Source organism: Chenopodium album, chromosome 16 (assembly GCF_948465745.1).
Source record: "Chenopodium album chromosome 16, dcCheAlbu1.1, whole genome shotgun sequence".
Classification (NCBI taxonomy): domain Eukaryota; kingdom Viridiplantae; phylum Streptophyta; class Magnoliopsida; order Caryophyllales; family Amaranthaceae; genus Chenopodium; species Chenopodium album.
This window is the reverse complement of record NC_137849.1, coordinates 32810122-32882210: the sequence shown is the minus strand read 5'-3', so window position 1 is coordinate 32882210 and position 72089 is coordinate 32810122. Positions and strand designations below refer to the sequence as shown.

Sequence of the window (72089 nt, the reverse complement as noted above, 5' to 3'; positions counted from 1 at the left end):
AACCACTTCTCACGGCATCTCAATCAGTAGAAGGATATTCCAAAATTGGAATTCTTTTTAAAGGGTCATGTGGAAGAATATCAACATCATAAATGCAAGTATCATCAGACTCAACACTAGCATTTGGATTACTTTGAGTTGTGTTTTCAGGGATTGTAATTGAAGCAACCACTGGATTCGCATCATTATTAGGAGACACGACATCCGCATCATCATTAGGAGACTCAATATCCGCATCATTAATAAAAGACAAGACATCTTCTTCTATTGGAGGATTCCTTGAACTAGGTGAAGAACAAGTAGAGGACTTTTGTGACTTCCCGGCACGTTTCCAAAAAGACTCTAAACTCATGGTAAGTTGGTAACAAAAGCTCTACAATCTACAATAATACATAAAATAAACAATTAATTATCAATTAAAATCCCAAGTCCCCAATAAACTCAAATTTGACAATATAAACTTCTTCTAATGATCAAATATCAATTAAAAGACCAAGTAAAAGTTTATAATTCTAACTTCTAAGTTTCTACAATTCAATTTGTCAACAATTCAAGTATTCAAGTATTCAACAATATATCAAAACCAATTAAAAAAAATAAAACAAACAAATAAAGATTAAGAATTAAAAGAGTAGAGAAATAAGGGATTAAGAGGACTCACAATTCTCGAAGAACTCTGAACTCAGAACTATCGTCCGTGAGGTCCGTCAGTGCTCAGTCCCGGTCGCTGGTCGGTGTCTCGATGGCTGTCAGTCAATATGTGCGGCGCTGCGGCGGCCAGTGGCTAGGATGTCAAGGTTAGGGTTTTAAATGAAGCCAAAAGGTTAGAGTTTGGGAATTTAGGGGAAATAAGAAATGTCGATGTTTTGTTGTTTTTGATTTATGAAATCTGAATGTAAGGTGTAAAAAAAACAAAAAGAAAAAATACAAAAAAGGAGGGTAATAGGAGTCGAACCTAAGACCTAAGACTCTAAGTGGGGCGCGCTGCTCTATTATTCACTTCCTTACCAATGAACCAAACTTACACATGTGATTATATATCTCACAAAAATTTGTTTTAACCCAAAAAAAAATTAAAACTTATAATTTTTTTCCAAAAAATATGTGGGTTCAATGAACCCCCTTGAACCCCCCTAGATCCGTCGAGCTCTGTAATTGTGTCCAAAGATCAAGGTACGTACACGTGGCTAAATCTTTTATAAAGTGACTTTTATATGCAACATGATTTACATGTTAAGCGATTTCGAACCACGTTTAAATGATTATGAAATATATTTCGGTGAACCATGTTTTAATTGTTTTGATCTTAAATGTTTAAATATTTTATATGGTTGATTATAAACTTGTATGGATATTCAATATGTTTAAACAGGAAATTTTATTGTTTAAATTATCCCAAATATGGGATATTGGAAGGTTTATTTATCAGGATTTATTCCTTGGATTTGTGGATTTTTAACTCCCACTATGCGGAGTAAGTTGAAGACTATGGACTTTGTATGACCTAGTCTTTCCCCTTGATAGCAGGAGTTACTAGCTTGGGGGTGTGCACACTTAGATGGGAAAATGATTTATGAAAATATGGATTGATCCATCCTATTCGGAATTATCTTTGGAAAGTTGGTTATTTCGGAAATTGGTTCTTTTGACAAGTTTTTATACATGAATTTCTATTCATGAATGGTTTGGATAAATTATGATTTATTAAAGTCAAATCTCTTTGAAATCATGTTTAATTAATTAAATTGATTTTACATGCCTAGCATTTGTATGTGCTTAGCATTTTGGCTAATACGTATTTCCCTTTTGTTTTGGCTTGGCCCTACTTATCATTAATGATGAGTAGATAGGTGATGGTGACCCGGACGACGTGAATTTAATGTTGCATGGGAAACGATGGGCGGTGATCATCACCTAGTTTCATTTAGTATACATAAAATCAGTGTTTTAGTTGCTCCAGAAGTGTTCAAAACTATTACTATTATTATTAATAAAAGATAAGTATTATTTTCCGCTGCAAAACTCTGTTAAGCCTTACGTAATCACGTGGCGGTAATACTCCCAAGTTGCTCCGTAAAGTTGAATTATTATTATTAATATTAGAAAGTAATTTATGGGTGTTACACTCTAGAAATAATAATTAATGGACCCTCCACTTGATCATTGGGACGTATATAAAAACCGATTTGGGCCTAGTTTAGTATTTTGGTCATAACTTCCTCATTATTAATCGGAATTGGGCTTATAATATATCGTTGGAAATCTCTTTTCAAACCCCATCAAACTACACAATTATTGGACCTATATCATGTACCTAACTAAACTGGACTAGACATTATCCATAAATAGGGTACGAAATGAAACATTTTCAAAAACAGAAAAAAGTAGTTTTATTAAAAACATGGGAATCACGAGACTCTTTCACATTTCACCTCGTTTGATAATCAATGATGTGAAAGATATTCATCACTGGGTTTGGTTTTTGGGGAGACACAATCAGGTGTCTACACTTATGTCTCGCAATCTTCATGCCCCATAATACCGCTTTCACCTCTACAATTTTAGTCTCTCATTTTTCACTCCACTACACCATAGCTCCCCAAAACACCACCCCCTCACTATTCCTGTAGACTGCACCCAGCACAATCCCCACCTCCCCCAAAACACTAGAAATAACAATAATTTTAACCACATTAATTGTCGAAGGAGACCTGCCCACAGAGACACTCTTTCCACCCATCCATTCCTCCTGTTCAATGGCGAATCTTGAAAGTTTTTCCATCAAGGGGCCAATAGTTTCTAACATAATTTTATGTCTAAAACAAGAATATAATAAAATGAAACTGTGAAAATTATTTACAAATTCAATAATGCAGAAATAATCATTAATATAGTAGAAAAAAATTAATCGGAAAAGTATTGATGTTTTGTTGTTAGCCTTTTAATTATGCTCCCTTGCAAAAAGTGCACATATTTTAATTCATTAAATTGATTGTCATGATGGAGTAAAACTGTAAAAGAAAGAAAAGGGTTTTGTGGGTAATGGGTTGTCAGTGTTTTGTTGGGAATTGGGTAATTATAGTACTCCTATTTCTTTGATTTTCCTAGCTATGTAAATAGAGAAGTACTCCGTAATCAGTTAGTATATTTTATGGGCCTTTAAACTTTTACTATCTTATTATTAGACTGTTGTATAAAGCATTTACATATTCAATGTTTTTTCCTAAACCCATCAGGGCCAAGCCCCATTGAGCCTCTATTATAAACCGCCCCTGCCCCTGTAATCAACTTTCCCACCTCACGGCCCTTCGCATTAATCTTTAAAGCATAGGCAACAATTTGCTCAACATTCGGATTTTCACCTGGCCTCAATCATCCATTTGTTCCTTGCGCCCCACATAACCCAACACATGGTAATTAAACTCACCATATCCTCCCCAAAATTACCAAAACGGTGCTCCCACCAGTCACCCATACTACAAAGAGAGTGAGACATAATCATAGAATAATTGCACTTACTCCAAATTTCTTGGGCTAAACTGCAATCTTTAAACGCATGCATGACAAATTCTTTTTCTCTCTAGCAAACACCACAAGGCACAAGCTAGTAGCCATGGCACAAACTAGCTACAAAGAAAATTAGCTTTAAAATCTTATGTAGCCTAAAAGGCTAATTTGCTAATTAGCCTACCATTGGAGTTGCAATACTACATCGGTTCCTTTTATTGGATGCATTTTGACTTTAGACCCAACTATCCCAACCAGTCCAACGGACACCCACCCAAACCCTAACTCTAACTCTTGAGCCCCACTTATGTGGCGAACTCCCACCCAAAACTCTAACCCTTACTCTCAAACCGCACTTATGCAACGAACTCCTACCCAGCTCCAACCTAGTCGATCAATTGAACCCACACAACTCCCACCCACCCTAGTCGGCACGAACCTATGACCACCCAACCCTCCACATCAAACCCGACACCCCAATCTTTTGAAAAAATTATTTATTATAATTAAAATTAATTTTTTGTATTAAAGTTAATATTATGCTATATTTTGTTTTTAATTAAGTCAATTCTTATTAATTTGAGAGTTAATTATAGTATAAGTCAATTGATGACTTGTTTGACTGGTCACAAGTAAAATCTAGTACTTAAATTATTTATGGAATATAGACATCAACTAGCTTTTGGCCCGGACGATGTCCCGGGTCATTGCTTGTATTGTATTATAGTTTTTATTTTCAATATTAAATATTTTAATATATGGTGGGAATATTTGATGTCCATCAATTAGTGCTGTCAAATTTCAAACTGAAACCGTTTGACTGCCCAAAACCAACCAACCCAAATGAGAACCGAACCGATTAAAAATAGATTTTTTGAAACCGAAAATGGACCCGAATCATATTTTAGTAAACCCGGAACCGAAACAATCCATGTCAAACCGTATAAGAACCAAACCCCTTAACAAACCGAACCAGTTCTAAACCGAACTGAAATCAAATCAAACCAAACCGAAAAAGAACCGAAACGTTTCTAACCTGAAACCGTTTGAACCGAGGTAATAACCGTTTACATCGAACCGTTAACAAACTGCAACCCGTTTGCACCAAACCGTTTATAAATTGAACCACTTACAAAACGAACCGCTGATGGGTGTCATAAATGGCACCCATTTGATGAGCATTTAGGTTGCTTTTTCCTTCTTTTCATAGCTTTCTTTCTTAATAAATGCTTAGTTTCATGCTTTTGCTCTTTGTTTTACCTTTTCTCTCTTATTTTGTGGTTTTATGCATTTTGATGGTTTTTCTAGTGTTTTCTCCTTTATTTGCTCTCTTTTCGTGGCTGTAGGTATTGTACGAGGTTCGGATCTTGATATTGGTGGTTTATTAAGGTGGAAGATGCTTTTGGAGCAAGCTCATGGCAATAGGAAAGCTCAAGATGCAAGGAAGTTGGTTCTCCAAGTTCTAGCTCTTGCGCTCTCAAGTCGTGCTCTCATGAAGATGGGGTGTTGAACCCACTGTCAAGTGCTTTTAGGGAATGCCACTCTTGGTGTCCATCATCATCATTTGGTGCGCTCATTCGAAGCCATTAGCGAACGCACGAACCCTCTAGAAGAACCGAAGAAACCCAGAGGAGCGCGGGCGCGCAACCCTCGGGCGCGGGCACGCATCCCAGCAGCACGGGCACGCCTCCCTGGCCACGCGGGCGCGCCCCTCTGGGTCCCTTTTTTGCTCGGTTTCGTTTCGTGCCTCCTATTTAAACCTTTGTAACCCGTTTTTTGTAAGGAGATTGAGATTGAAATTAGATCATAATTTTAGCTTAGTAGAGAGCTTTTCTCTCTATTTTTAGGGTTAGTTTAGGAGTAGATTTAGAGGGAGAAAGTGAGGAATTTCAATGGTGATTGAGAGATTGAAGATTCAATGGTGACAATGTGTTGAAGATCTTCTCTATTATCAATGAGCATTTCTAACTCTATCTCATTTTATTGCTTTGTTTACGATTCATGTTTGTTTGGATTGATTTTGATGTTTGATGCTTGATTAGTGTAGTTGTTCTTGATATATTGTTCATTCTTGATTTCTTTAGTTGTTAATTGATTAGATGATGATGTTAGAGTAGTTGTTTGGCTAGGGATTGGGTAAGACTTGTATGATTGATTGATTGTGCTTAATTTGGGGATTATGTTGATTAATTGTTGAGATTAAAGTGATTAGTGGAAATAGTGCATGTGTGTAATTCGATTAGGCCTTGAGAATTATGCTAGATTGCATTGTGAGTCTACATTGATACGGACCATTGATTTGTAGCTTACAATTGTCGATTCAGTTTGGTTAGTGACGTTCCTAGTTAGTGTCTCTCGTAGTTGGCGCTAGTTAGACCTCTAGGAGATAGCTTGTCGAGCTCTTTTGATTGCTCTTACCATTAGTCTTCGCAACCATTAATTTGCATATTGTTCCCGAGTTGCTACAATTGTCATGATTACTTAGCTTATTGATCCCCATTCCTAGTGTTTTATTTGTTTGGTTTTTTTGTTTGTTAGTTATTAGTGTTCTCTCTTTATCTTTGTCTTCGACCTAGCTTAGGCGCATAATTGAGAGGGCTTGAACATTATCGTTCCTTTGGGTTCAACCCTTGACTTGCCTCTATACTTGTATTTAGGTTTGTTAAGTGTTTATAAATTTAGTTTGACCGAGGGAAGATTAGTCAACGACCTAGTCTTCATCCCTCGTCAACCGTCTATAAATTGTTTATGAACCAAACCGCTTATAAATCGAACCGTATATAAACCCTTGCTATATGAAAGATTAAAATCACGTTAATGAAATCAAGAAACTGACATAATATTAAAAGGACATACTAAGATTGTAAAAGGCTAGAAGCATTATAGTTGACATTGACAAATTAAGTATCGAATTACCAAATTGCAAATATCGATGTCACAACAACTCATCAAATCATGATTATGAAGCTACTAGTAAATAATTAAATAAGATGCAGATAATAACCTGATAGTAAAACAATAATACATTCACTAAACTTTTATAATCTACTTCGTAATAAACTAGTAAGATCAGTATGGCTAAACTTGAAACATAACATGATATGTATTTATAAAATCAATGAAAATTTGTATATAATATGATGCCTAAATATGAAGTGATGAATTCTTGACTTGATACAAAATTTGTTAACCAGCAAAAGTTTAGCAAGTACTATCAAATTTCAAACCAAAACCGTTTTAATTGCTCGAAGTCAAATGACCCGATAAAAAACCGATTTTTTGAAATAAAAAAATCGACCCGAACCGTAATTTAGTACCGAAAAACAGAACCAAACAGTTTCTAACCCGAAACTGTTTGAATCGGGATAAAACTCGTTTATACCGAACGGTTTACAAATCGCAACTCCTTTGCACCGAACCGTTTGCAACCCGAACCGAATTAAAACCACTTAAGAATAAACCAAAACCGAATCGAACCGATAACTATTTAAACCAAATTGAAATCGACCCGATTGCAAACTGTAGACACCCAAATGTGTCTCCCCAAAAATCAAACCCAGTGATGAATACTTTTCACGTCGCTTGATTATCGAATGAAGTGAAAGTGTGAAAAGTCTTGTGATGCGTTCGTTTTAATAAAAATCTTTCTTTCTATTTTCAAAAGTCTACTCAATTTTATGAAAATAGCTAGTCCAATTTAACTTGGTCCATGACAAGGGTCCAATAATAGTGTAGTTGGGTCGAGCTCGTAAAGAGCTTTCCAATGATATATTATAAGCCCAATTTCGATGAATAATGAGGAAGATATGGTCAAAATACTAAATTGGGTCTGAAATGGTTTTATGGCCCAATGATCTAGTGGAGGGCCCATTAATTATTATTCCTAAAATTATTAGGATTAATTCTAATCTTCTAGAATAGTCTAGAAAGTTATTTTGAGTTCTAATAGCGTTAGGATTGATAATTAATCTTTTTAGAAAAATAATGAATTTGGTTAGAAATAAAACAAGTGTTTTATTATGATAAAATCTGATTTAAAATTAATTAAAACGGAGTTTAAATTGTTTAATTATATTAAGAAGAGGATTTCGTACAAAAGCGCGTTTTATATTTTGATTAGCGCCAAACGACAAAGCTGTCGCCAGAGGACAGAGCCTGTCGCCATGCGTGATGCTTGTCGTTTCGCGCTGGGCTCTGTCGCTGGCGACAAGGGTCAGTTTTATTCCGATTCATATTTTGATTCTTTTATATTGATTTCGGACTATTTTCTTATAAATAGGGGTCGTATTTCCCCGTTTTTATTCATTCACAATCATCTAATCATCCTTAACTCTCTAAAAGCTAGAAGCTTATTCTTCTCCCTCTTTCTAAACCTTCCCTTTCACAAAATTCCGCATTCACAAGTCCTAGACAAACCTAGCCAAGTTCGAATTTGCCTTCGCCCCAGACGTGAAAGAAAGATATACGAGGCATCGAAGTAAGTAATTTAATTACTCTATTATTCTTTTGATATAGAAATCATGCTTTAATTATTTTAGTTCCTAGTATTATGTTAGGATGTCTTTATGATTCCTAGTATCATGTTTAGGGTATTAACCAATGTTCCTAATATCATGTATGTTTCTAGTACCATGTTTAGGTTGCTTCCTATTTCTTCTATCATGTTAGCATCATGTTAGGGATACAGCTTTGATCTTTAATGTTTAGTGACATGCTAAGATTTGTTATTAATCTTGTTAGTATCATGCCTAGGATCTTGCTAATATATTATTACTTTATTGAGATTATGATGATGATGATTGTTGTGTAATTGTTATATTGTTACTTGATATATTATTATTGTTATTGCTTGATCACGTCTTTTATGCATGTTTAAAGGGAATTGGTACTTGTAATCACGCTTAATAAGATAATTAATAATCTTGTTTAGGCTAATATGGTTTTAATTCAAGTGATCGCCAATAATAGTTTTGTTTGTGCATTAATATTCAACCAACATAGATTAAACAGGTTTAGGGTTAACCTATTAATTGTATGTTAGTCAGAAAGCGCACATGAATATGATAAGAATAAAGTAGAAGCCTATTTTTAGGACAGGTTCAATCTCTTTTAGGTTGGATTTGTACCTTCATCCCCGAATATCCAATCATGGTTCCAGACCACTATGGAGTTAGAAATCTCATGGATCGTGAAGGGGTGTAACCTTCACCTGTGAACGGTTTACACGTTCCTAAAACTTGTTGGCGACTCTTTAACTCTAATTTCCTTCCCTTTTGACGCCACCATACTTAAGTGTATGATCACAGTGGGGCTCAAATATGGGATGCTTGAAATATTCCCTACTGGTTTTTGGTGACTCCACTGGGGAGGATTTCTATTTTAATTCCTAATTTATTTTGGCAATAATTTAGAATGAGTGGATGAGACTCGAAAAGTTCTAAGTATTCATGTGCGTAATTTCGATTGACATTATTGAAATATGCATAAAAAAGGTCCGTATTGAAAAGACCATCCGTAATGCGTCAAAAACATAGGATTTTTACACGTAGGAAATTTGGGAAATATCTTTCACAACTGGGATCGAAAAAAGGCTAAGAAAATCAGAAAATTCAAAGAACAGAAAGCTGCTGAGGCATGTAGGAACCGGCGCCGAGAAAACAGAGCCAGCGCCATGCGATGGCTCTATCGCTGCGCGACAGCAATGTTGTTTGGCGACAGAGCTATCTTATGGCGACAGGCCCTATTGTCTCACGCCATGTTCTTCCAATACCGAGCCAGAAATCTACCTTCTTTGTTTCGACCAATTCTAGTGCTGTTCGCTCGGTCTACTTCCTGATTGAGTTTTTCTCACTTTTCTGAACCCATATGTGTTCTACATATGGCCATAACCCTTTGGGAATTCACGCTCCATCTACCCAATCAAACTCTCATGGCAACGAAGGGTACATCCGAGTTTGTTGAATTAGCCAAACCGTGGAAGCGAGTTTAACTCGCGGGGTCCCATACACTCGCGCCAACCTTTCCAAAGGTAAGGCTTCCGCGCGGTGCATCCGGACTCATAACCATGGACCCTCTTTGACTAACCCATATTTTTGAACTTTAGAGAACTAGAGCCATGGTTAGGTTGCAAACTCATTGCATCATATTGTGCTTACTTGACTACTTGTGCATTCTTACTTGTGCATAACCTATGTGTGCTTACACTAACCGTTTTTTTGACTTGTGAATGAGTCTAAATAAAATAATTAATGACTAAAGCACTTTGCTTAATTAATTAATATAAGTCTAAATAAATTGATCAAACTTGACTTAGTACGACTATAGGCTTGTCCTTTAAGAGTAATTTTCCAGACCCATACTACTACTCCAGTAATGGCGCAGGAGTCACAAGGGGTCTTGGTGGACAAGGAGCTTCTTCCGCAAAAGTTCAATGCCAATGACAACCCTAGGTTCAAACCTACTGACAATCCTTATTTCCACTTAAGAGCTTTTGAAACCATAATGAATATTAAGGGGATGGATAGGAAAGTCTTTCATTCTTTGTTCTCTTTATCTCTTGAAACCGTTTGCCAACAATGGTTCTTTTCTCTTGACAAGGAAAAGATTTCTACCTGGGATGGGATAGTAAACGCTTTCGTTAATAGGTACAAATGTAACATTCAAGTTGAAACTAACCATAGAGAACTTGAAATGTTAAAACAAAAGGAGAATGAGGGTTTTACTTCCTTCTTTAATAAATGGAGGGAAACTTCCGCTAAAATGCTTGAGGTGCCTAGTGAGAAGGAATCTGTAAGGATGTTCATTAAGAACCTCCAAGAAAAATATTCTAAGCACTCAAGTATCAAAGCAATCTGAATACTTTCAAGGCAGTTTATGATATAGGAATTAACATTGAGGACGACCTTGCAAAACAAAAAGTTGCTAACAACTCCAACAGTGGCTGGAAAGGAAAGAAGAACGACAATCCTTCTTCTTCCAAAACCACCCACTCAAACAATGTTAGTGCCTTTAATCTGAATGAAGTCCTTGCTATGAATAATCAAGGACAAAAGAAGCCATTTAGGAAGAACTATACTCCTATTGGCATGAGTTATGACACCGCATTTAATCGCCTTCATGCAAAAGGTCTTATAACTCCCATTGGACCATTTAGAGATCTACCGGTCAAAAGGAGGACGGCCAGTTGGAGCCCTAATGCACATTGTAAGTACCATCAAGGTAGGGGCCATCTTACTGAAAACTGTTGGAAGCTAAAGGAAGCTATTCAAGATCTAATTGATAGCAACAAACTCCCCTTGCCTCCTGCAAGCAAGAAGCCAAGTATCAATAGCGCCCCACTTTCAGATTCTTTGGATGAGGAAAGTGATATTGACCCATCTTCCCTCATTAAACCAGTCAATGAAGCTCATGCTATCGAGGAAGAGGAAGAAACTTTTTTCGATGCCATGAGTGATCTGCCTACAAGTCAACAACTTGCCACGAAAGAGGAAGTAAAGGCCCTTACACAACTGATACAGGAAGCAATAGTCATCTGTCGCGAGGCCCTCAATCACCTAAAGATGACTCAAAATAAACATAACATTCAAGAGGCGACACTTACAGAGACTATTAAGAGAAAACCATTTTCTCTCCAAGTAGTCGAAACATCCAAAAAGAGTAACAAGTCTTACACTCCAATTGAGACCTCTTATGCAAACATGTTCAAAATGCTCTTCGAGAGTGGGAAGATCAAACCCTTCGAGCCAAGACCATTTGAATCTTTGAAAAAGATAGATAGGTTCTATTATCCATACCATCAAGCAGGGGGACATACCATAGAATATTGTCTCAAGTTCAAAGATGTAATCCAAAAATTGATTGACAGTAAGAAGTTGGTCCAAATCCCACCAGAAAGGGATGTTAGCATCAACGGAGTCTAAGAAAGTGATGATGAGGATGTTTACCTCAAAGATGTAGAAGAAACCCCCCACTTTCCACAATATACCCACCAGATGACATTTGGGACGAAGAAGATTCACCCATAGATGTCCTCAAAAGATCAGGGAGAGTGCAACCTCTCATCACTACACAACCTATCCCTACTACCCAACAAGTTCCCATACCAATTATAGAAGACAACAATGTTGTCAAACAACTTAAAAAGACTAAAGTCGAAATGAACGTATGGAAACTACCAGCCACATCTCGTGAACATAGAATTGCAGTAATGGATGCTTTGGCTAAATTAGGGATATATTCAGAAACCACTCCCGAAGGATTAGCTAATTTTCTCACGAGTGATCTTCCAAGTCCCATTAACCTAATCACCTTTTTGGACAAGGACTTACCTCCAGAAGGTGACAAGCACAATAAGGCCTTGAAACTCACAATAGTCTGCAAGAGAATGAATGTCCCAATGAATCTTGTAGATAATGGGTCAGCAATTAATGTTTGAACTCCGAGGATGTTGGGGACAAAGGACGAAGACTTATCTCCATCCACACAAGGAATAAGATCTTATGACAATACTTGTCCCCAAGCTCTTAGGACTATTACTATGAATGTCACCGCAGGAGTGATAGAGCATGCTACAACTTTCCAAGTGGTTGACATCAAGGCTTATTTTAACTTGTTGTTGGGAAACCCTTGGCTTCATGACCCTAAGGCCGTCCCTTCATCACTTCACCAACAAGTGAAGGCTATAGTTAGAGGAATTCTTGTTACAATCGATGCCTCCCAATTGAGAATTAAGGCAATTGATAAACCTCTCATAAATGTGAAGCACAATGACAACGATGAAGACTTATGGGGCTTTAACGTAGAAGAGGTATCCTTAATCGAGGAGGATGAAAGGACCCCTCTTTGCCACGACCTCCATTCAAATATGATAGTTAATGGTTTACTCCGAAAACAAGGACACTTTCCTGGAATGACTTTAGGAAAGAAGAAAGGAGTAGCCATACAAACGAAATCGCCTGGCCTTCCTAAATTAGATACTTTTGGACTTGGTTTTGAACCGACTCTGAAAGACTATAAGCAAGCCCAGGAAAAGGCTAATGCGCGGAGAAATGCTCGTACCCACAAGAAAGCAATCCCAATGGATCAATATCCCCTCACCCTAAATGACAATTAGGGTGAAGATTATCCATGCTATGAATTTCCCGAGCCCTTTGTCTAAGATGGAATAAGACAACCTGGGTTCGAGATCTTCCTAGATTGCCACTTCTTAGATGACATCCCTACTCCTATCTATAAGGAGAAAGCACCTCCCTTCTTTGACTTTAATGTCATGGGACTTCTTTTAGGGCACGAAAAAAATGAGCCAAAATATATTGAAGACAACTCCGCGCTCATTCATACAGCACTACAAAGTGAGAGCTTTGAACCCTCAAAGCTCATCACTCCAGCAGAGGGACAATTCCAGGGATGGCGAAAGACTGTGAAGGTGACTACACCAAGCGGACGGAAGATCTCTATAACAACAGGACAAGGACCTATGTTCGAAGAGTCGTCTGAGTCAGAGTCTGAATCTGAGTCTTCCCTTATCGAGTCATCAAAACCTTTAGCTAAAGCACCTCTCCCTAACTCCTCTACTTTAGCATATACTCCTAGGATAATTAATAGTCAAGTCCCAACGGACCTTTCTTTATTTGATGTACTGGTTTCCGAATTCAATAATATGTCTTCTTTTGCTTACTCCTCGTGTCATTCCTTAACTCAAGATGACGAGCATTTCTTAACTAACAATGAAAGTGATAAACAAATAATTAAAGCAGTGGAAACACTTGAGAATAAAATACCAGTAATAAAAGACACTAAAACAGTGGATATTTTAAAAGATCCAAACATTAAAAGAGAGGTTAAAATCGGATTAACTCTTACTAAAGAAGAAAGAACCCGTTTAATTGATTTACTAAAAGAATTTATCGACGCATTTGCTTGGTTATATGAAGATATGCCAGGAATAAATAGAGAAATAGTTCAACACACAATACCATTAATTCCAGGAATGAAACCTGTAAAACAAAATTTACGTCGAATGAAACCCGACGTAGCTCTAAAAATAAAAGAAGAAGTTCAAAAACAAATTACCGCAGGTTTTATCAAGGTATCCAAATACTCGGAATGGGTTGCTAATGTGGTTCTAGTTCCAAAAAAGGATGAAAGGGTAAGAATGTGTGTCGACTACAGAGATCTAAATAAGACAAGTACAAAGGATGACTTCCCTTTACCACACATCGATATCTTGGTAGACAATACAGCAAATCATGCGCTTCTCTCATTTATGGATGGATACGCGGGATACAACCAGATTCTCATGGCCGAGGAAGATATGGAAAAGACTACATTCATAACGCCATGGGGCACTTACTATTACATGGTAATGCCATTTGGGTTGAAAAACGCGGGTGCCACTTACCAAATAGCAGCGACTGCCTTATTACATGACATGATGCACAAAGAAGTTGACGTCTACGTGGATGATATGATTGTAAAATCAAAAGATCGTCCAGGACATCTAGTAGCCTTAAGAAGATTCTTCGAAAGGTTGAGAAAATATAACATGAGGTTAAATCCGTCTAAGTGTGCCTTTGGAGTAACCTCAGGAAAACTCTTGGGGTACATTATTAGCTCTAGAGGAATAGAGATAGATCCAACCAAGATTAAAGCAATCATGTAAATGCCGCCGCCGAAGACCGAGAAACAGATTCGAGGATTCATTAGCCGATTGCAATATATAAGTAGGTTCATATCCAAATTAACCACGATATGTGAACCCATATTCAAGAAACTAAAGAAGAACGTGCCAGTAATATGGGATGATGAGTGCCAAAAAGCCTTTGAGAAAATCAAAGCCTATCTCACTAATCCTCCCGTATTAGCACCGGCGCTCCCAGGAATCCCTCTTAGGTTACATTTAACATTCACCAAAGGGACAATGGGGGCTATGCTCGCACAAGAAGTAGAAGGAAAAGAAAACGACATCTACTACTTAAGCAAAAAGATGCTCAAGTATGAAGTACGATATACACCACTTGAAAAATTGTGTCTCGCATTAGTTGGGTCACAACCAATTTAAGACACTACATGCTCGTTCACACAGTCTATGTAGTATCTCGAATGGATCCACTAAAGTATCTCTTCGAGAAATCTACACTTAATGGGAGAATATCGAGATGGATAGTCAACTTAGCCCAGTATGATATAAGGTTTATGCCCCAAAAGGCTATTAAAGGATCGGTGGTCTCGGATTTTCTAGTGGATTTCCCAATAGAGGATTCGCCACCAATACATGAAAACGAGTTTCCAAATGAAGATCTAATGCTCACAGAAGATGACACGTGGACATTATACTTCGATGGGGCATCAAACCAAAAGTGTAGTGGTGTAGGAGTATTGTTAGTATCGCCCAAAAAAGAACATGTCCCAATCTCCATAAAGTTAGATTTTGACGTTACCAATAATGCTGTAGAATACGAAGCATGCATGGTAGGCCTCGAAACAGCTTTGGCATTGGGAGTAAAGAAACTTCAAATATTCGAAGATTCTTCTCTAATCATCAACCAAATTTCCAAAAGGAGGAAAGTAAGGAGTGAAAGCTTGGCCCCTTACCAAACATATCTGGAAACTTTCACTAATCAATTAGAAAAGGTAGAATACACATATCTACTAAGAGAGGAAAGTCAATTCACTGATGCTTTTGCAAGGCTAGCCTTAATGGTTAGAATTCCCACAAAAATTGAGCAAATGCCTTTGACAATAGAAAAGAGGCATAAACCTCTTACATTCAAGCCATAGAAGACGATGAGGTAGTCTAAGAAAAGAGAAAGAAGAAGAACCCTGGTATATAGACATCCTCAACTATGGCACCAAAGGAGAATATCCACTCCACGCTAACAAAAGAGCAAAACGAGCCCTAAGGCTTTTGGCTTCCCAATATGTACTCATAGACAATGAGCTACACAAAAGGGTACCTAAAGGTTGAGCTCTCTTATGTGTAGGCAAAAAGGAAGCCCAAAGGGTAATGAGAATAGTCCACGAAGGAGTATGTGGAACTCATGTGAATGGCAAGATGCTAGTCCAAAAGATAATGCGCGAAGGGTATTATTGGACTACTATGAATAAGGAATGTTATTACTATGTGAAAAGATGTCCTAAATGCCAAATATACGCTAACTTGCAGCACATTCCCCCATCACTCCTTTACACTTACATTTCACCATGGCCAATCTCAACATGGGGAATAGATATTATTGGAAAGATTACTCCTCCTAGGACAGGAGGACACAAATACATCCTAGTAGCAATCGACTATTTTACAAAGTGGATCGAAGCGGCATCCTATGCAAAACTCACTGCAAAGCATGTAGCACTCTTTATCGAAAGAAACATCATATGTCGATATGGAGTCCCACATGAAATGATAAGTGACAATGGAACTCACTTCCAAGCAGAATGTGAAGAATTGCTACAAAAGTATGGTATTCAACACCATCATTCTTCCCCATATAGGCCTCAAGCAAATGGTGCGGTAGAAGTAGCCAATAAGAATTTAAAGACTATCATCGAGAAAATGACAGAAAACTACAAGGATTGGCCTGACAAACTCCACTTTGCTCTTTGGGGTTATCGCATGTCAATTCGCTCATCAACAGGAAATATGCTATTTTCCTTAGTCTATGGAATGGATGTTGTACAACCTGTAGAACTAGAAATACCTTCCCTACGCATTGCGTTGGAAAGTAAACTCGATGAATCGAATGAACTAGAGCGAGATATGAAGAGCTAATTCTACTTGATGAAAAATGACTAGAAGCTCTACATCATACTCAATGCTACCAAACTTGTATGGCTAGACACTTTAATACGAACATTAAGAGAAGAAATATCAAGGTAGGAGACTTGGCGTTAAAAGCACTAAGGAAGAATGTTCTAAACCCAAGAGGCAAATTGGTCTGGACCATACATTGTCAAAACTATCCTATTAGGAGGTGCCACAAAGCTAACTGACATAGAAGGTAATGAATTTCCAAATATGACCAATCTTGACCAACTTAAGAAGTACTACCCATAATTACTTGAGTAGGACTACTCAAGAGAGCTACGTTTGGCCTGATTCCTTAGGAAAGGATACGTAGGCAACCCTTTACACGGTGCAGCCACTTTAATTCTCACAAAAATCGATTCGTCAGCAGCAGAACAGCCGGCGCGCAAAAATTAAATCCAGCGCGACACACCGCAGCTGTCGCACAACGACAAAGAGCAGCGCAACACGACAATTTCTCAGGACGGCGACAATGTCAAAATTGCAGCGCCAGACGTTCTGCATCAATCTGGGCAAATTTTGCTGTTTTCTGGAAATTTTCGACTTCCGTACTCGAATAATTTTCGGAATAATTCAAGTCGTTTTCATTGCTTTAAAAAGAATTTTAAATGTAAAAAGTTAATTTAATTTAAAAAGCTGAAATTGCATTAAAATAAAATAAAAATTACATTATTGATGAAATTTTAAATAAAGCTTAAAAATAAAATTGACTTAAAATTAAATTTGTCTAAAAAATTGAAAGTAAAGCAATGCTCTAATCTATCTTCACTTTTCTAGCTCTTTTCCAATTCTTGTCCGCTTCCTCTTCATCATCCATCACTTTTGCTAATAAACATCCTTTCGAAGATCTACACTCAATTTTGGTGTTGATGGTTTCTCCAATAATCATTACACCGTGCTTCTTTTCAACCCACACTTTCTTTTCTGTAGAATCAGCTTTTCTTTTCTCTTTACCTTTAGAATTTTTCTTCTTAGGCATAATATGAGTCTTGAATTCAACTTTGTCACACAAACGCTCCTTAGGAGGAATTTTGTTGTCCCCTAAGCGGTCTTTCACATTGGTCTTACTCAGTTTTCGAGCTTTGTTCTTGTCCTTTCGAGATCTACCAAATAGCCATTGCTTCATATCCCTGGACAAAGAAGAAGGGACCTTTTGGGTAACAACTTCCCATAAAGGTCTAGCACACCAAAAAGTCAACTTTGACAAGCTAGGGAGACGGCAGGTTGGCTATTGACACCAACCATCTTCTCAATTTTCCACCAAGGAATGACCCACTTGATGCTAAAGTCGCAAGTTTCAAAGATCCTACTCCACTCCCGACGGCCCATCTTTATGGAAAAGCGTTTCTTCCGTCTTACAAAGCAATTTGGTGTATAGTTATCAACATTGTCAGGAGGGCTAATTAATTCAAGCCTCTCCATTAGCCACATCTGTAAAAATTCAATGCAAAATAATTATCATTACTATACAAAGTTAAATATTTTTTATTTCTGTAATTAAAAGTATTAATTTTCTACCTGTAATAATGTTGGAGAACCTAGAAGAGGCGCTTTTGGATTCTTTTTTAATTCGTCCAAACCAAGCATGGTTTCTCCAATGATCAAAGGCATTGGATTTCTACCTGATTCAATTTGCTCCATGACAGATGCTAAAATAGCTTGGGTTTCATGAATATTACCACTAGTGAGCAAATGTTGGTTTAGCATGCAAAAAAGGAAGGCTCTTCTCCTATAAACATGAAAAGATTTGGAGCGTGGTCTGTCAAAATAAAAACGTGCAAATTCTTTCAAATTAACTATGTTTCCATGAACAATATTTTTCAAATCCTTGTCCTTAAGGTTAAGGAAACGCTCAAAATCTTTGTAATAATACTCGCTTACTTTTGGAATTACCGCAAGATTTAGGGAAGGGAAGCCTAATATGGCACCAAATTCTTCCGGTAAAGGACAAATTTCATCATAACCAAGTCTAAAGCAATGAGTGTCTGAATCCCAATCCTCCAAGGCAGTATGAATAAAGTCTATGTCAAGATCTACCCCCTTTATACCATAGATACCCTCCAAGTGAAAAAAGTCAAGTTCTTTTCTCTCTTTAGCAGTCAGAGACCAGCACCACTCACGAGTGAAATCGCTAAAACTCTTAGACATGATTAAGAAATAAAAAACTAAGGCTATTTTTAATCTGTTTGACTATACAGAAATCGTCAAATTTGGGGGCTATTTATGCACAAAATTAGCGCAAACCGAATCCTGGTCGGATTCGGAAAAATAAATCTAGCGCCATGCGACAGAAATCACGCATCGCGTGATGACTGTCGCATCGCGACAGCCAGATGTCTGTCACGCCATCCTTGCACGCTACCCTAACCAAGTTTTTTCTTGACTTTGACTCGGTTTTGTACTGCGATTTTACGGTTTTCACCTTTCTTTTCAGAAAATCAGTCGATCTAACCTTATGGCAAATACTTTTGTAATATTTTGATCAAGTTAAAGCTCGGTTTTTATTTTTCATTTTTTCTTTTTAGGGGGAGAAAGTCGGACACCCTCCATAGACAATAAAAATGACGGAAATTTTTGCGAAAAAATTAGTCATAATTTTCACACTTGCATGCATAATAAAATGATAAATAAAAAATGCAAAGTTAAAAATGAACATAATAATCATAGTTATATATATATATACAAGTGTCTGAGTCAAATAAGCAAAGTCCTACAAAGTCAAAATAAATACAAGTACAGGAACATCTATGACGACAGAGGGAGCAAATGAAGAGGAACTCCGAAAGTATCAAAGAACTGTACAGTGTGTGGTGTATGCTCCTCGCCCGCAGCCTGATCTGTAGGAGCCGGAATCGAGAGAGTAGGGCTAGCCCATCCAGGCTCACCCTGCTGCTGCACTCCCAAATTCGGAAGCTGCTGAGGCTGTTGAGGCTGCTGCGACGATGAGCCAACCTCATACATCCCACCACCCGGTAAAAGAGCTGACGTCATGCCTCCTTGGTCGGTTGGCCCCCATGATGCACCCTTAGACGAAGAGCCAGAACCCTCTAGTCTGGCAATACGGTCCGACTTTGCTCGACCGCCCTGGCTCCCAGCCGAGGTCCGGCGACGCCTCGAGTCAGACCCCGATCTCTCCCTCCTAGCATCGGGTCTCGTACGAGTGTGCGTCGGAGGAATAGGCTGAAACAAAAAAAGCAAACCAAGTCAAGTACAGAAAGACAAATATAAACATAAAAGGAGTCAAGAGAAATACCTCCATGCCGTCATCACCGCGACGACACATAGCTCGGTGGCTCAACCTCACAAACTGGTAGCGAATGGCGTCCATGCCCCTCGCCATCCTCGTCATCGCCTCACGAGAAAACTACCAAGTCACAAAGTCAAAAATAATCAAGGTATATATGCAAATAAGATGACAAATAAAGCGACTTACCGAATTCTGGTGTCGAGGTATCGACTCCTCTATGAAACGCCATGGCTCAGGAGCCAGGGGAATCATCTCCTCAACAGGACCAAAAGTGCCCTGGTAGACGATGGATACCGGCGGAGGCATGAACTCTCTAGTCGAAGCCTGTCAAGTTAAACTGGAATAATTAGGATTGGCTCGGGGGCTATTAGATAAACAAATGTAAATTACAAAGATACCTCTGTCAGCTCCGGCTAGCGAGGCGGCGGGGCCAAGCGTGGCAAAAGCCTCTCCTCATAGCTACGATTCGGATGGATGTGACTCCTCCAATCCGAACCTGCTGGCGTCCTAGCCGCCCGAGCTCTCAGCCTCGTCTGATCGAACATATGACTAGGAGGGCGAGACGAAACAACAAGGGACTGAAGAGTGCTGAATCGCAACTTTCTCACCTAGGTATACCACAGCGTCGTATGTCCCCTAAAAATACCGACGCTGGCAGTGTATAGCACAGCCAATGCAGGAAAGATAAAATCATCCCACGGATGAAACCGAACCTCAGGCTCCTACAAAACGAACATCCACAAGCTCAAGACCTGCTAAGGGTAATACAAACACAGAATGTTAAGAAAACATAATGTTAATACGAACACGAGTAGTAGCAGCCTTGTCATTAAAACGGCCTCCCCAATTGGTAGCAATGGGGAGCCCTCGAGGCGAAGGCCTCGCTGGTGAAAAAGAAGGGAAATACTCGTAGAACTAGACCTATAAGACAAGGTGAGGTATCAGCAAATGTTAGCATAAAACCTAAAACAAGCTTTGGTTAAAAGAAATAAAATATACCTCTACAATTCCCCAGAAACTGGAAAGTGTGACTTCCCCGTCGAAACTGCGATGGCGACAAGCGAGTCGCAATCCAAGCAGGAAGTCAACATAGGCCAAGCTGGCCCAGTCATATGATCCGACCATACGAAGAGCAGGCAAATAGAAGAGTAGCACACGGCTACCCTTGTCAGGGGAGAAGGTCCCCAACAAAAGGATCAAAGCAAAGATGCGCACTCACTGCTCTAGGGTAGTCGCACCATCCTAAAAGGCCTCCATCAGCATGGTCCGGCGAATGCACCAAGCGCTGATCTGCGTCGGCCGAGCCTCGCCACGAGCTCGAATAGCTATAGGGTCGATCAACTCCTCTACCTCCGAAGAGAAAACAGTAATGTCGCTGCCAAATGGCACCGCAGCCGCCCGAAACTCTAAACCAGTGATGAGAGAGAATTCGAGTGGAGTGATGGTCATCTCACCCCAAGGAAAGTGAAAAGTGTTGATGGTGTCCCAAAAGAACTCCACCAAAGCTCGAACTAGAGAACAGATCGACGTGAAAGAATAGGTGGCCGGAGTAGCCTGAAGAAGAGGAGTTAGACCACAAGACTCCCATAGGTCGCGCAACTCGTTGTTGTCGCGAAAGTAAAGGTCGTACAACTAACCAATAGACCCGTTGCCTAAGCCGTGGAAACAAACAAGATCGTTGGACATCCCGAGCCGCACTCGCTCTGAGAAGTGAAACTCGGGAGCAAAGTAGAGAGTGCGCTCGTCCCACTCAGGGAACTCCCTAGGCTAGTGGAAGCTCCCTCGCCTCCGTCAACGGGCTCATCCACCCGGTGAGCCTCGCGGGAGCGAGAACCAGAGCCACGACGTCGAGACATGCTAAATTATACAAAACAATAATAAATCAAAGGTTCTATAGTATCTAAGGTTTGCCTAGCCGCATGATACTATGTTTGAACAAAAACAGAGTACGTAGTACTAAAATAGAGCATGATTTTGATTCAAACATAAATAACATTTTCAAACAATCAAACAATTTCTTACAAATACTATGACAAAAATTGTGACAAATTGAGCATGAATAGCTAGCAAGAACATCAAGAACGAGCCACATTGTTCTTACGAACTCAAAGGGTTCAACAATGGCAAAACGTTCGTTTCTTCACCAAATCGAGTCAAACAAGTCTCAAAACACTCCCAAGGCAATATATAAGCACAAACAAACAATTTCATGGCATAAAATTCAACAAACAAGGCAAATTAGGCAACATAAGGCTTGAATTTTTCAGAAATTTATGAACAAACATGCGCAAAATTCAACAAAACCGAGGTGAGTTCGGGGAAAAATTACATAGATCGGGAAACTAGAGATCGAAAGCTTCGATTTGCAAAAAACTTGAGCGAATTTGGTTGAGAAACAAGGGAGAATGAGCAATTTGAACTTTCGAGCAAAAATCGAGTGAAATGAAGTAGCCACGGCGAAATGGAGAAGAAAGGGGATTTTATTTCGAAAACCCGACTCCAGCGCCAAACGATGGAAATCACGCGATGCGTGATTCTTGTCGCATCGTGACAGCTTCGATGCGTGGCGACAGAAGGTTCCTGCGCGCGCTGGCTCGGTCACAAGGCATGTGGCCTCCATAATCATTTATGCGGACTTAATACAGCAGTTTTGGGTTCCTTGGTACGCCAGTTAGCCTATATAAGCAAGTTGACATGATTAGTAGTCGGCTCGATTACAATCGCGATAAGTGATCAACCTGACCATGATCGTCTCACTTAGCCTAAAACGCCTAAGCATTGGCTCATCACAAGCACCAAAGTAATGGTTCAAAAGCAAGCACAAGCGCCAAGGTACCAGCTCATTTACAAAATGCACCGAGGTACTGGCACAGCAAGTAAATTCAAGCAAAGCACTGAGGATCAACAAGCAGTGGTCTTCGATAATTTTCCTAGGAAGGTTATCATTATAAAACTGAAGATAGCAACAAGCAGCGGTCTTCGACGATGTCCCAAGGTATAGAGGAGATTGTCTATAGCGGCGAGGTACTACCACAACTTGGAAGATGGCTACAAGCAGTCACCTTCGACGATGTTCCCGAGGTACTGTGGAGGATTGTCACAAACAATTGAGGATAACTACAAGCAACGGTCTTCGACGATGGCATTCACAAGGCACTGTGGAGGTTGTCACAACAAAAAGGCAGCAACAAAATCGGTTACTCTAGAGACGTGTGCTCGACGGTGCAAGATACGCGTTTCTAACTCTTTTATCTGTTTAACTAACGCTAGTTTGTAGGTATCGGTATTACAAGATTGATTTAGGGTCGCACAACGTTCTGAATCATTCTCCGTCCTTATCGCTACTTTGACTTTTGTTTTCGAAACTTGCGTTTCTCCAAACTCAGTCAAAGTGGGGGCTTCTGTAGACACCCAAATGTGTCTCCCAAAATATCAAACCCAGTGATGAATACTTTTCACGTCGCTTGATTATCGAATGAGGTGAAAGTGTGAAAAGTCTTGTGATGCGTTCGTTTTAATAAAAATCTTTCTTTCTATTTTCAAAAGTCTACTCAATTTTATGAAAATAGCTAGTCCAATTTAACTTGGTCCATGACAAGGGTCCAGTAACAGTGTAGTTGGGTCGAGCTCGTAAAGAGCTTTCCAATGATATATTATAAGCCCAATTTCGATGAATAATGAGGAAGTTATGGTCAAAATACTAAATTGGGTCTGAAATGGTTTTATGGCCCAATGATCTAGTGGAGGGCCCATTAATTATTATTCCTAAAATTATTAGGATTAATTCTAATCTTCTAGAATAGTCTAGAAGGTTATTTTGAGTTCTAATAACGTTAGGATTGATAATTAATCTTTTTAGAAAAATAATGAATTTGGTTAGAAATAAAACAAGTGTTTTATTATGATAAAATCTGATTTAAAATTAATTAAAACGGAGTTTAAATTGCTTAATTATATTAAGAAGAGGATTCCGTACAAAAGCGCATTTTATCTTTTGATTAGCGCCAAACGACAGAGCCTGTCACCATGCGTGATGCTTGTCGTTTTGCGCTGGGCTCTATCGCTGGCGACAAGGGTCGGTTTTATTCCGATTCAAATTTTGATTCTTTTCTATCGATTCCGGACTATTTTCTTATAAATAGGGCTCGTATTTCCCTGTTTTTATTCATTCACAATCATCTAATCATCCTTAACTCTCTAAAAGCTAGAAGCTTATTCTTCTCCCTCTTTCTAAACCTTCCCTTTCACAAAATTCTGCATTCACAAGACCTAGATACACCTAGCCAAGTTCGAAGTTGCCTTCACCCTAGACGTGAAAGAAAGAGATACGAGGCATCAAAGTAAGTAATTTAATTACTCTATTATTCTTTTGATATAGAAATCATGCTTTAATTATTTTAGTTCCTAGTATCATGTTAGGATGTCTTTATTATTCCTAGTATCATGTTTAGGGTATTAACTAATGTTTCTAATATCACGTATGTTCCTAGTATCATGTTTAGGTTGCTTCCTATTTCTTCTAACATGTTAGCATCATGTTAGGGATAAAGCTTTGATCTTTAATGTTTAGTGACATGCTAGGATTTGTTATTAATCTTGTTAGTATCATGCCTATGATCTTGCTAATATATTATTGCTTTATTGAGATTATGATGATGATGATTGTTGTGTAATTGTTATATTGTTACTTGATATATTATTATTGTTATTGCTTAATCACGCCTTTTATGCATGTTTAAAGGGAATTGGTACTTGTAATCACGCTTAATAAGATAATTAATAATCTTGTTTAGGCTAATATGGTTTTAATTCAAGTGATCGCCAATAATAGTTTTGTTTGTGTATTAATATTCTACCAACATAGATTAAACAGGTTTAGGGTTAACCTATTGATTGTATGTTAGTCAGAAAGCGCACATGAATATGAGAAGAATAAAGTAGAGGCCTATTTTTAGGGCAGGTTCAATCTCTTTTAGGTTGGATTTGTACCTTTATCCCTGAATATCCAGTCATGGTTCCAAACCACTATGGAGTTAGCGATCTCATGGATCATGAAAGGAGTGTAACCTTCACCCTGTGAACGGTTTACACCTTCCGAAAACTTGTTGGCGACTCTTTAACTCTAGCTTCCTTCCCTTTAGACGCCACCATACTTAAGTGTATGATCACAGTGGGGCTCAAGTGTGGGATGCTTGAAATATTCCCTACACAAACCGAACTGATTTCAAACCGAACCAAAACCAAACTGTCAAACCGTTTAGACAATACTATCTACCATCAATAGTTACAAAATTTCAATAGTCAATTGAAGTTGAAATTAAAATATGAATTTAGGTTTGCTTATTACTTGAATAATAAATAATAAAACAATAATATATTAAGTAGTTAATGCAAAGTTTCATAATAAGGAGCATTTCAACAGTCATGTTAGAAAGTTACAACGCGTAGTTTAATTCATTCTATTAAGCACAACAAGTATTAATATGCATTGATAGTTTGATTATAAATGTCGTTCTTAATTTAGTGGTTCAAATTAAATCTCAATCATAAATTTGCATTGAATTTTGGTATTTAGTGTAGATGAATAGTCTTGACATGTCATTGCTCATGTGACGCCAAATTTATTAAAGGAGACGATATCATGCTATCCCATTGAGTTTTAATAATATTATAGATGTTAGACTTATTTTTTAATTTATTAAAGTTGTCTTAATAATATTGGAAGATCACCTAAAGTTCGACTTATTGTGGTTATTTTTTTTTCATCATTTTATTATATAGATGACTTTGTTTTTACTAATCATTTGTATATGCATTTTTATTTTACACTAAATTCCATATGAGAATGACAAAAAAAGGCAAAAAAAAGAATGGTGCATTATCACATCAACAATCAACACGAATTTTTTTTAGTGTGTCATTAAGTAGTTGTTGAAATATATACATATGGATTATTGATTGGTTATTATTTATTGATGATAACTAATTATTTATTTAAGTAAATTATAAAAATATAATACTCCGCTTCGGGTTACTTGCAACAAAGTACAAGTTTGCGGAGGCCAATGCAAAAGATTGAAATCTGATTAATTAAGTTGAGGGGTATAGTATTAGGAAAGATAAAATGGAGGGAAAAGAAGTGGTCCCTTATTTACTTTTATTATGCAAGTGGTGGGAATCTTTTTAGTGAGAAATTTCCCACCCTTTTTTCTATTTTCCTTGATAGGGTCCCTTTGTTTTTTGGAGGTTTTTTTTTTCCCTCCCTTAATTTTACACGAAAATTCAAACCATTTGCCAATTTCACCCAAATTCAAATTTTTCTTTCATTGCAGCCAAAATGACCCCTTTATAAGGAGGTCTCCCCTTGAACTGAACCCTTTTTTTTTTGTTCATTGTCAAAGGGATTACTTGGGTGGGGGGGGGGGGATAAGTTCAAATAGTATTCAACAAAAACCAACAAAGTATTACTTCAAAAAATACAGGCAGCCCTAGAAAATTACATTTTCCTACAATTAGTTGTTAATCTTCCTAATTTCTAAGTGCCCTGTTAGAACCAGCAGCAACCATATGTACTGAAATTAGGCTCCATTGAAGACCGCAAAAAAAACCTACAGCCGCCACTTCATCACCTTCACCTGCTCTGCAAAAAAAAAGGGACTCATGGAATTCTTTGAATCTGATTTTTTTTGGAATGCATCGACTTTATGAAGAGGACACAGCAACATTGGATTATTACAGCATGGGACTTCATGATGATTCATTCCATGATGAATCAGACATGGCGAACCAGCAAGCAAATACTGAACATGCAGATATTGGTTATGATGCAGATGATGATGATGCACAAACAGATGATGGTGGGACTCCAGAACAACAAGCAGGTGGGACTCCAGAAGAAGAAGGGCCAACAGAGAAATGTCACTGGATGAAAAGAAGGAACTAGTTGATGAAATCTTGGTGAACATGGAGGGGGACTCACTGACTTTTGGAATTTTATCCAAGTTGGCCACAAGATACAAAGTTCACAAATCAACAACAATAAGATGGTTCCAGGTAATTAAGAAACACTTAGGGGAGGGGATTGTTATTGATGTTAGGACCAAAAAACTTGGCAAAATAGGCCCCAAACCTAAAGTCTATTCAGATGAGTGGTTGGTCTCTGTCCCTTTGTATAAGAGGACCACTGAAAGGAGCTATGCTGCTGCCCTTCATGTGTCTTCCTCATTCATCCATAAGTTAAAGAAAAAAGGTAGGCTTAGAACACACACATCCACTAATCACCCAGCATTGACAGACAATCACAAAATTGCTAGACTGAAGTGGGTTCTAAGTTTTGTGAACCCTATTCCAGCTGTTGGGGACCCTACATTTAGAGATATGCAGTACACTATCCACATATATGAGAAGTGGTTCTACTTGAACCCAGAAACCAGAACCTTTTATCTGCTACCAAATGAACAAGATTCATATAGAGCACAACAATCTAAGAGATTTAAACTTAAGGCTATCTTCATGGGTATGGTAGGCAAACCACTATATGATGAAATCAAGAACCTCTTGCATGATGGGAAGTATGGGTTATTCCCTTTTGTCAAGTATGAAATAGCAAAGAAGAAAAGCAAGAACAGAGACAAGGGAACACTAGAAACTAAGGCAGTCTAGTGTGTAAACAAGGAAGCAATAAGGGACATGCTCCTCAATCATGTAATTCCAACTATACATAAGAAATGGCCCCCCCAATTACCAAAGGATATCATCATCCAATGGGACAATGATAGGCCACATCAAGTACCTAAAGATGAAGAATTTAGAGCAGCATGTGAAGCATATGGGTTCAACATTCAGTTTTTGTATCAACCAGCACAAAGTCCAGACTTAAATGTGTTAGACTTAGGTTTGTTTAAGGTGATACAGTCCATTCAGTATCAATCATTCCCCACAAACATTGATGAATTACTAGAAAAAGTCAGAAAGCATGGGAGGAATTTGATCCCACAGTGAACAAGTATACATGGATTACCCTACAGTCTGTCATGCTTGAAATACTAGCAAGGAAGGGCAACAACAACTTCTCCCCCCCCCCCCCCACACATGAAAAAAAGACACTTGGACAGGCTAGGCCTACTTCAAGACTTGCTACAGGTAGACAAAGAGCTTTTGAACACAGTGGTACAGTATTTGGACACAATTAAAGTGCCAACAACAAGCAACCATCAACAAGAAGCCAACATGGAGGTGGATGCAGACTAAGCAATCATGGAACAATGAAGATGCTTTTGGGACTCATAGACTGCCACACATAACCATAGTACCCTAAACTTTGTTTTTTGTTTTAGTTTAAGTGTTGGTTATGTGTATTTTGGTAAATACTTAGTCCTCATTTTTAGGCAGTCATGTATTAGGGCTCAAAAGACTATTGTCCTAACTTTTGTATGGAAAACAAGTTTTTGAATGAATGAAAATTATATTCCAGTCCATCGAAAAGGGTTTTTTGTCACTAAAGCAATCTTGACAGTGGGTACCTCAACAGCAACTTCAAAAAGAAGTCACTAGAGCCTCCACACTGAACAATAAGCTATCAGTTGAGTCCCTTCATCATTTGGACCTAAGTCTTAGTGATGCATTACATGCTTTAGGACTCATTGCATCTAAGAAGGGGCCTATTTAGGGACTCGGATGTCACTAGACAAAAATACTTATATCAGCAACACCAATTACAACCACTAAAACCAGCAGTCCATAGCCACCCCACATAAACAACAGTCCACCCTAAACCAGTCTAGCCAACTAAGGTAACTACCATGCCACATGTAACCCAACCAAAAAAACCAACAACCAACAAAGCCAACAAAAAGAGGAATAAACACCACATCATCAATCTAATAAATAGAGGAATAAACACCACACCACACCAACAAACCCAACAAACAGAGGAAGTGACACAATGTAATAACATTAAATCCAACTTAGCATCTTAACCAACACAATCACATCAATCCAAGGCAAAAAAACACCACCATAATGATATTATAGCCATAGATACAGGAGTATAACCATATATACAGTCAACTGTGAACACCATAATCAGATGAAACAGGAGTATAACAAATGAACTCCAAAATTAGATCAAACCCCTAAAAAGGACTCAAATAAGGGACATAGCCAATTATCACCCAGCAACATAGGCAACAATTAAACATCTGCAAATAATTTAAATTAAGGGTTTAAGAGATTACGCTTCCCAATTAGTTTGGGGGAATGTAGTACTGGGGGTAGTAGATCTGGAGATAAGCCATGTACACATCATCTGGCTCCAAACCATCAGGGAGCCCAGATCTGATGCGCTTTGCACCGAAACTAGGCCCAGCAACAGTCCCAGCCATCATAGGGTGGGACATAGGTGGGCGGAGAACCTCCTCAGCAGTCGGCTCAACGGTTTTAGACTCCCCAGTCTCAGATCAAGTGTCTAGAACCCCAGTAGCAGGTACAACAGCAACAGAAACATCGTCACCAGTAGGTTTTTCCACCGCATCAACGACGGCAGTAGGTTTTGGGACCAGATCTTCAACGACAGAAGGAGGAGCAGGCCTTTTAGATCCAGAAGCCTTGACTAGTTTCTCCTCCTCGACACTAGAGATGTACTCCGCTAGTTTTACACTGATGATCCTCCTTCCGGCAATGATGGAAGCGTGGCGAAGTGGTTTCATCACACCAGTACCACGACGCGAAATGTACGTCGTAGCAAAAGAAGGACGAGGAGACGACCTTTTAGTAGCAGCAGAAAGGGACTCGTAGCCTCTCAGATCTGGGTTTTCTTCATCTGAGGAAGCTATTTTCAGTGAGAGTATCAAACAGAGAGTGAAGAATACGAAGAACTGAGGAGAGAGAAAGGAGAAAGGTCAGTAGTAGAAGAGAGAGAAAGAGAGCGTTTAGGAGAGAGAAATAGAGAGAAAGATTGGGGGTATATGAAGAACTAGGGTTGAGTGGGTGTTAGTTCTGGAAAATTCAAACCCATAATTGAATGCATTCAACCACATTCAACTTGAATTGATTGCTGAAACATTGAATGAAGGTAGTTGGGAAATTGGGGTTTTAAAAGAATTTGGGTAAATATGGTGGGAATGGTTAAAATAAGTAAAGTAAGGTTAATTCTAATAAAATTAGATTAAGAGTAGTAATATGGGGTTATAAAAAAATAGTAAGGGTAAATATGTCAATTTGTAGGAAAAAAACCTACCAAAAAGGAAATAAAATAAGTTTTTACAAGTAATGTGAAGCACCCATTTAAGGAAACTGTTGAGAGTAATCCGAAGCGGAGGGAGTATTTAATTATATTTTGGAAATTTTGTCAAAAACTACCAATTAAAGCGCGTGTTTCAATTTATTTTTTTTAAAAGAACTATCACAAAGTTGTAAAAAGTTTAAGTAGGACTACCACTCTAATAATTCCAACTAGAATATTCAGCATGTAGGTTTCACTCATTACCTTTACCTCATAAAATCACCATCTAAATTGATTAAATTACCCTTCATAAAGGTAAAAAGTGAGACCTAAATGCCAAAGATTCTAGCCAAAATTATTAGAGTGGTAGTGCTACTTCAACGTTTTACAACTTTATGGTAATTCTTTTTTTAAAAAATTTAATAGGTAATTGTTTTCAAAACATGTGCCTTAATTGGTAGTTGACAAAATTTCCTTATACATTTTTTCTAACGGATAAATAGTATTTAACAACTATATAAAAATATTTACGAATTAACAAATTACATAACTATTTAACATTTATAAAAATAAATGATTTTTTAATTATCATTTTGTCTCGGGTCTCCAAAATGTCAAAATCGGCTCTGCTTTTGATACTGATAATTCTTGTACAAATATCATACTTTTTTTTTTGAAAGATGTATAAAGATCATACTACTATACCTCACTTAATTAAAATTTAAGATTTTTACAATATAAATATATATATACATATATAACCAAATGTGCAAGGAAAGTGAGCTGAAGTAAACTTTACAAACTAATAGTAGCAGCAAAATTTGCATAACACTGGGCAGATACACTTGCTCGGGTCTGTTTATTTTGGCTGAGTAGATCAACCAGTAAATTTTATGATCATTCAACCAGCAAGGTCCAATACAGAATTCAAATGAAGTATTGATAATATAAACACAGCAACTTAATATCTTAACACTAACACAGAACATGTAAGCCATAATGTTATATCTCTTCTTCATCTTATATTCCTCAATTGATTACAATAAAACTATGATTTCTAACTTCTTTACTTAACCTTAAAATCCCTCAAACCCAAAATTCACCCAAAATCCTTCAAACCCAAAATTCATAACAGAATAGATTCATCACTAACCTCTTAAGATAGAAAAACAAAAAGGAAATAAAAGAAAGTAAAACTTTCCCGCTTAAACTACTTGATTATTATTGTCATAATTCTTCCTGTATCAGATAGGGAAAGACAAGCAACCCTAACACAGAACAAGTAATTAACCCTAAAATCATTTAAACCCCAAATTCACCCAAATGCTTTCAAACCCAAAATTCACCCAAACCTAAAATTCAATTCTCATCTTCCTGCTTCTTCTTCTTGATTGATTTATACTTCCTTGCCATAGATCTTCGGATCTTGCTCTTCTTCTTCTTCATAGCTCTTTACTCTTCATTCAATACAACTCTCTTCTTACTGTCTTCATCTTCTATGAAATCCTTTTTCAGGAATCTAACTCACCAGGGGAAAGGACTACTTGAATGCAGGAGATGTGTTCACAGGTGTTGATGCATGCACTCTGATCTTAGACGATTCGTTGCCATACTTAATAGCATACTGTTATTCCGACCAAGAGGTGACGAGGAACGTTGGAGAACTTCCACATTGCTGGGTCAAATCCAAAAATTGCTGGGTTAGACCCTGCAATTCCTCATTCTTCATCTGCAAGATCTTCAACCTCCTTGTTGAGGTGAGTTTGCTTCCTCTTAGCACTCACCACCTTTCTCAGAAGTAGGGTTGTTGGAGATGGTGGATCAATCGGAGAAATAAAAGCTTCTAACTGTGAAAATGGTGATTTGGGGGTTGGTGGAGAATTCGAATTAGGGTTCGCCATTGTGATTTTGCATGTTGCGTGTTGGGTGCAATGTTAATGGAGGAATTGAGGGGTTTAAATAGGCAAATGTAAATGTAACCCTAATTAGGAATTTGGAGATAAACCCAATACACAGATTGATGATGTGTCATCAAAAAAAAAATTGATGACGTAGGATAACGAACTATCCCACGTATCCCTTGCAACATTATTTGATTTTTTTTTAATCCCAAATATGGATTTGGAGATAATTCCACTCCTGCGTCATAATGTGGTTAAATTTACTTTTATTTTATTTTTTTTTTATTTATGGGTGGGTTGTTCAAGATATTTGTGTGCTTTTAAAGTAAGACTAAACCTTAAGACATTTCTTCTTGTATTACACTCTTAAAAAAATGCTCGATGTAAAAATATACTCTGTAGTAATTTCCAAAAAAAAATAAAATTCACGAAATTAGTAACAACAAAAACCCACAAAAATAATTGATGTCAAAACACTCCAATAATCAAAATATGAAATATTAATGAGCATATACTAACTATTAAACTAACGAGTATGTAAAACCCAAGATGCCATACTACAATCTAACCCAAGATGTCATACTACAATCTACAAGACTACAAAACCCCTTTGTAATGGAAATTGCCTTCATAAGAACTTGATTTCTTTGTAAAGTTAGACAATCATCAAAATTTGAATCAATTTTCATAATATCAACAATAGTACAATTAATACTATTATCTTTAATTTAAACCAAAAAACAAATTTTAAAAAAATATATAACCAGTGGCAATTTAATCGTTGACATATAATTAAAATTTTGATAAATTATTACAAAAAAAAGAAAAAAAAAACAAAGAAACTAACCTTAACGGCCATGAAATTGTTGCAACAAATAATATGAAGTCAACCAAAATACTTCACAATTTCACATAAACCCAGATTGAAAAACCGGTTTGAAAATAAGTTAGTTAAAAAAAAGATCATGAATTGCATCGTAATATAATTGCCTAAATTGTTTGTTTTAAAAAAAGTAAATATCTCAATAAAAAAGAAAGTAAATATTTTTTCATATTTCCGCAATTACGTGCTTCAATAATTAAGAATTGGGGAAGATAAATTTGATTTGGGGTAGAAAGAATGGAAGAAAGATTAACTTCATAACTGACTTTTAATTGGGAAAGATGGAAGAGAGAAAGGAAGAAACTAAAGATCGTGTGTTATGAAAATAACATCTCAAATGAAATAATTGATGTATAAATTAATAGAAAAACTGAGAATTGGGAAGGTAAATGAAGCATTGTTTGAGGAAGAAACTGAATAAAGGAAAAGATACATAAACAATTTTATTTTTTAACCAAAATACACAAAAATAGGAAAAACAAACACAAGACACGTGGACACCCTGAATTTCTTTTAAATTTTCCTGTTATTAAATATTAGTATAGATTATTATAACTTGACAAAAATAATTTATAATGATCTTTTATTAATTATTGTTATGGATTGTATTGTAATCTATATATGGAGTAATATTTTTCCTAAAAATGTGATTAGTTTTTTAATTCTTTCTAAAATAAAATAATTAGACAAAAAATAAGGTTATTTACCTATTAGCCGACTTTTTTTTACCAAACATTACTTAAATGATGATTCTACCAAAAAAAAAAAAAAAAAAAAAAACACTTAAGGAATAAGGACACACCGGGATAGTGGCAGATCTAGTATGGGTTCAGTGGGTTGAACCCATATTGGATCCGTAAAAAAACTGATCGAGTTATCTCTATATACAAATCAGTTAATAATTATATTAAATATAACGGCCATTTGTTTATATATGCTCAACAACCAACGGTTAGAGCCCTATTTTTAACATCAAACCTCAAAGTCATAGGTCGCGTGTTCGAATTTGCGGAGATACTTTTACTCTCTCTCTCATTTTTTCGTTTTTTTTCACTTTTACTGCTCCCGAAAACCAAATTAATCATTTCCTAGGCAAAATTTAAAGTAGTAAGCGCAACTTTTCACCGTCTCTCTTTAATTTCTCCAACACACATTTTTTTTTTGTAACATTTCTCAGACTTAAGGCATGTTCTGATTTACTAAACTGATTGGAGCTAAATTGAATAGAGCTGAAATGAATTTTTTATGATAGAAGAAAATTAGGAAATGAACTGAACTAAATTAAACGGATTGGAGCTGAACTGAACTGAAATTAAGTTAAAGAGAACATGCCCTCACTTTTAGATTAAGTGTTTTTTTGTTGTTGTAACTATTGATGATCAAGCAATTACTCATTGATTCTTTAGTTTAATAAAATTAATTTGAAAAATGAAGACTAGAATGTGTTATATTAAATTCCACTATTTCATTTTTTTTTTTCAGGGGATTTCATATTTTATGTAGGTTCAAAACGATAATTTACAATTTTACAAGTATGTTGTCAAGTGACTAATAATAGTTAGGGACAAATAGTATTCTTCTCAATGACTTATTTGAAGAAAAAGTTGCTCAACAAGATGGGCGATCAACTATTAAATGATTTTTTAAAAGTGATCTATCATCATCCTTAACAAGTTATTCAACAAGATGACTTATCTAATGCTTACTTTCGTTTTTTAGAGTTGACACGTATTCCTTTTTAGATTTTTTTTTTAGTTGACACATTTCCTTTTGAGGTAAGTTTTATACCTTGATTTATCATTCTTTCTCCTCTGCTTAATATGTGTGTTTAAATTGAATGCATCAACTAAATAGAAACGGAGGAAATATTATAACAACTACAACTACAAACAACACAAACAAATTTACAAGCCTTTTCACGAATTAACCCAATAAAAAAACCACATCCTCTATAGATGCTGACATACGGTTCAAACCCAATTGAAAAAATTGCATCTTTCACTTCTACCATGTCTGCACATATAATACAGTTTACGTGGATTTCTTATCAATCTAGAGAGCAAGATTGAGATTAGAGTGAAGGAGATGATTCGGTTCAAAAAGGACAAAGAATAAACATGAACGAGGATGTGAGATGCTTGACACATAGGAGTTGAAGCGTTATTGTAGACACCTAAATGTGTCTCCCCAAAACAAACCCTGTGATATATATCTTTCACGTCATTTGATTATCGAACGAAGTGAAAGTGTGAAAAGTCTAGTGATGCGGTTGTTTTTATTAAAATATCTCTCTTTTTGTTTTTGAAAATGTGCTCTATTTATGAAAATAGCCGGTCCAATTTAATTTGGTCCATGATAAGGGTCCAATAAGAGTGTAGTTGGATTGGGCTCAAAAAGAGCTTTCCAACGATATATTATAAGCCTAATTCCGATGAATAATGAGGAAGTTATGGCCAAAATACTAAATTGGGCCCGAAATGAATTTTATATGCGGCCCAATGATCTAGAGGAGAGTCTATTAATTATTATTCCTAAAGTTATTAGGATTGACTTTAATCTTCTAGAATAATCTAGAGGGTTCTTTTAAATTCTAATGGAATTAGGATTAATAATTATTATTTTAAAGAGTTTTATATGGAATAAAATAAGTGTTTTATGATAAATCTGATCTTAAAACTGTTTAACACGGATTCTAATTACTTAATTATATTAGGAAAAGGATTTCGTACAAAGCGCGTTTTATCTTTTAATTAGCGCCAAACGACAGAGTCTGTCGCCTGGCGCTAATACGTGTCGCCTGGCGCTAATGCCTGTCGTCTGGCGCTAACTCCTGTCGTCTGGCGCTAATGCCTGTCGTCTGGCGCTAACTCCTGTCGTTCGCGACAGGAGATTTTTATTCCGAATGGAACTTGATTTCTTTTCGATCAGTTTCTAGACTATTTTTCTATAAATAGGGTCCTTGACCCCCGTTTTTATTCATTCACAATCATCAACAATTTCTAATTCTTTCTCTCTCTAAAGCTAGAAGCTTATTTTCTCTCTATTCTTTTTCTAAACCTTTTCTCTTACAAAATTCCGCACACATTAGTTCTAAACACACCTGGCCAAGTTCGAAGTTGCCTTCGCCCTAGACGTGAAAGGTTGATAATTTCTGAGGGTTTGGTCCCAAATCTCTATTTCAATCATTTAATTTAATTGTTTGATTTATTATTTTCATTGAAGTTACTAACGCGTGTATTTTGTTATTAGAAAGAGATACGAGGCATCCAAGTAAGTAATTTAATTGTTAATTATTTTGATATAGAAAGCATGCTTTGATTATATTAATTCCTAGTATCATGTTAAGATGTCTTTATTGCTTTCTAGTATCATGTTTAGGGTAATAACTAAGATTTCTAATATCATGTATGTTTATATGATGCTTCCTATTCTTTTCTTCTATCATGTTAGCATCAGTTAGGGATAAAGCTTTAATCTTTATGTTTAGTGACATGCTAGGATTTGTTATTAATCATGTTAGTATCATGCCTAGGATCTTGCTTATGTTATTATGCTTTATTGAGATTGAGAATATTATTATGATGATTGTTATTATTGTTGCTTGATATTATTATTTTTATTGCTTGATCACGCCTTTTATGCATGTTTTTAGGGAATTGGTATTTGTAATCACGCTTAATAAGATAATTAATAATCTTGTTTAGGCAAATATGATTATAATTCAAGTGATCGCCAATAATAGATTTGTTTGTGCATTAATATTCAACTAACATAGATTAAACAGGTTTAGGGTTAACCTATTGATTGTATGTTAGTCAGAAAGCGCACATGAATATGAGAAGAATAAAGTAGAGGCCTAATTTAGGGCAGGTTCAATCTCTTTTAGGTTGGATTTGTACCTTCATCCCCGAATATCCAGTCATGGTTCCAGACCACTATGGAGTTAGCGATCTCATGGATCGTGAAGGGGTATAACCTTCACTCAGCGAACGGTTTACAAGTTCTTAAAACTTGTTGGCGACTCTTTTACTCTAGTTTTCTTCCCTTTAGACGCCACCATACTTAAGTGTATGATCACAGTGGGGCTCAAGTGTGGGATGCTTGAAATATCCCCTACAGTTATTGTGATTTTTTTTTTTATAATAGTGATAGAAGGGTAGGATGATTCTTAATTATTGATTAGGTAGGTTAGTAATTTGGTGTTTAATGATACGTTAGCAATTTAACTAGCTTAATAGGGTCACTATGTGTAATATAGTATTAAAAAGTTAAGTATCACTTTATGGAACAAATATTTTACCCTGTCACGAATTTTTAGAGCTCTAGAAATACCGTATTGAATTTCCATTTTTTTTGGTTAATGCAAAACTAATCTATGAATAATGACTCTATGACTACGACCCGTATGTTCGGTTTGTCCATAACATAGTTAAAACAAATACTACCTCTGTTAAATATTGGTTGCAATTAATACAGTCAAATTGGTTTGACAGTTCGATTTCAGTTCGGTTTGAAATCGGGTCGGTTTGAAATCAGTTCAAGTGTCTTACGGGTCGGTTTCAGTTAGTTTTAATTTATTATCGGTTCGATTCGGTTCCGGTTTATTCTTAATTGGTTTTAATTCGGTTCGGGTAGTAAACGGTTCGGTGCAAACGGGTTGCGGTTTGTTAATGATTCGGTGTAAACGATTTTTATACCGGTTCAAACAGTTTCGAGTTAGAAACGGTTCGGTTCTTTTTCGGTTCAGTTTTATTTTAGTTTGGTTTATAACTGGTTCGATTTGTTAACGGGTTCGGCTCTTATACGGTTTAACGATATTCGGATCAGTTCCATTTCGCGTTTACTAAATTATGGTTCGGAACGGTTTTTTATTTCAAAAAGTCGGCTTTTTACTGGGTCGTTTGAATTCAGGCAGTTAAACGATTTTGGTTTGAAATTTGATAGTACATGCTAATCTTTTGCTGGTTAACAAGTTTTATATGAAGCCGAGATTGCATCATCACTTCATATTTAGGCATTATATTATATACAAATTCTCATCGATTTTATAAATACATATCATGTTATTTTCAAGTTTAGTCATATTGATCTTACTAGTTTATTACGAAGTAGATTACTAGTATAAAGTTTAGTGTATTAATGAATTATTATGTTTTACTATCAGGTTATTAGCTGCTTCTTATTTAATCATCTAATTGATATCTCATAATCATGATTTGATGAGTTGTTGTGATATCGAAATTACAGTTTGATTTACAGACAGTTCGGTTTGTAAGTGGTTCGGTTTATAAACGATTCGGTGCAAACGGGTTGCAGTTTGTTAGCGGTTCAATGTAAACGGTTTTTACCTCGGTTCAAACGGTTTCGGATTAGAAACGGTTCGGTTCTTTTTCGGTTCGGTTTGATTTCAATTCGGTTTAGAATTGGTTCGGTTTGATAACGGGTTCGGTTCTTATACGGTTTGACATTATTCGGATCGATTCGATTTCGAGTTTACTAAAATACGGTTTAGGTCGATTTTCGATTTCTAACTAATTTGGTTCTCATTGGGGTCAGTTGATTTCGGACGATTAAACAATTTCGGTTTGAAATTTGACATCACTCGTTGCACTACATTCGTAAAATCGGAAACTTGGACTCACCTTCTAGACCAAAACTTGTATACACCTGTGTATTCTTTTCACCGGTCTGAAACTCCAAATCCGACGCCATTAAAATACCCATCTCAAGCTTCTGCAATTTCGATGCAATTTTCCCAAATAATGCACAAAAGGAGAAGATTAAGTCAATCGAGCTCATCCATGTCTTCGTCTCATTGATTTTTCTTCCCTTTTATGGCCTCTTCTCAGCAACATCGTTGCGTCTTCGGTTCGCCCTTTTCTTCTCTTTTTATCTGTTGATTTTTGCACAAATCTGGGTATTTTTGTATTGTTTGATTAACATATTTTTGTTTTGGGTCGATTTTTTTTTGGAAATTAATAGTTGGGAATATACCTTATGATGCAACTGAAGAACAGCTGATTCAAATTTGTGAAGAGGTTGGCCCTGTTGTTTCATTCAGGTTCGTTTCTTGTAATTTATGCACAATTTTGTTAATTATAATTGGTTCTTTAAATTAAACCCTAAGTTGTAGTTTTACTGCTATTGCAAAATTTGATGTTGTTAGTATAATAAACGAGTTCCTTCTTTGTTACTGAAAATTTTGGTTGGAAATTGGTGCACTGATTAATGAAGCTTCAGATTTAGCTCGAGAGTATCGTGTTGCTTCGTGTATGACTCGGTTTTGGCTGGGGCTGATCATGGGATCTTTTCTTATAACAGGGCTCGATTTTTTGTGTTTATATATATGGAGTACTAGTTGAATTTGATCTTGCAATCAATTGATATTATAGGTTCGCCAATTGCCATGACAGAAGTGCTTTATATTGTCGTTTCTAAATTCCGAATTTGGTTTCATTCTGTAAAGCAACTGAACAATAATTTGTTATCTGCTTCCGTAATTCGTTATAGATTACATAAACTACTTTCAATAGGAAAATGTGTATAGGGGGAGGAGTGTTGGAAATTTGCTTCATTTACCCCTTATTTCTGATTTTTGTTAGTTGGCAAGGATAGTTATTAATAGGTTAGTGGTGATGTAGGCTGAGACTGGAAAATATTAGTTTGAGATCAAAGAGGCTGTTGCATACTTGCACTTGTTGTTAGGCTCCATGACTAGGAAACTGTTTTGAAAGCTTAGTGGTTCTGCATATTTTTTTTTGGTAGAGCATTGTTACATCTTCTATTAGGATCAGAGGTGCAAGTCTTTCAGCTTCATGCCTTCATCAATGATTCAGTGTCTGTTTTTAGTGTGATGTTTGATTGTAATGCAAGTCGAACTTGAACTTTGGACTATAATACATTATGTTTGTTTGTTGAAGTCATTTGCATTCTAGTACTGTTTTTTTTTTATAATCTATTTCTTGTTGAGTGCTTTCCTAGGTCAAAAATTTTCCTAATTAATTTTTTTTTTCTTTGCTTTTTTTCAGATTGGTTATAGATCGTGAAACTGGGAAGCCAAAAGGTTATGGATTTTGTGAGTACAAGGATGAAGAAACAGCACTCAGTGCTCGCCGTAATCTTCAGGGTTATGAGATTAATGGCCGGCAGTTGCGGGTAGATTTTGCTGAAAATGACAAAGGTGCTGATAGAAATCGTGAACAGGTAAATTTTAAGAATCCATGGTCTGTTGTTTTAGTTTGTTTGATATTATTTCTTTCTGGAAGTACATATATAAATTTATTGTCGCAAAGTTGTCTCTGTGCGATTCTGTCTCTCATTTGCATAGTTGTTATTAATTAATATCTGTAAATCTCTGATAATATGGGTTGCTTTAGATGCAAGTTTATATATATTTGGCCCCAGATGGCCAGATGTGTAGAATTTCTTAAATCTTAAAACTGTGCTTCTGTAGGACTATGAGTTCTTTATTCTTAGGGTTCGTTTGTTTAGAGTTTTTGGAATGGATTGGAATGAAGTTAAAGTCCAATCCATCCATTTTGTTGTTTGGTTAGGCAAATTTAGGTATGGAATCTCATACTAAGGGGTTCTAGTTCCACCCAATCCCCCTAGAATCCCATACCCACCTTACCCCCTAAGATTTACAATCCATTCCTTTAATGAATTGTAAAAACAATTCCAAAGAATAAACCAAACAAGTTTAGACAAGTATGGGGTTTAGAATCCACACCTCCCTAGTATGAGATTCCATACCAATCCATTCCAACATAACGAACCAAACGACCTCTTAGTGTTCTTGGATTGGAGTGTAGTGGCACAAATAAATTCTCTGTTAAGAGGACACTATTTAGTGTACAAATATGGTCAGCATTCCTTTTGGCTTCAACTAAATGGATAAATCCAAGGGTGTTTTGAAGGGCTTAAGGATGAGCGGAGGTGACCACATATTCTTGGGGATCTTTTGTCAATTTAGGTAATGCTTGGAGCTAGAACAAGTTGTACACATGCAGTGTATGGGTGGTTTGCTACTAAAATTTCCAGTTTGAATGCTGGTGGAAGATGTGGCACTCTCTTATCTAGATCTCAGAGATTAATTATGGCTGGCCTGTAGCCTCTTAACATGGTGCGGTGGTGTCCGAATTAGTGGCTATGGACAAAGGAATTGAAATGAGTTATATCTGGTATTAATTTGTAGATCCTCTGTGTCAAACACAACCAGATGACCTAAAATGGGAGTTGACTCAGGGTTTTAGACAAAGGAGACTTGTGCAATCTCAAGGTCGCGGAACATGTTAAAATTTATGCTTTGAGGTGCATCTAGGACTCTAGGTATGTATACTTGTATATCCTATAGTTTTAAGATTTCACATTTTATACTAGCTTTTACTGTCATTTCCTTAAATTTCAAGGAAGAGATTTTTGTAGAATAGATGTTCTGCACATCCTTCTGAGGCAATCCAGCAACAAAGAGGTGGGCTTCTAAGTACTAATGAGAGGGGACTATGGCTCTGATCTCCTCACCTTATTTGTACCTACCCCAGGTCTAATAAGTTTAGTTAAGGGATAGTAAGTTTAGAGAGGATAATTAAAGGGCTAATAAGTTCTAGATAAGATAATATAAGGATCAATAAATTCAGATAAGATTATATAATGGCTAATAAGTTCAAATAAGATAATATTAGACAAAGGTTGTTAAGTTCCAATTGAACCTTATAATTAGGTCCAATAACGTTAAATATTGTCCAATAAGATAATATAAGATAAGGGCTAATAAGTTCAAATAAAATAAGACCTGTGAATGGGACTCGACTCGTAGTGAGGTGCATACTTGAGCTAAGTTCTAAAAGGTATTCTATACTAGAAAGGGGAATTATAGACTCATGGGATACTGGTAGATCCGTAGATGGTTTAAGGACAGTGAGATTGCTCAACTGGGAAGTCTTTACTTTGGAGGGGATCTGCTGCCAGAGGGTGAACAACAAGGGTCTCTTGTTTGTGGGATGCTGACTGTTAATGTTCAAGACTCTAAGCTCTTTAAAAGATTGATTGGAGGTTAAAGCAGCACAACCATCAATCTAGTAATACAAGACAGATATTTTCCCAATTTTCACCCTCCAGGACACACTATTGTCTTGGGAGTATAAAGTCACTCTAGGCTGTGAAGGAAACATTTTAAAAAAATAAAAATGTGATTGGGATCAACCTCTCTTGGACCACACAAGATCTTTAAGCTAGTAGGTCCATTAAGAGAGGAAGTCAATTCTAAGATCTAGAAGTGCAATGGCAGCTTGGAAATCAGAATTTGGATTGTGAATTATTTGAAGTTTGGGCTCAAGAATGGTTTTCTTTGTGGACATTGACCCCTTTTAATTCTTTTAGTCGTATTCCTTGCATTGGGTATGTCTTGTCCTCACTCCTTAGTCTTAGTTTCTGCTCCTTTTTCTTGGGTATAGTATTTTTTTTTTTTGTTTTTTTTTTGGGGGGGGGGGGGGGGAGGGGAAGGAGGATCTTCTCTGACTACAAGCTCTGAAATTGCTCCTTGTTTCTCTCTGCAGGGTAGGGGTGGGCCAGGATTGGCAACAAATGTTGGTTAGTTTAGTTTCTTCCTCAACTGCTTCAACTTTTGGAGGTCTACCTCTATCTTGTTCATATGGAGGTGACCTGTTAACCATATCTTAATGGAGTTGCTATGTAAACAGATGCTCAAAAGCAGGTAGGAGGCCCGGCTTCCATTGGGGACGCAGCATTACATCAACCAATTGGCCTCCCAATCGCTATGACTGCTGCTTCTGTCATGGCAGGAGCTCTTGGTGGTCCTCAGACTGGTCAGATTATTCAAAATGGTTTGCAGAATCAGTCTCTAGTAGGCAGTGATCCTTTAACCCATCATCTAGCCAAAATGTCCAGGAGTCAATTGAACCAAGTTATACAAGAAATGAAGGTTAATATTGCAAAAGAGATGCATTGAAGAATTATTCTATAATTTCCATCTATTTACTTTCAATCTGTTTACAGGTGCTTTCTATGCAAAACAAAGATCTCGCACGTCAGCTTTTGCTTGTGAGCCCACATCTTCCAAAAGCTCTCTTCCAGGTTCTGCTCAAATCTGAAGTTCTTCCATTGATTGGTGAAAATCCCTTAAGTTTGTTCTCTTTTGCTTGGTGTAGCATCTGGCTTTCTTCGATTCTCTATGCTTCTGTTTATAGTATTCTTGCTAGCTAGTTAGTTAATGCTACACGATGATTAGAGCTGTCAAAAACCGACCCGAACTAGTGAATCCGAACCGTTTCGAAAAGGAACCGAACCGTTAAGAACCTGTTATTTTAAAACCGTAAACCGACCCGACCCGATTTTTCAAAACCTGAAACTGAATCGATCCGAATGTTTGAGAACCGTTAATGAACCGTACCCGTTATCAAGCCGAACTGATAAAACCCGAAACCGAGAACAACCCGAACTGAGTACTTTCGAACCTGATAGCAACCCGACCCATTGTAAACCGAAACCGTTTAAACCCGACAAAAAACCGATAAACCCAAATTGCTTACAACCTATAACTGGTTAGGACCGAACCGTTTATAACCCGTAAGTCCGTAACCCATTATGACGGTAGAGTTTTTTTTATGGTATATTTTATCGATAGTAAAACAAAAGGATTTAATTTGAATTACGAAGTATTTATATTGAATAGGTTTGGAATTTTGATGTCATTGAAACTCTTATGCTAAAATATTATCATCCTTTTACGAGTAATGGCTTATGGAACACTATATTGTATTTAAAAAAAAAATTAAATCAAAAGCTAAATCTAGATTTGTTATTATCATTTGATCTCGAAAATCATTATACAAAAAGGGACATAAAGCTAAACAACTAATTAATCCTCCGTATGATCTACTGGAATAACTAATTAAAGAATGTCGAGGATATACTAGAAGATATAAGTTAACGAAACCCGTTTTAAAACTGGCAAAATCAGTTGTCAAACCGATTGAGTTCAACTCGAACCGATTATGACCTGAATCGATTACAATCCGACCCGATTAGGACCCATTATGTTTTGCTCCAAAACCTGCTTTAAACTGACAAACCCTGTTTTTAAACCGACCGAATTTAACCCGAACCGATTATGACTCGAACCAATTATAACCCGACCCGATTAGAATCCGACCCGAAAAGAAACTGTGATTAAAATAAACCTAACCGAATCGACCCGGAGTTATTTAAAACCGACCCGAATTGACCCGATTATAATTCCAACCCGTTAAAAACCGACCCGTTACAAACCGAAAACCGATAAACCGAATCCAAAACTGAACCGAAAACCCGATTGACACCCCTAACGATGATATATCTTCCTCTTTTTTGATTTGGATAAATGGAAATGACAATTTTGAGCAAGCCTCTGGAGTAATGGTCATTTCACATAAAACTATGATACAATTCGTGTCGCAAAAGCCTTGCAGAATTAAGGCTGAAAAGTCTGAGTTAACCAATGTCTTGCCTCTGCACCAGTCTACTCATAGTGTACTGAAATCTGGTACATCGTACATGGAACGGGTGTCGGAACCTACTTTGGTAGGTAGCTTGTTTTGTGGTTCATATGATAGATAAATTAATATGAAGTAAGTTTTTGAGGGTTGTGCTATGTTGTGCAGTTTGGTTATCAATTTTAAACTGTCTTACAGCCTTTTGCGTAGATTTTGAAATTTTATTTTTTTTATTTACTACTGCCAAAGGAAATGTATATGCAATAATGCAAATAAATATATTCCAGCTATGTTAGTTGCATTATTGCTCCATACAGGTAAACAGGTTCAATTCAAATAATATAAACTTCCTAGCTGCATTTTAAATTTGTTAAAGTAACTTATAGGGAAAAGTTATCGCTTATCAGACAGTGGACCCATGGAAAGTCAAGAACACAAAGAGTAAAATAATTATGGATAAGTTTCATAATATTTCCAATTCCTACGTACCAAAACTTATTTTAATAAACTGAGAAGCCTTAGAGTAGCCGCGCTAATACCATATACGATATACACTTGAACTTTTGAAGCTTCCAACAACCACAAGACTTGAAAAAGCTTGCCATCTTGCTTCTTGATACACAATAGCATTATGTCCATAACTCTATAAGTCTAACCATTGATGATGTGATGAATAACAAATCACCCTTTATCAACTATATTAAATCATCTGAAATACAGCCAATTTCACCTATAAAATATGCTGTAACTGTTGGTGTTCAATCCAAAAGAGGTGAAAAAAATCCATTGGCAGATGAGGCATTAGCCATTAAAGTTTTCCTGCTCTTTGTTTCATTGTGACTGCTGTTTTCCCTCTCAGGCTTTCCACAATGATAGTTATAAGAATCTGGGCACTACTATTGGTTCCTTATAGTTTCACCAATGGATCTCCTTAGAATTTTGGAGAATTTTAAAACACCTTGATTAATATTTTTGTGTTGTTTGTTGGCCCTATATATCCTTCACTATGCAGTCTTGAATCAGCATTTTGCCATGTAGGACTGTGGCATGATCTTGGCTTTGCAAGTTATCATTGATAATAGTGATGGTCAATCCAGTTTTTTATTTTTTTTATTTTTATTTTTATTTTATTTTTTTATTTGTGGATCTCTACAGTTTCTTGTCTGCTGGTCTGTATTCCAAAACTACTTTTTATTAGGATATTTAAGTGATATCTTGTTTGTAGAGTAGTTTATACCAAAATATAATTTCAAAATGAGTTCTGTGCAGAATGATCTTATGTCTTTTTGTTTGAATTTGAATGCAGACACAAATAATATTGGGGATGGTGACGCCTCAAATGGTATGTTATATAAGCCTATGACAATGGAATATCATACAAAAGATTTTATATTTAATGATATATATATATATTTTTTTTTTGAAAAGTTTGAATAACCTTACTTTTATGGGTACCTTGAGTTGCAGATGCCAAATATAAGACAACAGACCCCAAATTCTACTATTCAAACACCTCAATCTTCAACGCAACCTACCATGCAGGGTCACCCTCCATCTTCTCATACTCTTCCTGGGTTGCCTTCTTTCACTCCATTATCCTCTATGTCCCAGAATCCATTGGCACATAATCAATTCACAGCACCCTTGCCACATCATCCACAACCACGAGCTCAGCATCCAAATCTAAACCAGATGATTTCACCACCACAAAGTGCAGTGCCTGCACACTCTGGGCCTTCATCACTGATATCTGCGCGCCCTCAACCTCTGGCTGGTTTGCAAATGCCACCTGTATCTTCCTCTTCATTCAGACCGCTTCAAACTCCACCATTGCAACATACAGGACATGCTAATATGACATCCACTCAAAATGAAAAACTTCAGCCTACTTTTCAAAGCCAATCTGTGCCGTCAGATCCTGTATATCAGGTAAGAGAGTTCCCTGGTATATTCTCGTGGTTTCATTGATGATAGTAAAGTTGAAGAATGGAAGCTAATTTAAGCATGTAGAAACTTGCGAATTTTATAGAACGTGAGAAATACATGATGGGGCGTAGGAAAGACGAGAGCCATATTTCTAAAACATAGTTATAAAAATTTTAGTACTAATTCTGCGGAGAATTAATTTTGTGAATAATTGTTGCTACATCAGGTTGCCTCTTCAATACGCCCTGCATCGGTTGAGGCCAATCGAAAGGACATTCCTAAGCGTGCACAAACTGTCGGGAATGCAACTGTGGCTAGTCGGACAAACACCTTGACGAACTATGCTTCAGTATCTGATAAAAAAGATTCTCAAAATCAGATGGGTCGTCCTTCAAAACTTAGGAAATTGGATGATGACAGAAGTGTGCCTTACTCACCTGCGGGATTAGCTTCACCAACTGCCACTTCCATTGCAAGTAGCTCTGCTGCAGCTGGTCAAAGCTCTGGTGTGGAAGCACAGAACACGGAGAAGCAAGCCCTACAGGTAATGGTGCATCTCGCCTCTATATTTATTTTTTGATTAATTCATATATGCTTCTGTCAGAATAAAAAAAAAAAAAGCTGCTTTATGTTATAATTTGGGTTAGGCTGTTCCCCTTAAAACACCTGTTCTTATCTGATATGAATTCATTAGTCCTCATTTGAATTGGAATTGCTACTCATTACTTTACAGTGGTGGTTGTATTTGTCATTCTTTATCCCTAAACCTCTCACTTGTATCCTTCCTTTTTTGTCTGACTTTATAATGTGCTCACACAACCCTTTTTGTCACTAATGTAAGACTTCTTAGCATGTGTGCTAGCCAAATGAGGCAAATAAGAAAAGATGGAGGGGGTTAATTTAGCTGGACCAAGTGTTGGAATATTAAGTGTACAAGTACCAGTACTTAAACTAAAGCCTCCTACTTCACATTACCAAGAGATAAAGTAGGATTTAGAATGTCTTATTTATTTATTTAATTATTAGTCAGATTGCAGCATGTAGTCAGTTGTTTTGTTATCATAAAAACTCCTGCCCTTTCTGGAATGATAGTTCATGATGTACAAGTAGCTACATTCAGTTGTGAGGAGGGAAACTGTGAGGATCTGTAAGATCATGGTACACAATTTTATGTGCCTAGCATGCTGTTTAGCAGCTTAAAAATATGTAAGATCTTGGTACACATTCATTTGCTTAGCTGTTCTATGCTGTCTATTAGTTTCCAGGATCTAGAACATCAATTTCTTAATTCAAGTGAGTATTTATTATTGGCATTCGTGATATTCTGCAGATGCAGCTTCCACCTGATGTGGAGTCTGCCTTGTTGCAACAAGTGCTGAACCTAACTCCTGAACAGCTGAGTTCACTACCCCCAGATCAGCAACAGCAAGTCATTCAACTCCAGCAGATGCTCAGATGAAACCTTGGGGACTTGTCGAAGTCAAATGAATTTGATAAGAGGTTATGGTGCACACACTGGATAGATCCACGATCATGTGGATAAGGGAGCTGGTTAATACATTTATCAAAACTAACTTACGCTTCCTATGAGGGCAGTCAGGTTCTAAGATGCTTGAGAGCTATCTAATTCTTTGTAATTGTTGTGAGCCTTTATAGAGATATACGTAAATCAACTACAATTATTTATAGAAAAAGTAAAATTTTGAGCAGTTTTCTTGTTAGTCATGAAAATTTTGTGACTCTGGCTGTTACTAACACTCTTTCCTCTATCTTCCTCTCTTGAGATTGAATGTACTTTTCACAAAACGACAACTTTCATTATCTGAATAAATCACGTCTTCACACTCGACTTTGTTTATATGTGCATTTTGGGAACTTAATGATCAACCTCATCAAGTCTTACATTTGGTCCATATAAGGTGTATGGGCTCAAAACAAAGAAGGAAGCTTCTACCATAGTTGTTGGTTACGATTGTCTATTTTGATGTATCTGTACTAAATCATAACCATTTATCTTGGAAAAATTTAAGGGCATGTTCGATAACTTGTAGTTTTAATCTTTTGGTTAGTTAACTCAAATGCCCTAATATGTGCAATATATTTTTTTTAAGGAAATCTTCTATATACAACCAAATTAGAGATCTTGGATCTCTATCACGCCACAACTTAAATTATATTTAAGGTCTAAGACATCAAGTATAAGTTGCACATTGCCCCTTTGCTAGTGACTTGGGCATCTCCCTGGCTCCAATGTCTTCCAACCAATTTCTTTGGCCATGATGTGCTAATTTCGCCACCATTTTCTTTGGCTAGCTGCCTAGCTCAACATTCCAGTTTGTCACTGTTGTGTAGGTCATAGCTAAGACGATTGATCCCGTACTGTCTATATTATCCGCTATATTTTCAAACCCACGCAATTATTTACACACGCTCTCTCTAGCTTTAACATTTGTATAATTTACGTCATCATTGGTATAGCAGAGGTTGCTTAAACAAGCACCACGCATGTCCTAACCAAATTTCCATTTTTTTTATAATAAAATAGATTGATATAAAAATATACATTTACGACAAGATCTTAATCTAACCAATGCATGACAATTGAACAAATCAAATAAAATTATCATTTCAACAAAGCTATGACTATTGCATATCGAATATTCTTCATGTGCACTTTTATATCACTATATCTTGTAGCATTTTTTTTTAACAAGGATGTCTATCAATCTTGCCAAGAAGATGATTTTTGTCTAATTCTTCAACTTGTATGTAAAAGACTAACCTTTTCAATTACGCAAAAATCTTTACCAGAAAACTACTAGAAAAATCACATTTCATTGACTGAATAGTCGCAATTTTCACATCTATAAAAATATACATAATAAAATTGTGCATATTGTAAATCTATCTACACAACAAACAAAAATCCATATTAAGGCATTTTACCATTTCTTATGCATTTGTATTGATAAGAATGAGAACAGTCCTTCACCTTGTAAATGGCTCAATTATGCGACCAAACTTTTTTTTTAAGACCATAAAATTTAATGCAAAACTTAATTTGAACTTTTGTTTTCAAATCTACGACATAGTATTTCTGTGGAAGTATGCATTCCTTCGCATTGCATATTTGCATGAAGCATTAGATCTACAAGAATCTTCAAAGTAAAAATCTACGAACTGTTCTTGCAGCAACACGCGATAGAAATCTTGCAAGCACCTCAGATGGCAAACTGTACAACTGCTGCTGTTGTTCTGATGGAAGCTGAAATAGAGAAAACTTAGGATGCATTTGGTATATACTAAGACTAGTAACATAATGAAAAGATTGCATTTATATAATCAACAAATGTGAATTACAGCGTTTGTGCATGGTACAAGGTAAAAACTATGAAATTGAATATGTAGATCTATATAATCTAGCAAAAGAAAGCTAATACTTCTAATCTTTACAACAAAACCTTTTATGTCACCAAAAAGATGAGAACTCATAACTGATCCTTGTTTTTCAAGATTTTCACATTTCCTAAAGTCCTAATACTTCTAATTTACTTTTCTATGAAAGCAAGATGAGCACAATTTCCATCACTGACCAACTTCTTGGTCCATGTAGCTGTATTTTTATTAATCTCTTACTGAAAAGTGATCCAGCCATTATCCTCACAATGCTAATATCATACAAAAATTATGTTTAAATTGGACAAACATCAATCAATTCTTACCTCATTTACAACTGCAAGGACGGGTTGAATATCCTGAGTAGGTGGAAGCCGATAAAAAAGCTGGTATATGTCCATCGTTGATGACCGCTGATTTTCATTGATCTTTTCAATTTCCTACAACAGAACCAGCATGATCTTAATTTATTTCCAGTGCAAATCTAGCATGGTATCATAAAATAAATAAAGTAGAAGCTCTCAAAACTAAAATTGAACAGAATATCTATTGCTGAGTTGCTTTTACAAGAACTTGACTCATTTCTGTTTCAGTCTGCTCATAAGTAGTCCAGTAGTGAGTAATGAGTCTGAATTCATATGCACTAGGTAAATTTAATTCCTTCACTTCGTGAGTAAGAGAAGTATACAAAGTAGGCGTGTAGGAGTACTGATCCTATGTATGACCAGAAGTGCCTACTGCACACTTGAAAAAAGCAGCACTGAATGCAAAGTTAGTGTAGTTAATGGGACAATTGGATCATACAGCATTACTTACGGGAGAGTTCTGAGAAAATAATTATATTTAACCAAGTACGCCAACTTTAAGTGATGCATGTCTAGCAGCAAACTCAGGAGTTCATGTAACAGGAATATTTAAAGCAACTAGCAGGCTCACTAAACAAGATAATTTAGAGCTCAAGCAAGTTCGCCTCCCCAAATAAACATCAAAACACGTATAGATTTTAAACATTTGAAAGCTGCAGTCGAATAGAAAAAAGAACCAAATTTCTTTTGAAAATCTTCTTTATGGTAATATTATCTGCACGGCCTCATGAAGGCATGAAGCTGCTGCAAATATTGCAACAAAATCGCAGTAGAAGAAACAATGAGAAGAGTTCAATTAAAAATAATAAATTTGAGGAATCGTGGCAGTCGCTAAAGGGTTAGGCAACAGGCCAACAGCAACAAAATAAGTACTTTGTAATTTGTCCCATATTTATCTTCCAGCTTCTATTTACCTCGGAGATTAAGAAAAAATATTCAATAGACAGATATATTGATATTGAATAGAGGAAAATGATTGGGAAGAAATTAATAGATAGAGCAAGCTCAACAAAAGGGATAATGAAGATCTTTTTTGGACATCCAAACAAATAGACTAAAAAGTTGAACAAGGGATGGAGGGATTGATAATTTTAACCATTGAGACCAATAAACAATATACCATTGAACAAGGAAGCCACAGTAGCATTACAAATGAGTTAGCCTACTAAATATACATATGCTAGAGCTCACAAATGAAATAGCCTTATCATCACAACTGATGATTGAAGATGACGCTTTTGAAACAACATTCTTTTGCCATCAGTGCATGTTCTTGATTGTTGTCTGCATTGACCAGTGTGATAGTGTATGTATAAAAAATTGTAGAGATACTTACTACTCCAGAGTCCTGTAGCCCTGACACCAATAGCACAATGCGGCGGAAGTTCCTCAAGTTGATAACATCCTCATCAGTCAGGGGAAATGATAGAATTGGAACAGGAAAGGGTAGATATGCAGCAGGTCCAGAAGCTATTGAGTTTATAGTAGCAATCCCCAATGCATCTAAACCCTATAATTAAAAAACAAGCAATCAGACAAAATATGTGTCTCTCAAACCCCCACCCCCCGATCTTTTCACCACACATCTATGATTCTCACCTTTGCAGTTTCTTCAAGAAAAATCTCCCGAACAAAAGAACCCTGAAATAAAACAGAGTTAGAAATACGACAGAGAGATAGTGCTCCTTTTGTTTCAAGTATTTCCTTTAGACGAGCTTTTTCCGGACAAAAGAAATAGGGGACATCGCTTCGGTAAGATATAGTTTGAAATGTATTACAGTCTATACAAGATACTTGCCCCCTTAAAAAAAGGTCAATCAATAAGTCATCTAGAACCTATCAAAGTAGTCCCCTATAATCCACATCTGACATCTACAATAAATACCATAGGAGCCAATACATCCCTAATGAAACTTTAAGACAGCAAAAAAAGCTCTCAAGCACAATCCATTCCTCATGATTATGGAACAGAAATTAACAAAGTGAGCATTGTACATCGTATAATTTGTTCGTTTCTCCTACCTTGTGTGTATTGACATGGTCTTTCAACCAAATGTACCAATAGTGAAACCAGGAGTTTGCTATTATAATACATAAGAAAAATATGCAAGTCATACTGAGACTACAAGAAACTCCACAAAGGACAGAATACGTGCTTCAATTAAATATGCACATGTGCCCATTTAACATGAAGAGCGGATCAAGATTCTGCAGTTCACTGTACCTGCTCTGCTAATGTGAAAGATAAAATATCTCTGGCAGCAATCGTTTTGTCAAATTCATCCTTCTTTACTTGGGTCTTATCTAGTCTAGCACGACGCATCTGTTGTGACAAAAATCAAGGGTATTAGTAACAAAAGTAGCAAAGGCAATGCCATGAGATGTATTAGTAGTAGTACTACATAATTCTGCGAGTATAATTTTTTGTTCTTTGTTAATGTATCTTGCATCAGTTACAGCTTTACACTTTATATGCCCAATAATTTAAAAGTGAATTTTCGACGACAGATGAATTTTGGGAAAGAAACATTCTCACAACTGAAAATGTATGACAAGTGTTATATACAACACTTTATATACCCAATAATTTGAAATTGAATTTTCAAAGACAGAAGAGTTTACAAGTGAACATGTATGACAAGTATATATACATAGGCCCAAGAACAACTAAAAAAAGTAAGATTCAAGAACAAGCAGAGGCATAAAGGGGTGCCAACTGCCAAGGTGGGGGTTCTCACCTCATTTAGTAGTGACTCTAAACGCTCAATATTGAAGACACCATCCTAAGAAGACAGTAGGAATAGAGATTATGTAATGCACACAGCATGCAGTCATGATAAAGAAACTTTTTAAACATAAGAGAACGGTAACAATTAAAAACATAATAACACACAATCTACCTTGTAAAGTAAAGACTGCAAAGATGACTTTAACTTTGGTGAACTTCCCATCAGGACCTTTTTGGCAATCCATGGGTATGTACTACCCAGAACCTTGTAATTAGGATCAAAGCTAATTGCAATACCCTCCAAGACAGCCAGGCTGATATACAAAGGATGAAGCAAATATCATTTTTTGCGCACACACACACACAAAGAAAATATCATTTTGCGCACACACACACACACACACCAAGCAAATACATTTTTTCCACACACACACACACAAAGCAAATATCATTTTTGCAGACACACACATAAACGCGCGCACACACGCACACACACACACAATTATCTTGGAATGACGTTATAATGATTATTCTCGTTAGTTTTCCATTCTAAATTTTTACATATAAACAACAAAAAAAATCAATATGGCTTGTTTATCTTCATAGTAAATAAGTCAACATCTCTGATTTAGTTTTAAATATTTTTTTTTACGAATATTGGGTCAGGAAATTGAATCGGATTTTTCTGTAATTAAAAACTATGGGTTATTAAAAGACGGAAAACAAATCGCAGACCGTGGTTCCGTTCTTGACTGGTGTAATTTTGCAGCGGTGGTGGCTGGTGTAAATTGCCGGAAGAAGGGGAGGAGCGGAGACGGAGGGAGGAAGGAGGAGATGGGGTGGATCTGAATAGATTCGGCTTCAAGTATAGATAAGGCCACTTACAGCAGATATGGGTTTGGTTGGATGCCAGCTAATACTGGTGGTGGGTGTGGCTGAGATCTTGACTAGTGTTGTTGGATGTTAAATGATAGAGAGGAAAGGGTGAGGAGAAATGGGGAAGTAACGGTAGCAATGGTATTTTAATTATTCAAACACTACCAAATATAGTCATGTTGCAAATCTTCCATGTACTTAGACATTTCCCTAAAAGGAAGTGTTGCAAGTAAAAAAATAGGAGTATATGCTTATGTCTTGCTCAACAGGTCACCTGAATAAACTTCAATGTTTAAAACTTTCAATATTTTCATTCATCTGTTTCACTCATTGACCTTCACACATATCTTATGATCAAAGATTTTCACAAATTTTCTACCCAAACTACTGGCATCTCATAATCATTACCCGAATTCCCTGCATTTGCATGGTCTACATCACACGTATTTCTTCTACATGCACACTTACAGACTGCAAAGCCTCTTCTCAAGAAAGCTACAAGACTACTGGATACCAAAAGACTTTAGTACAGAGCCCTGAGTAACTGAATATACGAAGTAACTTTCAGTATCAACATTTACATATATTTGTAGCATCATTAAGTACAAGATACAACGAAGAACTGAATCTGTTTAAAAAAGAAGCAATACCTTCTTATGACAAGCGAAAAATATGAGGGTATCTGAAATTTGAATTTATACCTGAAATGAACAACATATATGCATATCTTTAGAACTTTATCTTGCAGTCAATATCAAATTCCATAAAGCAGATTTAAACACTTGCAATTTCATAAACAATAGACATTTTTCTCTTTTCTCAAACATATATGCAGGCATTCATGTGTTTCGTGTAAATTTTTCATTAAAGAATCTTTTTAACTTATTGAGTAAACAGCATATCATCTATTGATACTAGTAATTTTTAAAAGTTAAAACAAACATTCAATAATAGCAACTTTGGTTTAGCTTGACAAAAGTCGAAAGTTAATATTGAATAAAATCCAGCATATCTTTGTGAGAAGCGCTAGTTTATGTTAATAAGTTTTCCTTTTCAGAGTTTGGACTATCATAGTGTTAAAATCCAGGCTCAGCATTTTGACCATCAGTCTTCCTAGTCTTCCTTGGATCTGTGCATAAAATTTTACATGCTAAAATTAGGAATGGTAATTTCTTAGTTTCTAGCCCTCTGCTAGCATATGACTCCCTTGTTGTCCTTCAATATTTAACTTTTTTTTACATATAAACAAAGAATTGGATGCAAATCATTGTTTCTCACACCACCACTCCTAGTAGACAAGAAGAAAAATTCACAATTACTACAACAGGTAATATAATTCTGAGGTATGGGATTATTCTTCCTTGCCTTCTCTATACCTTAAACAAATCCATTTCCTCATACAGATTTTTTTACCTTGAAACCCCAAAAAGTCATTCTTGATACAACAAAGCAAAATAGTCATTCTTAATAGGGTAAATTGAAGATTACATGGTAATTCCCAGGTCACCTAAGAGATCCCCAAAACTTATATTGCGAATTCCTCTAGAAACAGCATTTTGAAAGACACCTGGAAAAAAGAAGTTTTACCATGATCAACCTCAGAATTTAGGTATTTAGCCATGGCAACAGAATATTTTAGTACACAAGAGATTGAAACCTGTTAATGCCTTTGTGACAGCATCTCTCTCTGAAGTTGGTGGAAGAAGCCTGTCAAGATCAACTGCATATCAGAAATGGATTGTATTTGAAAGCCTACTACAGAAAACATACAACAGGAACATTACTACAAGATACCCAAGAGTAACAAAATCTCTAGCCAACGCTTCAAAGTCCCGGTTTACAAGATGAAGACAAGCTTCAATGAACCCATTACGCAGTTCTTCCTTAAAATCACCCATCATGCCAAAGTCTGGAAGTGAAAAAACAAAAGAATATGAGAAAAATGAAAAGTACTTGCGCCCTAGTAATACTTACAGACTTACAGGGTGACTTTGTAACGCAAATGTCCTCGCATAAAAGAAATAAAATGAAATAAATAAACAAACAAACAAGCTGCACAATGCATCAATTGCAACAGTATATGATGCACTTCCCCTAGTCCTTATGCTTTGGGTACATTAGTGACTATATGCTCCAGTTGGGAGGTTGAGCAAATTTTTCATTCAAAATTTGGGTTCAAAATTCCAATTTATGACAGGAAGTGACTCTTGGTTTGATGCTTTTTAGAGAGAGAAGGGGAAGGACAAGCAACAGCATAACAAGAAAGGATGAAAGGAGAGAGAGAGAGAGAGTATATACCCAACATACCCCTTTTTTCTTTTTGGTATATACTCTTACATTTAACACATAAACAAAATAAGAGTAATAGCTTTCAGGGGTTTCAAAGCAACCATGCTATTTAGTCTTTCCCAAAGTCTCCAAGAGATTTTGACAACAAATTTGGAAAGGTAGTTCACAATGGTGCATTCTACCAACACACTAATTCTTTTATACCATGCAGACTCGCTATACCAGCAAAAAAAGTTTAATCAGTAGTTATTCATATATAAACACCACAGAAGCACGTTGTTGCTTCAAAATGGAGCCAAAGAATCATTATTCCATAGTTTTTGGATTGCAATGGACTAAATATTCATTTTGCAATAAACATCTACGCTTCTTAATTATTGTGAAATACTACCGCCGTTAAATATTAGTTGCAACTTTGGGGCATTATTTGTGAGATATAAAATATTCCAAAGTTGCAACTAATATTTAACGGAGGTAGTAGTAGATTGTTGTTGCACACACCCAACCCCGCTTTCCTTCCCAGGGAAGGATATGAAGGAGCCTTGATATAGGCTTTGGGGTATTGATAATGTTGTAGTCTTATAGGTTGTAGAACTTTGTCAACCATCTGTTAACCTTGTGCCTCAATTACATTACACAGATATTTAGACTTTCACCAATATGAGTCTGAAAAGGTGGTGACAAGATTCACAAGAACACTTTAAACTCTCATCTCCAAAGTTACTGGTAGTTAAATATGCTCCAGTAACACAGTAAGAGAGGCAAATATGGTACTTTACTACCTTGTAATCCTCGTACAAATAAAATTTAAACTCATGTCACTATTCACTAACCTCATCTCTTCCTTCAGAATGAGGTGGCTAATGTTTTTCGATCTTCGCTTTTTAGTTAAAGATTCAAGCGCTGGATGTGTTTTGCTTTCTTTGTGAGGCCACAAGCAGGCAAGGTGGATAGCAAAGGAGAATATAGCAGAGGGAGGTCTCAAAAACTAAAAGTGTGCATCTATGGCAGGCTTTTGGGTGCTTTGGTGAATATAAGTGCATTTTTTTCTTTAGTATGGCTACTAACATGTGTGTGTGGTTTTTTTTTTAATCTGGCATCTGGTGTTGAGCTGCATATTTGCAATATCCATCACCATTGGCATGCATTCTCATGATTTTTTAATAGGCTAAATCGACCTTTGGTTGTCCTGTTTTATGGTTTTCTACTCTCTTTAACTTAAAAATTATGTCATATAGCACCAGATAGTGCATTACTCTTCCACATCCATCAGGCAGACAAAACTTGGAAATTGCAGCAAGCAAACACAAACAAAATACCAACCCTCTATCACTCCAAAAGTTTAAAGACATGTTAATTTTTATCACAGAATGAGAGCCATGGGTGTCCTTGAAATGAAATTATTCACAATTCAGAAAATAGATAAAGAAATAAGAAAAGCCCAGCAAACTTCATGTAAATAAGGGAAAAACAAGGCAGACACTGAAAATTGAAATGGAAAAACAGACACAGATCACACATCACAGCCATTGCACGAGAGAGAGCGAGAGAGAGAGAGATAACCCAATTACCCAAATAAGCTAGTTTTCCATCATATGTGCGCAGAAGGTTTCCAGGATGTGGATCTGCATGATAAAATCCATACTCCAGCAATTGATTAAATGAGCAATAAACTCCTACCTGTCCATGAACACATTTTTCATTAGGCTATAGAATCTGAATATAGAATAAATGTAAAGATTTTCTCAACACCATCCAATAAAAGAATTTACCTCAACCAGATAAAGATCTTTAACTTCAGCCAATTTTTGCCCCTAAAAGAAAGTAAACGTCAAAAACAATGAGATAACATACAAACAGAACAAATAAGATAAGCAAGGACTATTAATCTAATTGTGGAACTAAGTTAGAGAATCCTAAGATCATACATATCAGTAAACAAATGATAATACTACAGTATAATAGTCTAAACCCATCAAAGTCAAACTTATAGTTTAGTACCGACAATATCATTCTTTACCTTCATGTATCAACTTGCTATAAAGTTAATATTAATAATGTATGAACAAACTTGTTGAATTGATGTTATTGTAAAATACATTTCAGTCCAAAAGTTAAATTATTACTCCATCTGTCCCTTAATGTTTGCCCCATTTTCCTTTTTAGTTCGTCCTTTTAAGTTTGCTCCATACTACTTTTGGTTGTTGGGGACCACAACTTTACTCTCACAACGACTACATTTAACCCCACCACTTTTCTCTCTCATCAATTCTTTCAACCAAATGTTAATACTCTCCTCCAATGGAGCAAACAAAAGGGGGTGCAGGGAGTACATAAGAAACTGAGGTACTGTGTAGAACACTATCTGAACCACTGGACATGTTGAACAAACAAGACAAACCAACGAAAAAAGGAATTTTCTTTTGTTGCTTATGTGTTATTAATAGTAATAAAGGACACAAAACTATCTTAGAAGCACTAAGCCAGTTTATTGGTAGAGACTACGGAAACGGATCACCACAATCCAAGCTAAGGCCTCTAAGTTCTTAGATTGAATTATAAGAATGGCCAGCAATTTACCAAAACAATTAAAAGCTCACAAGAAGATACAAAGTCTGGAATTCAACAAATAAATCTCACCTTAATTAACTGTGTCATAAAGATTCTAAACTTATGTGAAACGCTTCTTGAATAAAATTTTTTTTATAAAAAAAATCAATTAATTCTCTCATTTCTAGGATGAAAACAAATTGGAAAATAATGTTTACAGTTTTTTAAAGCTTCACTTAGACCTGCTAAGTCAAAATAAGGAAAATTCCAACAGCTAAGCTTCTTGAAGCATAAGGTAACCCAAGAAGTTATCTTCCTACCAAAAAAAATCTAACATGCTGGTATTCACAACAGATCTGATATAGATGGTTTTCTAGGGTGTTAAGTAGGAATTAACCAAGCTGGTCATCAAAGCATTGGGATGATAAGTAAGTTTGTGACATGTGCCCAGCAACAATTCAGTTTAGTACTCTAATAGGGATTCAAAACACTACTGTTGGAATATGACTTGAGAATCAATCGAGGTTTAGCATATAAGCTAAAGGATGAAGTACTTGTGTTAAACAAGGAAAAATGGAATGGGTCAACTTCAACTGAGCATATCTATCAAACTACTTTGAATTTTTAGATGATTCAAGTTAAAGGTGAAAGCTTGTTTCAAGAGCTTTCCAACGATATGTCATAAGCTTAATTCCTATGAGAAACGAGGAAGTTATAGCTGGTTTACTATGAGCTGTCTGTGCTGACATGAACACGGCTGCACGTCCATGCCAAATTTGGCACTTCCGTGCAGCCAGAGTTCCAGACGACCAGTAGCTTCTGGTCTATTTATCTAGGCTAGCACGTCCGTGCCATATTTGGCACATTCGTGCCTACCTGATATCTGACTCAATATTGACGGGGTATAAATACCCATTTGGGGTTATTTTGTTATTTATCCCCAAATTGAGAGAAACACATTGAGAACTAGGGTTCTTGTTCTTGAAACCCATGTGCTTTAGAGTGGAAATTAGTGAGAGATTACTTAATTAAAATCAATACAACTATTCTCCTTGCTTTGGGTGGGTTTTATAGTCTTCAAGTAATTGCTTGAATGATTTTCCCACCTTCCAATTTCTTGTCTCTTTTACTATCAGATTTCTTAATTGTTCTTTGCTAATTACTTCAATAATCAAACATTTGCTCTAACAACTACCATCTCATGCTCCTGCATATAGCAAGCAATTGAATATTTTCATCAATTAGAAATATATTTGCAGGTTTCATGAGTCTTATTCTACTTTGTAGAAGTTCATTTTCGTTCGCAAAAGTTCTTTACCGTTACTATTTGCACACAAATTATGACAATGGGAGAGAATAATGAGATAGTGTTGATCTGGTGAGTAGGTGTAAAATAATAGGTGGATAAAGTAATAGAGATTGAAAAAAGGTAGATGGGTATAAGAAAAAGGTGGAAAAAAGTAAGAGAAGATGTGTAAAATGATGGGTGGGTGTAAGAAATAGGTGGAAATATAAGAGTGAGTGGAAAGGTGTAAATATTGTGGGGTAATGTAGTAAATGTGGTTTATTAAAATAGATAATGTGAAAAACTTTCAAGAATGGAGTTATGGAGGTAGTGCATGGTATGGTTATTGTGCTCTCAAGTTTGGAATGGGGTAAGTTCATAACTGGGAAAATCGCAAGCTGGAGAACAATTTATAGTTCATAGTGCTGAAGTTCTGACCCTCTGGTCAGAGAGGACAGTGCTCCTTCTTGGATCTTCCACCAAAGAATCTACCGGCTCAATTAACCAATGCTGTATGCTAGTGGACTCTCTGGATTGGAGAATCTCATTCAAGGTTGTCCTGATCAATAAAGAATGACTCCAGATCGGAGAACCTCTTTAGAGAAATAGAGATTGTCCTGATATACTTTCTTGTAGTTCACTTCATAACCTGCATTAATCTCCAAATGCCTCAGCTCTTCCTTAGTGCCTATATCCTCCAAAATTCCAAGGTCCTTACAAAACTTAAAACCTTTACATGAGAAGCTTGTTTGAAGAGGCTCATGAAGAATGACCAACTGTAAACTGGAGAACACACAAGTTCACCTCTGTTTATTAACTATATGTTTGGAAGTAGCAAGAGAGGATTTTATGTTATCATGTATGCAGAAATTTTTTATCTACAGTGCACTCTGGAAAACACAAAAGTGTACCCCACCAAATATATCAACAAAAATGGAGCACAACATTTTCATATGCAGGAAATTTTAAAAATTTTCTATCACGCATTTTCACACTGCTCATCTGAAACTTCTTTAATCAGACACTGAATTAAAGTAGTCCAAATTATCTGGGAAAAAAAAAATGTCCAGAAACTAATTTAATAAATGTGCTGATGAGGAAACTGTGTAAAAGGCAATAAGAAGCTATAGAATGATATTTACCTCAATCCATTCCATGATTAAGACTTTCTGAGTTGTTTTGTCAATGTACATCTGGGGAACCACAACATCAGGAAGACCACCATACAACTCTCTGCAGGTATTGAAAGAAAATTACATACTAGAATCAAACAGATATGACGAGGCAGGGAGAGCTGAGGAAAAACAGGAAAGAATGCAAAATTTCTTTCTAAGAAGACAGAAGAAAGAACAAAGATGTCCCAAATAACAAAAAGGAGAAGAGACTTGATTCAGAAACCAAACCAAAATTATAAGCAGCCCATAGGCAGTCATCCTTAATTAAGGTCAACACAAAACTCTAAATATTGATCTTGCAATAAAAAGAAGCCAAATAGGACACCAGAGCAAAAGTCTAGACTAACACATAATTGAGGACACTTGTCAGACATTGTCTCAGACACCACAACAGAGAGTTTTAGAGCCTTTTCACCTTAATACAACATGACTACAAAATTATATAAAATTTCGGAAACGGTGTGTACCTTGTATAAAGAAACAGGGGGAAAAACTCTAAGATGAAGTATTTGGAATCTAAATTCCAGGAAGATAGAGGAATGTGACTTGCTTAGAAAAACCTATGTTTTCCTAATTATATAAATGTATTTTTTTTTAATTTAATCAAAAAAAGGTAATTTTAGAAAATAACACCATAAAAAAACCCAAATTTTGATTATAACACCACCAAAAAAAAAGTTTTTATTATAACACCACAAAAAAACTTAAAAATTTGATTTCACCACCAGTTAACCTTTCCATCCAAATAAACCGTTAAGTGGGGCCCATAATTGACACATGTCAATAATCTACTGGTTTAAAAAAATTAAAATAAAAAAAAAAGAAAAAAAATATTTTTAAAAAATCTATGGAATAGCCCAGCCAGCTTTACCGCCGGAGCCACCAGCTTCACCGCCGGATTCACCAGCCCTGGCCGCCGAAACTCAAGCCTAGGTTGTCGCCCGTCGGAACCCCCAGCCCCCACCCAAAACCGACGAAAACCAGCCCCACCACGCACCCAGTCTTGCCTTCCCACTTCCCGAAAACCACCCCACGGCGCAAACCCAAGGCGTCAGATCCGTCGCCGAAGTCCCCTCCCTTACCCAGATCCGTCGCCGACACTCAACCCCTCACCCAAACCCAAACCCAAACCCAAATACCGCTTTAAATTTCTCACCCTCACCGTCAAAGACTCACAGGTCACTTGAACCCAAACCCGCGCCCAAAATCGAATCGGGGAATCGGGGCTGAGGCTGGGTACGCCGGTATTGTGTGGTGCGTGGTTCAGGTGGTCTGCTGGCTGGGCTATCCTGGTTTCGTTGGTCGGCTTAGGGTAGTCGGCAGCGCGGGTTGGGGTGATGACGGTGGGCCAGGTAGAACCGGCGCCGGTGGTGAAAGTGGTGGCCGAGTTAAGAGTTTAGGGTTTTTCTTTTTTTTTTTTTCCTAATTATTTTTAAATTTTTTTTAATCCAATAGATAAGTGACACGTGTACAATGTGGGGTCTAGTAACGGTTTTTTGGATGGCGTTAATAACTGGTGGTGAAATCAAATTTTTAACTTTTTTTGTGGTGTTATAATAAAAACTTTTTTTTTTTGTGGTGTTATAATCAAAATTTGGGTTTTTTTATGGTGTTATTTTCTAAAATTACCTCAAAAAAATATACAGTTATATAATTATATAACTGTATAGTTGTTCATTCAACATGCAAATTCATTACTCATATTAATACAATTAGTATTATTTTACTATCATGAATAACTTTTCTTTCTATCACATTATCTATTTTGATCTTTATTTTTAAACATATTACATTCTTTTTGTTCAATTTTATATTTCCCTTGTGAACAGCCTTTCAAAAAGCATCTACATAAAAGGGTAAGGATACGAACCTCTCCAAACCCCTACCTCAATAAACATCATATTAGGTCGTTATCATTGTAGGCATGTAGCTACACTACCAAACTAGGGCTTTTTATTCTATATACAGAGGAAATTTTCAAAAAAAAAAAATAAATAATAATAAAATAAAATAAAATTGGACTCATACAAATTCAAAAGATGCCTTGTCTAAAAGAATAGAGACTTGAAAGAGACCTTCAAGGGTTCCTGGTTGTAATGTTATCAGTTTGGATATAGGAACAAAATATAATCAGGACCTACTCTTACCACCTTCATCATACCACTATTGACAAGGAGAAAAGAAAAAGGTAAAAGATCATGTCGTGACATCATGTAGCACCAATAGTAGCTTTAAAAGTTAAAACTAATGACAACATCAAAAGAACCATCGGAATTAATGATCGGCAATAACAATCAAAAAGAGAAGTTTTCAACTGAATTTTAATAACTTCTTTCCCTATCCTTGCTTTTTTGACAACCTAAAACCTTGCTATTGTAAATTTCCACCCTCATAAACCCAAACAATAACCCCCTGCTCTCTATCTGAGCCACCCAAACTTAAAATTCTATGTCATCTCTTAGTTAAATCTTGTTCAGTAATAATAATGAAGTCGATGATGATGTATAACTATAGTTCATCATTCAGCAAATATGATACTGGCCATTATTATCTAGTTAAAAAGATCCATGATTACTTAATATCAGTCACGAGCAAAAATCAATTTTAGTCGTTAAAAATCAGTTCAAATTTGTAAAGTCGATTTCAACCATTGGATATTTCAGTCATAGTAAAATTGAAAATAACAAGGACAGTACTCATTGTCATTACCTACACACAGAAAATTCCTTGCCAAAGAGAACCTTAAAAGTTCCAACGTTTTAATATATAATTAGCCTCACTCACCTGAATTTTAATCCATTGTTTGCTTCTTTCAATTTGATTTACCTGTATTCATTATGAAGCTCTAAGGATATTTCTTATCTCATCTCTCACATTTGACCATTATAACAAATTTAAAATAAAATGATAATGGTAAGTGTAAAAAATAGAGAGAAAGTAGCAACAGACAGGACAAGAAAATAGAATCTGAGAAAGAAGTAACTAATGAAAATGCATTATACTAGTAGCATCCAAAATCTTTCCTTCAGTTAGTAGGATAGTAAAAAATGCAGCAATGTACCCTTTTCCCAAAGGTAAAGGAAATTTTGTCATAATTTTCAACACAGAGGTGACACCTATCATGCCTATAATTAAGAACAAAAGCAAGTACGAGATGAGCCAATAGCCAAAAAAAGGCCCTCAGTCAAAATTTTAGGCACGTAGATGATCATAGAAATATGCAGACATGATGATCAAAGGAAATAAACTTACCCTAAAAAGGCTTGACGCCCATTCATCAACAACTGCCTGCAAATAATAATCCACTTGTTTAATTATAATCATCAATAGAAAGAGAAGAAAAAAAATGATGTGGATTCCTAATCAGAACTTATATTTGCAACTTTTATTTCATAACATTTCCTAATTATTTGTAAAAGAATATAATGAACAAATGATGAATAGTCCTAGAAATACATGTTTATGTACAATACTAGGAATCATTCCATAAAGATCAATTATATATCATTGATATGGATTGATATGTATCACACACATTCGAATTCACTCAGACATGAGCAATCAATAATATCAAGAACTAACATAAGACCTTTTGCCGTTCAATGACAATCATTAATTCATCCCATAGGCCATAGAAGCAAGATCCACTGCATTTTACAAGCCTTTACAACAAAACAGTGGCAGTTTTCATTCAATATCACTGCACATAGTCTACAATGAGATTCTCCAAGACTGGACTATACATATGACCTGCTGTGTTCATAGGTCACTCAGAATCTACTGACTTTCTGCACAAAAATAACCATCTATGGGATGTCGAGGAAAGTCTGTTTAGCCAGTAACAAAGAGAACATTGATATATCATACTATACATGCTAAATAGGGAGAAGGTAGACCAAGATCTAAAGTCTAAAAACAAAGAGGGAATTTGCGAAAAGAAAAAACAAGGTCTTGACTTGTGTGTGTCTAGATCCTAAAACTAAAAAATAAAAACCTGGAAAAAAATAAATGAGAACAAGATGGCATGGCTGCAGCTGACCAGGAACAAAGCTCATAAGCAAGTGAAAGTGCTAAGAAGAGTAACTATAATGAAACATCAACTGGAAAAGAGGAAAGAGGGAGGACAGCAGGGAATAAAATTAGGTCCATTCAACCTCTCAAAACAAGAACATAGGATGTCCATCAGTGCCTCAGTGGCAAGGAAGTGAAGGCCAACATTTGCTTGTTTGTTTTTGTATGTATTATTTCCATATTCAAAAAACCTGAGAGCATCACAGTTAGGATTTAAATTGTGGTGAGGTTACAATTGCAATTCAAGCAATGTTAATGCATTGTGGAAGTGTACTCTTTGGTGTCATGAAAAGTGTAACACTTGATGTCATGTGGCATGATTTTGTTATCAGCTGAATCAACGACTCTATTACTGTCATGCATCATCCCCTGTGAATGTTTAAGTTTATAATTGTTGCAAGAAGGAAATAGCATCATTACCTGTAAGTCTGTATTAAATTTTCCTGCCCTCCGAATTATCCCTGCAACAAAACGCAATATAAATATGTCCAAGGCAATAGCAGCTTTTACACCAGGTCTCTGGACCTTGACAGCAATCACCTGTCCACTTGCCCGAAGTCTAGCTTGATAAACCTATTAAAACGTTCTTTTGGTTAGAAAATCTTTTTCTTAATCAGAAATGAAAAGTACAAAGTGTCAGTTGAATAAAAGTTTCACAACAGAAACTAGGGACACATAAGTTCGTCGGAAATAATAAACCCTCCATTCATTCCTATATAAATGCATCACTTGCCTTATTTGGCCGTTCCAAAATAAATGTCTCACTTCTATATTGGGTAACCATCTATAATTGTCTCTCTCCTATGCCATGATCTTCACTCAGAGTTTTTTATGGTTTCTCTTTCTTATTTATCCCTTTTATTTAATAAATAATTTACCCACTTGCATCACTTTCACAATATAATATTACTATCCAAAGATTCTTCTAAAACTATGTGCCAACACGAGATGCATTTAATTAGGAACGGAGTAGTCCCAGAAAAAAAATTGACATGTTTCCTGTAGTATGAGCCTACATAGGCTAAGATTCCCAAAAACAAACCAGATTTCTTATTGCTCACAAAGTCATGATCCTATATACATGCATTCAACATCCCTCTCATGCCAGATGGTAGCCCAATCCTGCCCCCCATCCCTCTCTCCCCCTCCATCTCTCAGTAACAAGATGATGACATTGATATCATTTATATCAGAACGCAGAAAGGAGCACCAAATATATAACCCTAAAATGTAATTTACTCTTTTCCACATCAACCTTGAATCAACAATTACTGATACCTGGCCAAGAGATGCAGCAGCTACTGGCTCTGATGAAATTTCTGAAAAGATTTCATCTATCGGCATCCCAAGTTCCTTCTCAATGGTATTAAATGCCACTTTATTGGAAAATGGAGCTATACGGTCTTGTAACACTGAAAGTTCATCCAAGTACGATGGTGGAATTAAGTCCTACGAGAAGAATTGATGCATAAGATAAAAACATAAACATGAGTTTATGACAGCAAGAGGAAGAATGTCAAAGAGCCTTTGTTAGATTCTTGCTTTTTTGACATTCATCCAATAGATGGAAAGAGTGAACGGTTTTAGTAACATTGAAAACAGTTCACACAACAGTTCATACATCAGAAGAACAAGTTTCTAAGGATCAATAAAAAGGAGTACAAAATTAAGCAAAAGCTTCTACTTTACTTTGCCAAGAAAGATTTCAGTAGCATAGAATAAAACTTTTTTTGTCAATGACAAAGTAAAGTTTGACCAAGATAAACTATGATACTTAATTATCCCAAAGCAGTTCCACATAGCTAGACAAAAATACCTTTCATTGATTAAAACTTCCTTTGTTCTTCTTTAATCGAATATTTAGAATGTTACACTATTCACAAGTGCTCCTTTGATCATCTTTTATGATTTATACATTGGAAAAAAACATAGTCATGTGGGATTTTTTTAGATTTGTCTCAAACTAAACTTTCAAAATATCAACTTTTTATATTCTTTGCTAAAACCACAATTTGAGATATTAAAGTTATGAAATGGCAAGCAGGTATCCCCAATGTTGCGATTAAAAAAAAAAAACAGAGGAAGTAATTGCAACTTGCCAACACTGGTACATAGTGAATTATAAAATATGTCCCTTTATCAAATGAGCTGGACCGGTGATTGTTATATACTACAGTGCTGATTTTCCAACTAGGAAAATTTGGTGGGAAGAAAGAGTATATAACTCCACAACGACGTCTCTATGAGAACAACTGAACACATCTTGAAAAAATACACCTGGTTACATGTTCGTATAATTCTAGCTAATCACAAAGATAATGATTAATCCAAACTCATTTTAATACAAGATAAGTGCCACATCACCCCCAACGCCTGAGAAAAGGCTACTAGTAGGTTCAAAACACTTTTATGTCAAATTTCTTCCTCCCAATAAGGTTCACTTTAAGAGGTGTTACAGTTGGTGTTGGACATTTCCAAACCATTGCCGCCACCATCTCTCTTTCATAGTATCCTTAATTAGGCCCTATTCACTTCACCTTTTAAAAAATCTTCACCTTTTAAAAAATAATATTATCATCTGCAAACAGCACATTGGCTCCTCATCCAATAAGGATACTATGAAAGATCTAACTTTGCATGAAAACCTGCTCTAATGGTCTAAATTCAATCGATAAACCAATATCATCTGCAAACAGCACATTGGCTCCTAATCCTGTCATCGTGTCAGCTTGTTCAGGATAACTGCAACAAAGAAAGGACTTGTGTAATGGCATAATGTGACCCATTTGTAATGGGGAAATTCCCTAATTCTCCTGCACATGTTCTGATATTTATTCCCAATCTCTGATTCTCTTTATAATACTAAATTATGTCAATATATTTGTGATACGAACACCCTTATTTGATAATGCCACCAAAGTATGTACCTTGGTACCTCATCATAAGAAATTTAAGGCTATGCTCTCCTCACCTTAAATTCACTAATTTCATGAAGAAAAAAAAAATTAGGATAAGTTCTATTTAGGAAAAGCAAGTTCATCCGAGTTCAACTCACAACTAAAATAAATTCTAAGTTTAGATAAGTGCTGAATAGAACAGCACCCTAAAATTCAGTAGAAATTGTGTGCAACTTCTTTTTCTCTACATGTACTACTTCCTTTTGCATAAGTTGACAGCCAAAGAATTATTTTAAATGGTGCTTCCAGTCACTGCTCCAAGCCTCCGTGTTTACAGAAGACAAAGAATAGGAAATACTCGGTCAAAAACTTGAGAAATAGAAAGTATTCAAAGCAAAATGGTATTACTTGTACAGATACACATATTAAACAAATCCAAAACAGTAGATCAGCATCAACAAACACTAAATTGATGATACAGGCAACTTACAGATCTAGATGAAATAGCCTGAGCAATTTTGACATAGGCCTGCAGTGAGAAAGAAAAGCTTGAGATGGGTTACCCAAGAAATAGAAATGAACCAAGTCATAAGCTAGCACAAACAAAAAAAATAAAAAACACAATCCATATAGAAATTTTATTTCCCTTCCTTATTTTTATCCCCAATCTTCCAATATATAAACAAAACCATGCAGAAACCTGCAATAATAGGAATAATAAAATAAGTGCAAGACAGAATTATTCTGGTGGCTGAGACATGCACAGAAACAACAGACTATTGGTAAAGGATATTCATCTTTTAAATATCATCCATTAGAAAACCAGCACCTAGTGCTCTAGTAGTATATCAGGTGATAACAAATATCTAAACCATCGACAGGACAGAGCATGGAGTTACCAAACAGAAATTCATGGAGATAACAGATACATTAAATGCATGTGAACCAAGCTATGCATAATTCAAAAGCACAAAAACATGAATGAACAAATTGGAGACAGCATCATGGAATCCAAAGACGATGTGACTTATCAATACCGGACCGAGTTCAACCAGAATTTTCCGAAGCTCAGCCGCTCGAACCTGCAAACATCAAGAAGAAACATTTGTTAAAATTTCTAACGAAACAACATAGTCAAATGTCAAAACTCTTCAAGGTCAAAACCAACACAACCATTGCAGCACTCCAAGACGTTCAAGTAAGAATATTGCACCTGAGTCAACGTCACATTATGTCCTTGATCATGATACAATTTAATAGTGAACATCTATTTGCTTTTAGCTGATAATCTACCAAACGTTAGCTTCCCCAAGGCCCCATCGAGCAATAGTTTATATAGTTTTGATAAAGTCCAAACTCTACAAAGGTACAGTGATGTACAATAGTGGATGTCGGACCTGGCTATCGGGTGGACCAGGTCGAGTCGGTGTGGATTAACAGAGGGTCATCTTAAAACAGGCCAAAAGCTAGTGTGGTCAATAGCAGAACAATAGCGGACGGCCAAATAAAAGAGGGGAAAAGAAGAGATGAAAAAAAAAAAAAAAAAAAAAAAAAAAAAGGTAACACTTTACTATACAAGTAAATTTATTAACCTTGACAACTCTATATTTTCTTACACAAATTATTAGGATATCATATTGTCCCTATAGGCCAATAATGACCCTTTCCAATAAAGAGTAGAGATCACGTCCATTGAAAGCCATGTCCAATAAAAACTCTTTTATCATGACCCTAACCTTGTGCCCATAGGAATAAACTGTCTAGTAACAACCAATCCTAATTAAACTGGTAAAATGTTAGGATGATCTATCAAAGACTTGTAATGGAATCCCTTCAACGTCATTGCCCTTTTTGGCCCCTATACTCTTATAGACCCCAAAAAAAAAGATCATGAGGTCTTGTAAACAAGAGTTGAAGGTGTCTTTTAAGATGGAGCCACTTATTAATAGACCCCAAGAATGGCCGACTTAAGATGTGCTTTGCGGATTGAGGGAAATATGGTGTTGGATATGGGTGTGTGGACGGTAAAAATTCACCGTCAACGACGTGTCATGATTTCATATATACTTTAGTTGATTTTATATTAGTATTTACTTTTTCTACCCAATTCGTGTTTTATGAATTTTTTTTCTTTGCTAAGGTTTTCTACCTTTATAATTTTTACTCGCATGTTTTATCACTCTACTAAAACTTTTGAATTTTATTTTTGGGTTTCTTTAGAACTCTCTTAATTTTTAATTGGATGCTCTTTCTTTTTCTCACTTTACCCACTTTTTCCAAACTCTTTCAATTCATTATCTTGTTATGTCCCTTTATCTATATTGGACAGTTCCTTATGACAATTCATGTAAGACTTTGTTGTTGTTGTTGATGATGATATGAAATTGAGATAGAGTCGAAATCGAATATATATCTCTTTATCATTTAATTTTTTTCACATGTATTCCATACTTCCTCTGCTCCAAAATACTTGTAATGTTTCTATTTTCATGATTGTCACTTTGTTATAACTTTAACCAATATCTACACTTATAACAAGTATAAATCAACAAAGATAGTCCATGATTAATGTAAAAGTCAAAACATTACAACTATTCCTAAACTATGAAGCATGAATTCTATTTCTACATTCTAAACAACATCGGTCATCATATAATATATAATCTTTTATTTTGTTTGGACAGTCTATCTTTGACCATAAATCTTAATTTACAAATTTTAAAAAAAAATTATAAAAACTTGATAATATAATAAAGTACACATTGGAGACAAATACAACACTACCTCACATGACTATAGTCAAAGTTAAAAAGTTTGATCATGAATATGAAAACGGACACTATATCATGAGACGGAGGGAATAGACGATTCTGCCCTTACAACGCAATTGCAACCAAGAAGAAATTGAAAGAATAGAAAGAAAATTCAATCACCTTGAACATGGTATCAGCCCTCTCCATAACCCCATCAATATACCGAATTCCGAACCATTTTCCAAGCGTAGTACCAATCTGAAACAACCTACGACCCAAAATCAAAGGCTTCCTTCTGTAAATCGAACCAATGCTCGCAATATCGTACTCCGAAAGCGACTCCGCCTCCGAGTCACTGAGCTTGAACAAGTACCCCGAGTTCTGGGTGAACGAGTCAACGTTTCGGGAGGCGGAAAGCGACGTCGTCCGATGATGCTGAGGAAAATTATTGAGTTTTGGAGAGAGAATGAAATTCAGGTTAGGGTGGTCGCCGGAGAATGAGTGGAAGAGTGGTGGTGACGGCGACGGTGGCCGGAGAAGTAGGGGCATTTTTGGAATTTTGTCTCTGAAATTTCCGGGAAATTGAAAATGTTTTTTGGAATTTGGTTGAGGAAGATATGATTCAGGAAAATTCTAAATTTTAGTGTGTGTGGGTGTGAGAGGTGTAGTATTTGCCACACTTACAAATTTACAATAGCATGGGCCACAAAAATCTAACTACTATAATACTAGAGTATACTTTTTTATCTATTAGTCGTGTTGATCTAAAATGAAGAAGATAAATATTCTAATTAACTGCTTAGCTATAATAAAATTTTAAAAATGTTAGTTTTACCTTGAAGTAAAAAAATAAATAAAATAGATTAAAAAATAAAAGAATTATGTCAACAATAGTTTTGGAGGGAAATTTTTTTATAAAAAACTGCCACGTGGATAGTTATGATATGTAATTACTTTAGTACTAGGTTAGTCTCGTGCAATGCACGATTTAATATTTGTTTTGCTTTTTTTTTGTATGTAATACATATTTAAGAAAAACACTAATGAATCGTGTGCGTTCTTATTAGATAAAATTGAGCTATAACGAAAGATATGATGTTAAATATAGAGTATTATAATCATATATTATACTATATGCTTCGTAATTTAAATAAAATTTTAAACTTATTTATAAGATGTTAGCATTAATTCACTGGTTTATCTTTCATTAATTTTATTTTTGTAAGAACTAATAAGGAATGGAAACACCAAAAACAACACTATAAATGTATAAAGTAGGAGGAGATAAAATGTTTCTAGAAAAATGAAGTAGTCCAGCCACTAACTTTTTTATTTTAATCCATGAAAAAATTGTGTAGTTAGGGCCTGTTCATATTTACTTAATTTCAGTTCAGTTCAGTTCAGTTCAGCTCCAATCAGTTCAGTTCAGTTCAGTTCACTTCCAATCAGTTCAGTTCAGTTCAGTTCAGTTCCAATCAGTTCAGTTCAGTTCAGTTCAGTTCCAATCAGTTCAGTTCAGTTCAGCTCTTAATTTCCCTCTCACATAAAATATTCATTTCAGCTTAATTCAGTTCAGTTCAGTTCAGTTCAGTTCCAATCAGTTCAGTTCAGTTCAGTTCAGTTCCAATCAGTTCAGTTCAGTTCAGTTCAGCTCCAATCAGTTCAGTTCAGTTCAGTTCAGCTCAGTTCAGTAAATATGAACAGGCCTTTAGTCAAGTTTAGCA

At 36.1% G+C, this 72089-nt stretch overlaps 2 protein-coding genes and 1 pseudogene across 5 annotated transcripts; 2 read left to right on the top strand and 1 right to left on the bottom strand.

Moving 5' to 3' along the window:
- Positions 1 to 26522: 26522 nt before the first annotated feature.
- On the top strand, positions 26523 to 27221 carry LOC145584090 (uncharacterized). The gene has a single exon (XM_081641019.1). The coding sequence runs from the start codon at positions 26523 to 26525 to the stop codon at positions 27219 to 27221; it is 699 nt and encodes a 232-aa protein (XP_081497145.1).
- Positions 27222 to 38205: 10984 nt separating this feature from the next.
- Positions 38206 to 47822, top strand: LOC145585129 (cleavage stimulating factor 64-like). 3 transcript variants are annotated; one of them, XM_081641861.1, is made up of 10 exons: positions 38206 to 38433; positions 38548 to 38626; positions 39594 to 39768; positions 42120 to 42153; positions 42264 to 42505; positions 42580 to 42657; positions 45361 to 45396; positions 45522 to 45983; positions 46207 to 46524; positions 47311 to 47822. In XM_081641861.1, exons 1-10 carry the CDS (start codon positions 38400 to 38402, stop codon positions 47437 to 47439), a joined length of 1587 nt encoding a protein of 528 aa, XP_081497987.1. In that variant the 5' UTR covers positions 38206 to 38399; the 3' UTR covers positions 47440 to 47822. The 3 variants fall into 3 exon arrangements, with proteins under 3 accessions (XP_081497987.1, XP_081497986.1, XP_081497988.1); XM_081641860.1 differs by having other exon boundaries at positions 45516 to 45983; XM_081641862.1 differs by lacking the exons at positions 38206 to 38433; positions 38548 to 38626 and having other exon boundaries at positions 39600 to 39768; positions 42120 to 42193; positions 45516 to 45983.
- Positions 47823 to 48796: 974 nt separating this feature from the next.
- LOC145586382 (putative aarF domain-containing protein kinase At1g71810, chloroplastic) lies at positions 48797 to 71036 on the bottom strand (annotated as a pseudogene). Its single transcript, XR_014100933.1, has 21 exons — positions 70546 to 71036; positions 68650 to 68694; positions 68103 to 68141; positions 65994 to 66164; positions 65136 to 65288; positions 63897 to 63932; positions 63429 to 63487; positions 60612 to 60702; positions 57407 to 57448; positions 57206 to 57314; positions 55140 to 55254; positions 55003 to 55052; positions 54834 to 54912; positions 53996 to 54046; positions 52642 to 52783; positions 52480 to 52524; positions 51966 to 52064; positions 51341 to 51382; positions 51078 to 51251; positions 49703 to 49816; positions 48797 to 49245 (listed from the first exon to the last, which is right to left on the bottom strand). The product of XR_014100933.1 is annotated as a putative aarF domain-containing protein kinase At1g71810, chloroplastic (transcript).
- Between the last annotated feature and the right edge of the window lie 1053 nt (positions 71037 to 72089).

Bases quoted from the DNA above. Each gene is read 5' to 3' on its own strand.
- LOC145585129 (XM_081641860.1), top strand. From the start codon at position 38,400: ATGGCCTCTTCTCAGCAACATCGTTGCGTCTTCG. The intron at 39,769-42,119 runs GTAAATTTTAAG...TTCTCTCTGCAG, and splicing joins CTGATAGAAATCGTGAACAG to GGTAGGGGTGGGCCAGGATT. The intron at 42,154-42,263 runs GTTAGTTTAGTT...CTATGTAAACAG, and splicing joins AGGATTGGCAACAAATGTTG to ATGCTCAAAAGCAGGTAGGA.
- LOC145584090 (XM_081641019.1), top strand. From the start codon at position 26,523: ATGGAGGGGGACTCACTGACTTTTGGAATTTTATCCAAGTTGGCCACA.